The sequence below is a fragment of the Sinohyriopsis cumingii genome, chromosome 11 (assembly GCF_028554795.1).
Source record: "Sinohyriopsis cumingii isolate HCF-2022 chromosome 11, ASM2855479v2, whole genome shotgun sequence".
Classification (NCBI taxonomy): Eukaryota; Metazoa; Mollusca; class Bivalvia; order Unionida; family Unionidae; genus Sinohyriopsis; species Sinohyriopsis cumingii.
In genome coordinates this window covers 83,082,997-83,155,085 of record NC_142971.1, presented here as the reverse complement: position 1 = coordinate 83,155,085, position 72,089 = coordinate 83,082,997, and the positions used below count along the sequence as shown (strand labels likewise).

At 37.6% G+C, this 72,089-nt stretch overlaps 1 protein-coding gene across 1 annotated transcript; it reads left to right on the top strand.

The window, feature by feature from the left end:
• Window positions 1-31,857: 31,857 nt before the first annotated feature.
• On the top strand, window positions 31,858-71,854 carry LOC149788866 (adenosine deaminase-like). The gene is made up of 9 exons (XM_089974998.1): window positions 31,858-32,228; window positions 41,831-41,892; window positions 46,030-46,158; window positions 53,321-53,577; window positions 57,360-57,490; window positions 59,086-59,157; window positions 60,845-61,014; window positions 67,556-67,682; window positions 70,351-71,854. Exons 1-9 carry the CDS (start codon window positions 32,190-32,192, stop codon window positions 70,441-70,443), a joined length of 1,080 nt encoding a protein of 359 aa, XP_089831124.1. The 5' UTR covers window positions 31,858-32,189; the 3' UTR covers window positions 70,444-71,854.
• Window positions 71,855-72,089: the final 235 nt, after the last annotated feature.

The window sequence follows — 72,089 nt, the reverse complement described above, 5'->3', positions numbered from 1 at the left end:
GCTCAACGTCTGACTGATGTCGTTACCCACTTTAGGTAACACTTCCACACGGCGTACGTAGAGCCTGGCTTCCTCGATGACAGTTTTGCAAACAGTAGTACCTATCAAATGGAAAGCGGCACTGCTACGATTCAGTCTCAGGCGAACATTCACCCCGTTTAGCAAATATTTCTCTTGCAACCACATGTCCAGATGTAAACGATCCATCAGTTCTAAACTTTGTCCGTTTTTGATTTTGTCTCTTCGTTCTACAAATCCGTCATTGTTTGGTGTTTTGCTTGCATCAGTTTCGAATCTTTCAAACTGGCCTGCTTCGTCAGCTTCCCATAGCACACAGGCATTGAGATGAGTGTTCTTGGCATCTATTCCGTACGTCAAGAGATTTTCCAGGTACGCTCGATAAGGGTAAGTATCCATGCTGCTGCTGACCAGTTTGTTGTTCAAGTACAAGTCCACTCCGCTAAACAAGGAATGCATGAAATTGTTGACGGGAGCTATTACCTCATCGCCATCTAGGGTCGAATTGTCCTCATCGACAACTTTGACTTTCAAGTACAAGTAACTGCTATTCAGATCGATGTAATCTTCGGGCTGTCCTTTGATTTCAAACTCGATGGGAGCTGAGGCTGTCAATGAGGAGACGGGGTGAAATTCCACCCACTGGGATTCTTGCATCGTCATCATGGTGGGGGGCATGGCAAACAGATCCAGTTCCGTCTTGGAACAGGCGCATGACTCTCGGTGCATCATTTTTTGTTCTGTTCTTTCTCAATAATCGAAAACGTCTAAGTCTCGAACGGTTCTTCTTTTCTTGGCCTTTCTCGCTTGAAGTCTGGTGAAAGGGTGTTTTCTTCGTCGTCTCTTTCTGCCTTGTCCTTGCTGAATGCCTGATTCGGTAGCGTGCAGGGCATTTATAGGTGTGTCTCGTCGGCCCAAAATGTCTTTGCCCGTTTGCAGCAAGACATTTTTGCCTGCCCTCATGAAGGCTTCTTTAGGGTTTTGTTTGTCGATGATGACATTTTGGAGAAATTCTTTGCCTTGCGTCAGTGCCGCATCTTTCAAGGCGTGCAATCCGCGTGTCACCATCGGTTTCAACACCGGAGCCACCGAACGAAAGGCCGATTTTAACATGTCTCCTAAACCGTGTCCTCGCTGTCGAGCAACCCCTCGGTACACTGGATACATGACTTACTTACGAGTCGTGAGAAAACCGTTTTCGAAAATGGAGTTTCACCGTGACTTTTCCTTTGGTGAATGGAATATTTTGTCCCAAATCTCCTTTTATAGTAATGTTGACTGTGTCCAAATACGACTTGCTGACAGGCAAATAGTGAGGATGGACAAATTCACGGTGGACGTGGTAAGTGTTTCCACCTTCCTCGTCAGCGTTTGCGGCAGAATCCACTTTGAAAGGAATGACACGCAGTAACGGTACGGAGGTGTGTCCCACCACGTTGTACTCCACCACATCGGAGTACACGAACATCAAATTCAGTCCTTGGTTCAGTTCTACTGGGGTACGAAAATACTTGGCAAAAGAATCGTTGTCAGAAATGACTGGTAATTCACCTTTTTCTTTTTCTACTTTCTTCCTCAGCTCCATGTCACCGCCCAACATGTCAAACAATTCAGGACAAAATAAGAAAGACATGATTTTGGGCCCCTCAGGAAATTTCATCAGGAAGCGACGAGCTGTTTTGTGGTACTCCAGGGTGACACTTTTTTGACACTTTCCAAAGCTTTCAGAAACACACCATTAAACCTGGTGGCTATGGTGTTGACCAAATGTTGACCACTAAAATAATAGCCTGGGGGAATGAACAAGTGATAGGTGGTCCACTTTAGATTTGGTGTACGGGTTTTCTTGTCATATTTGCTATGGGTATCCATCCACTGTTGCATTTGCTCGTCATGAACTTCCACATCAAATTTATTTTCATTGAGAAGGACATTGAGGACTTGGGTCGGGTGAATCATTTCTACTAAAGCCACTTCCCAATGGGCTTCGTGATCTAAGGGGATGGCCTGAGGTAATTTGGCCGTGTAACAGCACAACGTGTTGTGGGGAAACACCTCCATGGAACTGTCACTGGGTAAGGTTAAGTAAAATTGGTTTTGGTGACTCATGATTCCAGAGTTCTGTGGCTGTCCGAGGGGATATTACTGGACGTCAGAGGCGTGTCTCCGCCCAAAATGGGGTTCTGGTTGTGGTTGGACTGGTGACTGACACTGGCACTGGACACGAGGTTCCCGTGGTTCCCGTTCGAGGAGAATTTCAGGGAGGGATTTGGAAGCAGGTAACCGATGCAACTGCTCAATAAAATGGTCCACAATTGTTTGTCTCCTTGTTGCAAACTCAAATTGGCAATGGCTGCCCCGATGACACAATACACCACGAAGATTTGGCAGAAAAAGACGATTTGCGTTTTAGGCACACGTTCTCCACACCACACCCACAAGGGTTGTTTTTGTAAATCTTGCACAGAAGAACTGGGTGAAGAAGGAGTGGTCGACGTAGCTGCGTCTGCTGTGTGAAAGGGCATGATGGTCACTTCTTCTTTTTATAGTCGATGACTTGCGAAGCGTCGATCCAAGAATCGAAACTGGGTGGATATCCTTTCCAACGTACTTTGACTTCTTTGACACGTCGTTTGCCCACTTTACGGGTTCTGCGTTCGAGAATGCTTTCGATGTCGTACACGTCGTCTTCTTTTTTGGTGACACGTTGTAACTCGGGCAAATAAAACGTTCCTTTGAGTACTTCTCCGTTCATGTCTTCCAATTTATAGACGGCAGGATGACGGCCATGCACTCGTCCAGTGACGCGAAACAATTCGGTGGTCCAGTTAGGAAAGTAACCTTTGTCGAAAGTGCGTTTGGTTTTGCCAATGCGCACCCAATCTCCTACGACCAACTCTCCACTTTTCTTGGGGACAGCCCTCGTCGGGGACGTACCGAACAGGCGCTCAAACACCAGCACTTCGTTGTCGGGAGTCACGTCTTGCGGGGCACGTCCGATGCTTCGATGGTAAGATTGGTTGTACGCTTGCACCAGGTGCAGTAAGATGTCGATGTACTTCAGAGTGTGGTGATGCGTAAAATATTTCCACATGCGTTCTTTCAAAGTACGTTGAAAACGTTCCACGATGCTGGCTTTGGTTTCGGGATTCTCGGTGGTAAAAAAATGAATGTCACGTTTCTTTAATTCTTTTTGGAAAGCTTGGTTTAGAAATTCGGTGCCTTTGTCCGTTTGCCATCGAAGAGGGTGACGACCGCTTTGTTTCAGCACCCGTTGTAAGGCTCGCACTAACTCGCTGCTCGATTTGGAAGTCAACGGCACGACCCAGGCAAATTTGGAAAAGACGTCGATGACACAAAACAAATATTTGTAGCCACGATTGTAGCTGGCCAAATGAGAGACATCGGCTAAATCGGCTTGCCATTGATGATCGATGCCTTCCACTCGGGTGCGACTTCTGGCAAACTTGCGTCGAATGGGTTTGTGTAAAGTGTAGGTAGCTTGTTCTTGTAACCATCGTTGCACTTGAGGTAAACGGAGACTTTTCAGTCGAGTTTTGGCAGCACGATACAATTTTTGAACTCCTGCGTAACCTGCAGGATGTGAGGGATAGTAGTAAATCTTGGCTAAGACTTTTTCCATTTTTTATTTTGTGTTGGTGTGTTAATAAGTCACCCACTCTTCGGTGATGCTACTTTGGGTGGGTCGAAAGGGTGGTTTGGAAACGGATTTACGTGTCCGATGGGCTACGGGAGTAGAAGTCGAAGCTAGTGGTGGTGGTGGTGGTGGCAATGGAATGGCTTTGGTCTTCTTTTCTTTTTTCGCTTCTGGTTTCCCTTCTTTCTTTTTCACTTCTGTCGAAGGAGGCGTGGACATCATCTTTTTAACCCAAGCTTTCATTTCTTCTCGTTGGGGTGTAGGGGACGGGGTCAACAAGGATGCTGCAATCTTACTCGAAATGGGAGCTGCTGACGGTGTTTGAAACACTTCGCGCATCTCTTCTTCCTCAGGTCTTTGTGGGGTAGCATCTCTGGTGACCCTTGGGGATGGTAGTGGTGGTAATGATGATGATGGTGCTGGACTTTTCATCAAGGTCTTAAAATCTTTTAGAGTGGGTAAAGCTGTTTCGTCTAAAGCTTTCTGGTGAAAGAGTTGCAGTCGTTGCAAGAGTTGACCGTACTTTTGCGATTTTTCTGTTTCGGACAAATCTTGGCGATCCATCAAGGACTGCAATTCGTGTTGTAACTGGAACATCTCGCTCAAATTGGGATTGGGAGGTAAATGCGGGGTGCGTTGTTCTTGCCACCGATGGTATTCCATCCATCGTTTGTAAGGCACTAAAGCTAGTTTTCGTCCTTCCATGGGGTTGTCAGGGGTCGATTCTGAGATCTTGGGACTTTCGAAGGCCTTTTTATCTTGCTCCCATCAGTCCTCCCAACATGGTTCCCAAGACTCCTTTCAGTATGGGGCCTAACAAGAGAGGCAAAATGCCTCCACGTTGAACCAACATCTTCTTTTTATGACGAATGGGAATTTTCTTTTGAACCATTTGGCGAAGAACGTGACGATGTTTGCCTAAGCATTGTTTCTGGTGTTTGGACAAAGGGATCGTGCCTTTCAAAACGTTCAAACAACATTCGCACACGGTATCGATGACCTCTTTGGAGGCCGTTTGAATGAGTTTTTTTCGTAGGGGTGGAGAAGCTTTGGACAGGACAGATAACAGGTCCCCATGTTTGGCTAAACGTGGTGGCAGTCCTTTCCTTTTCTTTCCTTGGGGTTTTCTGGAGGGTGACATCTTTGAGTCTTTAGGAGCACCAAAAGAACACTGATACCCTACTTGGTCACAGGCCTTTTTTATACTGGAACGCGTCGCCACTGATTGTCTTTACGGCGTATCAACTTCATGACAGGCATGACACGTCGTGCAGGGGTACGTAACGGACTAAATCGAGTCAGTTCTTGCTTGGACAAATCCAGTAAACTTTGTAACATGCCCGATCTTTCATGGACTTTGATTTTGGGAGAAGGTAATTTGTGAGCAGCAGCCACTGCCGCTAAATTGGAAGGTCCTGCCACTGGGGTAGTTCTTTTGGGGGTCATCAACGGAGAAGTTCTTGGTGTGATTAACGTCTCCAAGTACTCTTCAGTTCCTGGTGACATCAACGGAGAAGTGGATAAACGTGAGGCTGTCGGAGACACAGTCACCGCTGTGGCAGGTCGTGGTTTGCGAGTGTAAGGCTGCGTCCTGGCCGCAGTGCCTCTCTTGCGACTAGTTTTCTTCTGTGGACTTTTCTTTTTCTGGGGACTTTTTCTCTGTTTCTTTTTCTTGGGGCTTCTTTTCTTTTTCCGGGGTGGTGTCTGGTAAGAGGAGGGTCCCGCCACTGGAGAAGTTCTTCTCTTTGGGGACCTGGTCTTTTTCTTTTTCTTCTTGGGGCTTCGTTGGACTTTTGTCTTAGGGATAACTTTGGGGGCATTAGGATCCCATCTTAAGAGTGAGCGAATGATGACCCCTCCTAGAGTACCGCTCCCTCCAGGTTTCAAAATGATTTGTTTTTTGGTTTGAGTGTCGATGCGGGGATCGGCCAGTTGGACCAAAGCGACTTTGTTTCGATCGAAAAAGCGTTTGGTTTGATGAGGAATCTGAATGATTCCTTGGAGTAATTGACGTGCCGTCACCGTGAACCATCGTAAGACTTCTTTGAGACTAGCTTCTAAGACACGAGCTCGTGTTTGTGGATCTTTTTCTCGACTGATGCCATACAAGGCACGAATCAATTTGACGGGAAGATGCGACTGCAGGGACGTCATGTTCGCACTGAGAGTGAGACAGACGAAAAAGGGTCTGAGGTTTTTATAGATTTTTTGATGGGGAGTGAAATGAAGTCGAGGACGGAGACGTGTACAGGACAGGCCCTCCGTCTTGGCACCAGTGGTGAAACAAGTGGGTACGAAATCGCAAATCCTCGGGAGTGGTAGGTTTCAAATCGACGAGTAAATAGGCGTGTGGCGTTTGAGTGGCATCGTCGTACGCCTGAGTCAGCCAAGGCGTTCCTAACTGTTTGGCTAAGACTTGCACTTGCGATTTATCTCGAGGGCTTTTAAACAAGACCACGTAATGTGCATTGAGACTGATGGTGCGATGGGCTTTACTTTGTTGAAACAAATTTTGGGTGATGTAAACGACACTGGCATTACGGTGATGCCCTTTGCGCGTGAACCACAATTTAATTTCTTCTTCGTCTTCTCCTAACATGTCGTCGAAAATGACCAAATGGGTTTGACGGGAGTCAGAGACGATGCCGTCGTCTTCTTTAGGAATGCCTTCCACAAACACGATGGAATCGCCTTGACTTTCTCGCAAGAGGCTGTACGCCGATTGCCACTCTTTGTAACACCACACGATCCGTTGAGGGGGTCGATCAATCAAATGATGTTTATGTTCGATCAAACGTTTGACGAATTCGGTTTTGCCTGAACCGCTAGGTCCAGCAATGAGCATGTTAAAGGGATGGCGAAGATACAAAGCCTCCCAACTGGCACGATCTAAGTGTTCGTCGATGACTTTGACAGTAGAGGAAGAGGGAGCAGAGACAGCAGAGGTAGCCATGGTGTGAGAAATGTCACTTGTGACACGAAAAAAACAAACAAGACAAGAGTTTATATACTTTCTCAGAACACGTTTATTGAATGTTTCAAATATGAACACGAAAGACAAAAATACATACAACCCAAATAGTGATGTACAGGAATATAAAACACAGCAAAGCGATCAAAGTGGAATATAAACAAGTGTCTGTACAACATGTTTTGGGTAACCAAGATGTCCTAGGGACAGTGTGTAATGTTCTTACAGTCTCTACATGAGGTATTGTCACACAAGTGTCCTCCCGGAATGACCTTTCAGGAATGTCCATGACAGTCCTGTCCTGAAGCGAGTGGTTGTTCTCGGTGACGGGTTCTTCTGGCACCGTCACTAACACAGGTTGAAAAGTAACTTTTTTCCTTGAACAACTCTTGTGCATACTGGGCCACTTCTTGGGTCCAAGCCTCAAAACCCCCCTTTTTCCAGTCACGAACATCTGTCCAATGAGGGTGTAAGTCACAAGCTACACACACATCGTCATACACGTCTTGGGTAGCTAAAAGTTGACGAATCTTTTTTTCCTGTTGAGGTCGAGAAGTATCCAGATGAAACCGCAAGGCTTCGAGCAAAAGGAGTTTTTCGTGACCATTTAAGGCCATGGAGGTGGTAAGTACTGATCGTAAAGAGTCCACAAAGAATCGGCTGATAAACGAAATCCCAGAAAACAAGTCACTAAGACACACACCACTTGTCGTCCCAAATTGAATGGATAAAGTTCTTGTAATAATCGATGGTAATGATCCACGGTTTGAATATGGTCATTGAGTTCCTTCCACGGAATCTGTTGGATGACATACGACATAAGTCGTGGCATAGCTGCCTGTTTTATAGTCTCTTTGTTTCGAAAAGAATACACGTACTTTCTAGCCAGTGATGTTCGTTTTCAAGTTGGGAATGTAAATCTTGCATACTGTAACCGAAACGTCAGAGTTCGATTAGAAGTTTCCTCTTCCGCTAAGTAGATTCCACGGAAAATATGTTGGTAATCCTTTACCTCGTCTTCCTCAATGGGTTGCTCTAGGTCAATCTCGAAGTAACCAAAATGATCAACACGTGAATCATCGGGGGCCTGGAAGTATTGAACAAGGTCTGACCATTGAAACAATTTCTGACGAATCAGTTCTCTTATACCCTTCAGGTACCAGTGGTTCAAACACCGGGGACGTAACGGATGCAATTGTTCTTTACGTTTCACTTGTATTTTGACCAGCTATCGGTAAATGCGTTCTCTCAACTCCACAGGCAAAGCACGAATGTTCTCTAGCAAAGTATCCATGAATAGGTCATACTAAATCCTCTTTGGTCTGACACAAGAAATGTACTCTTTGCACAAACATGGTTTTACTTCAGTGTCGAATTTAAATCGTTGAGTCACTAATCTACACATTACAATTCGTTCAGAAGTTTCCTCTTTCACTAAGTTGACATTGTGTTGAAGATGTTGGTAATTCGTTAACTCTTCCTCTGGAATTCGATGCAGTAAGTTTACAGTGATGTAGTAGATAGAATCGTCCATACCAAACCAATCCTTTTTAAAACTAGAGGATCGTTGATCAATGTCCGTCCGATGGAACACTTTCAATTGAATCAGTCCTTGTATAGCCTTCAGGTACCAGTGGTTCAAACACCTGTGACGTAACGGATGCAATTGTTCTTTACGTTTCACTTGTATTTTGACCAGCTCTTGGTAAATGCGTTCTCTCAACTCCACAGGCAAAGCACAAATGTTCTCTTGTAAAGTATCCATGAACAGATTATTATGGTAAGAAGTTACTTCAATGTCTCGGTCCCACTAAGGGTAAGTAATGACAATTCGGTGACCATCGAGCATGTTCTACGTAGGCCGAATCTTGCGGTTCCCAGTGGTGAAGTGACACACCGCAACTGAAGCACTTGACTTTATCTCCTTCGCCCAAGTAGAAAAATCCGGCTCTGGCTAATTCTTCGGGGGTCGGTCCTCCCAGATACTTAGGCCATTTTCCTTTGAACGATTGAAGACGATTTTCAAAGTCGCAGTATTCCGACAAACGCACAGGGAACGAATATTCGTCTTTCACAGGTTCGTTTCGATGAGGATTGAGTGACATGGGCAGGAGTTTGCTCAGGGCTGGATGACATCCGTAGGGGGGTAGACGTGAAGGTGGACATTCCCCTTTAAAACGAAACCCAGTAAAATGTCCAAGAGGACGAGCAGCATCACTTTCGCATCCCACAGGTTTGACACGCACAGCATCGCTTTCCATGATAGGGGTAGGGACACTAAAGTTCCCATGATGCTTTACGGCATCGCTCAGGTCACAACGTACAGCATCGTACACATCGCAAGGCTCACAATCGCACTCGTCTGCAAACTCCGTTACGCAATTACAATGGTAACCACATGGACAATCGCAGTTTCCTTCCGGACATTTTCCGTCGCAATGCCTGGGTCTTATCCATCCAGTATTAGTCACACTAGAGGAAGATACAACTTTTTTACAATCCCCAAACTGGAACGATGTCTCTTTCAAAGTATTCATCTTGTTCGCTCGGTCTTGGTAGTCCCAATGAACTATCGATCTTGCCTAGGGTTCCTTTTTATATACAGACCAATACCAACGTGACCGTACGGTAAGGTGAAATGATTGGGAAGTCGCACTCGCTTCTGGTACACGATTTGATAGACTTTTTCCAAGGGTCGACTGACGATGTGGTGAGTGGGTAAACGTACAATCTTGTTCGGTTGATAGGTGGTCACTTTAAAGTTTCCATCCTCTCCCGATTGCAAGGCTTTTTTCAATACCCCAAAGTTGACCACTCGACTGGTACTATAATTCAGAGTCAGTCCTTTCACTTTGCACGTCGTGTGCACTTCTCCTTGTTTGTCCCGGTATTCGTAGCCGTAATTTTTGGGACCGCCACTGACGAAACTTAGAATCTTGTCGTCGGGATGCTCGTCTGTCCAGGCTCCTAAACGGTCTCCTTCGATGTTAGGGTGATGTTGAATCGGGTGATGGATGTAAATGCAACTGTCCGTGTCAAAGTACAGGACGCGTTCTTCTAACAGTTCTAAAGCTTCGTACAATTTTAAGCGAGCATGGGCTGTCACGTAAGCCGCAATGATGACATTTCCAAAAGGGTCGTCTTGTACAAAGTCCAGATCTTCTTCGTAATTGACCAAGATCAAATTCTCTCGAACGACGTCCACGTGTTTCATGTATTTGGTTTTGTCGTGAATCATCTGGAAGTAGCGGGAAGGTTCTGTCAAATATTCCGTCTTGGGTAAACACGGTCGTTGTGCCATTTTACCCCACAAGCAATTTAACATCACTTTGGCAAACGATCGCCTGCCTTCGTTTTTTCGATGTGGTCTAAAGTGATGCCTTCTTGTTCGTAGTATTTCTCTTTGAATTTTATTTGGTCTTCGGGAGTGTGACACCAGGACGGATAGCCGCTGGCTTCTTGCTTCAGTTTCAAAAAGGCATCCACGTAGTCTGCGAAAATGCCTTTCTGAGTAGGGTCACCCTTGTGGTATTGTTGTGTCTTGGGAAAGTGGCAAATTTCGTACACTTCTAACAGTTGGTATCCCATGTCCAGAGCTTTGAACAATTCTACGCTGACCCAGGTTCCCGTCAAGGCACGTTCTTCCTGGCTGTGCTGACAAGGTTGGTCTTGGTTGCACGTTTCGGCACAAGTACGGCACAAGGGAAACATCAGTTTGCCTTGACAATGGTGAGGTAAGACGGGATGGTATAGGTTCGTGGGAGGCAAAACTTTACACTTGATCAAGCCTTCGTATTGTCGAATGTTTTTCAGGTCGATGTGTTCCGTGAAAAATTGCGGGTGCCCTACAGGAAAGCGACAATATTTGCACACGTAGGGATACAGCGAACACACGTCCAAGTATTTGATTTCTTCTCCTTTCTCTTCGTCGGCTTGGTACAGCAAACAGGTGGCATTGGTCCTTCCTCCGTACAAACTATCCCTCGGGTTCAGCGGGTCCATGAACTGGTAACTTTCCACGAGGCGTTTAAACTCGGGATCGGTTTTCATACGGTGATCGTACTCGTGTTCCCACATTTCCACCACTTGGTATCCTTCCTGTTCTAACTTTAGGCGCCGCTGACAAGTGTCCTGGTACAAGTCTTCCATGGTTCGTTGCAAAAACTGATTTTTAGTGCCACGGTCAGGGTAACAGACGGGACATCCGTGAAATAAGCAACCGTTAAACTCGTACACGATCTTGGGGTTTTCTAAGTCCCAGCCATCGACCGAATACGTTCCGATGGTCTTTTCACCCCCTCCGTTGCGGGCATGTTGAATCCACTTGTCTTCCTTGTCGCACAAGTAATGTAACCAGCGTAAGGCTTTGACCGAGTATTGACGTTTGACAAAGTGGGTCGTTTGAGGGCTGATGACAGCCACGGTGTTTTCAGGCATGAATCGTTGGCGGTACACTAAGGAACACGCTTTGGCAATGGTGCAAGCTTCTTTCAAAGGATCGACCCCTCCGTGTTCCATGAACAGTTCTCGAAATTTTCCACAGCAACGCCGTAAAATGTCCACGTCGGAACGACAATACTTTAGCATTTCTTCCTGAAAGTCGAAAGGGTCCGAGGCGTGAATCTGGTACCAAGCGTAGAAAGCTTCTCGTTGTTCGGTACGCATGTTCTCGGGGTCGTAATGGTGAGCCTCTGGTAAATGGGGTAGAACGGCATGTTGATTGGCTTCCGTATTGAAAAAGTGTGGAAAGTACCCTTTAGCCATTTCTGTCATTCCAAACGTTTTAGGCATTCGACTCAAAGGCATGGCCAAATAGCTCATCGAATCTTTAAACTGTACTTGTCCCACTTGCATGAAAATGATTTTGGCTCCGTTCAAAGTCACTTTAGGACGCTCGGTGCCTTGTTCCGTATAGTATCTGAGAAGAAACTGTCCATCGTATCCGGAGAAATTGTGAGCCATCACCGTGGCATGACGATGACAATCTCCGTAACGTTCGATGTCCTCTTGGCTCCACGTCTTGTCGACGGGGTCTAAGACCCATTGGGCAAAATCGGCTAACGTGTTTGGTCCCCGAAAGATTTTTTCACGCCCTCCGGGAATCTTGCTGCAGTGAGGGCAATGACTGAAGATAGGTTCTTGAATACACTTCTCGCACGCTCGATGAGCCACGCAGAAATTAGGAATGTGAATGCCAGTCTCTTGCATGCATTCGAAATCGAAAAAGATGAAATTGCCTTTCTTCTTGTGACCGTGCTCTTTCTCTGTTGGGGGTTGGTATTTTTGCACGTAACATTCGTGTTCCAAGTCCACGATGTGGTGACAAATGTGACATTTTTTCTTTCCTGAACATACGTGTGCCTTGGTATTATTGGTACGTATGACTTGTTCACACGTAGAGCACAATCTCAGGAGTTGACAAGCGCATTTTTTCTGTGAACCTTGCGTCTTTAAATGTTGTTGGTAACAGGTAGGGCTGACAAACGTGCGCAGACAAGTGGAACAAGGCACTGGTTCTTCGCTCAGACAGGGTGAAGAGGCCAAACATCCTGTGCATTTCGATCCACAATGCTTGTGTTGCTCTCGATTGTTATAACCATGGTCACATTTCTCACAGTAATAACCGTATACAAGGAATCCGGTGATACTGGTAATGGTATCGAAATGGTCATCGTGATGATAAACATGAATGTATTTTCCGTCCTTAAAATCTTGGCCTCGAAACAATAGAGGCCCGCGCATTTCTTGAGGGTGCACTTTCAAGGAGTATCGTGGAGCTAGGACATCTTGCAATTTTTGCATCTCAGGAATGTCGCAGGGTGTGTCTTTGGGCAGTCCGGCTTGTTGTAACAGGAGTTCTGCTTCGTTTCGTTGTTTGGCTCGGTCGGAACGTTGAATAGTGTCCCAGGTTCTTTTCCATTCTACCGTGTCGTTCTTGTTGGCATAGGTTCGTCCCACCACGATGGCACGGGCTAAACACATCTGGTCATGAGGGTTGTTAATTCGGACGAGACTTGTTTTGGTGTTGCGAAGGTCGTCCACCAATAACATCTTTTTGCGTCCTGTCCCTTGAGGAGGAGAGACGTGGGTCATGTCCAGTGTGGCTTTACCATCGGTGATGTCAAACTGGTCATTAGATTGTTGTACGTGTTGAATCTTGTCCATGACTTTGGAAGCAGTCAATTCTGCAGGGGTGCTAAACTCGATCCAAACAGGGGATTTCAAACCGTCGTGTTGTATGGAAAGTCTCAAGCGATCGTCTTCTTTGGGTTGACATTGTCGCTTGAGTGCAGTGAGCAAAGAATCCCACACCTCGGTGATGAACACTTCTGCTTTCTCTAACGGCACTTCAGCCTTGAAATCTTTAAACTTCACCGTGTATTTGTAAGCCGTGGTTCTAAATTTTCTAGAGGAGCGCTTTTCCGTCTCTCGAATGGAATAGTACTTTTCAGGGTTGACAAAGGGTGGTGGACTTGGTTTAGAGGGTTCGGATTCTGGTTCACTCATGTCCTCTTCAAAATCACTGGCATGAATTTGTGCCAAGATTTCAGCCCTGGTACGAGGCGATAGATCACGTTTCTGCCTCTTACTTTCTTCTTTCTTCTCGAATGAATGGGATCGTTTCATCTTGAAAGCAAAAAGTCAAATGACTCAAGTTCAAACACCATAAACTACTTTATAGTCATAGCAGACCAGCGTATATAAAAGGGTGTGTGTCTTGTCCTTTCACTATTCATTTCACTCTCAAGCCGAGCACAACGATGGAAGAGACTAACCAGATGGAACGTTTCGTCAGAGCTTTGCGAGGGGTCATTAGAAAATTCTCTTCAGACCAGCCGACGGACTACTCTCCTTCCTTTAGAGATAAAAGTCAAGATACTTGCTATATCTGTCAGAAGAAAGGGCATTGGTCTTCAGAGTGTCCAGACCGTCAAAAAAGAACAAAAACAGGGACTAAAAAAGACAAAAGTCAAGATACCTGTTATTATTGTAAAGAAAAAGGACATTGGTCTCCAGATTGCCCAAAAAAGAAACAAGAGGAGTCAGAAGAAAAGAGGAATTCTTCAGAAGAAGAGAGGGATTCTTCAGAGGAAGAGAGGGATTCTTCTGAGGAAGAAGACGAAGAAAAAAGACAATTCTATTTACAAGAGGCAAAGAAACAGGAGAAGAAGAAAAGAAGAAGGGAAGAAAATGAGGAAAAGACGGTGAAGAAATTTAAAAAATAGAGAGAGTAAACAAGGAGAAAGAAGAAGTCAATGAACTTTTTATTAAAGTGTTGTGTTGTGAATTGGATTGTAAAAAAATGGAGAAAAGAATAAATGAATGATAAAAGGTAAGTGTCTTTGAGTTGTGATTTTAAAATAAGAAGCTACACTCACGCACTCATACACAAACACGTACTATAAGGGTAAAAATGGGTGGGGTTTTTTTGAGTTATTGGCAAATTGAAATTGTATTTCTTTTCGAGAAATGTGGGTGGCCCTGAAAAGGGTCTTTTTCTTCATGGTGAAGGGGTGAGTTTAAGCAATCAACTTTAACTGCCTTATGCCTTTGCCACGGCCAAGGCCTACTTCTGGACTGCGTAATGTTGATGATGATTGGGTTGAAATCACTAAGGGTGGTACGGTAGGCTTAGTCACAGGGTTGACGTGTTTAGCTCGGGAAGGTCGTATTCTCTTCGGTCGTGATAAAGAAGTCTGATACATTTGTTTCAGACTTCTTAACTCCGCTAAAATGTCCAACAGTACCGTGACCGTTTGATTTTCACCCTCTTGTTTCTTTGCTGCTACTTCTTCTTGCTGTTGTTTTTTTCTTACCTCTTCTTCTTGTTGCTGTTGCTGTAGGAGAAAAGCCTGTTCCGCTTCCTTTTGTCGTTGTATAAATTTCTCCAATTCTTCTTTCTGTCTCTGTCTAAAATTCTCCACTTGCGGTAATGAAGAAGGTAACGAAGGTTCCGGAACAAATTCTTGCGAGGAGAGAAAATCCACAAAATCCCAATTCACCTCTTCTGAAAGTAAGTCCGAGTTCCCTTGGGCAGTCTCCCCTGCTGGTGCACCCCAATGGATCGTTTTCTGAGTTTCCGTCATGTTGAATCACTGTCGCATAGATTGACTGCACACAAGCGCTAGCGAATCTATATAGACTACGTGACGTCACAGACTGCACTCTTCGGATTGGATGCGGGCTGACTGAATTCTGTAACGCGTGTTCGGATTGGTGAATGAACTCAATCCGTTTCAATCCTTCCTGTCCCTATAAATAAGCGCCGTTCACTGCATTGATTCACCTATTCTCGGAGCCTCAACATGTGGACAGACGTTGAATCTTCAACCCTTGTGTCAACAATGATGTTCAGGACGGACATGCTCATGTATGTCCGATCCAAGTGGACCGTTGTCCACAGGACCAACAGCAGCCTGTGGATAAGAAGAGTCTATATAAAGAGACAAGGTTGCCTCAAGAGGATTCTGATGTATGGCCCTGCTGTAAGACGAAGTTTGAGGAAAAGAAGATGTCGCAAATGCCCTTTATGTTAAGGGCATATTAACATAAACCAAAGGCCCTTTTCAGGGCCAGCCATATTTCTCGAAAAGAGATAGCCTTTCCATTGCCTACCCCTTTTTTTTAAAAATTTAAAAAAAAAAAAAATCCCATGTTAAATTCCCCTTGTCCGTAGATTGTCCCACGATTTATTCCCATGTTAAATTCCCCTTGTCCGTAGAGTGTCCCACGATTTATTCCCATGTTAATTCCCCTTGTCCGTAGAGTGTCCCACGATTTTTCGCCATGTTAAATTTCCATTGTCCGTGAGTGTCCCAAGGGGTTCTGTAATGCTAATTCCCATTGTCCGTAGAGTATCCCCCTTCACTACTCTTTAGAAACGAAATAGCAATATTTCAGCATTCTATGTTCCAAGGAAAATATAATTCTAAGTGCAAACCATCGTACAACGATGAATCAGTAATTGTCAGTAGTCCACACGACTGGAGGCAGTAGAAAACACACATGGAATTGTATTAGGTGCCGTAGCAGACAAAAGCTGGTACAATTAGAATGATCCGTTGAAATTTTCATGCCATATATCTCTAATTCCAGTTTTACGTGTTGTATCAAAATTGCTTGTTCTTAAAGTTCCATTTTCTAGGTCGAGATTTTAGAGTGTATCTGTTGAATTAAACAGTAGTGGTTTAAAGTTATATTTTTTATGTCGAGGTTTTAGATTGTGTCGTTTGAATTACACGGCGGTGGTTGAAATTTCAATGTCATACGTTTATAATTCCAATTTACGAACTGGTTCAAAGAGTTTATGCTGACATTTCCATTTCATATATTGACTATTTATATTGTATTTGCTGAATTACACATCGCTGCTTGAAAATTCGATGTCCAATGTCGAGTTTTTAGATTGTATCTTCCGAATTACACGGCGGTTGTTGAAATTTTAATGTTAAATGTCGAGAGTTTCAATTTAACATGTTGAATCACATTGACTGTGCTGAAATTTCCATTACGTATGTTGAGTTTTTAAATTGCATCTGTAATTTACACTGCGGTGATTGTACATTTTATTATGGGGCCCCGAGTGGCCGAGTGGTCTAAAACGCTCTCCGTTACGGATCTTTTTAACTGGGCAGGTATATCACGAGTCATGTAGTTAACACTGGCACTGATAATTTTATCTGCCTACATCCTGAAATTAATTATACCTCCGTGTATATAACTATTTTTTCGTCTTCATATGTGCATGACATATTTATTGCACGGTTATTTTAAGTTGCCTGATGTACACTGACTATGGTGTGTCTGGATGCATGGGTTGTATGTTTCAGGGTAGATTGCGCGCAAGGGGTGCTGAACACTTCGCCAGATGGTTACACGAGAAGATCATGTGATGTCAACATAGTGTGAATTTTTTTTTACCACTGCTGGAATTGGGTCACAATTAGTACTTACAGTTCAGTACCCACGTATGTAGTTCTAGTCTATTTTTTTTTTGGTGGTGATAGAAGAGTTTTATTTATGCATTTTTGGTACGGATTTAAAGGTAATGGTTTATTCTTGATAGCTCATGGTGTCGCTGTCTGTGTGTATTTCGGCGACAGTGCGCAGTGAGTAATAAGGCCTTGGTGATGATCCGGAAGTGAAATCTGTTCTGTTTACATGCTGCCCTGTTGACAGTTCAGTATCTCAAAAAAGAGCAGGTCAACCTTTGACAAGAACTTCACCGTGAAGTCATCTTTGAAGGTATTTTAGATTAATATATGATTTACTTTGATTGTCACACAGTGGAAAGGTCAGCACTGAGAAACAAATGTAGAGAACATGTAGTAAAATTAATTGTGTTCTATGTCCTGCTGGCAATATATCGGGACGGTTTATGGTATGGCCTATTGTTCCATGTCTAGCATCTGTTAACACAGGTTTGTTATAACTGCATACAGGTCGATTCTCACGCATGTCATGACTGAAGCACTAAACCATGATCTGCCATATGATGAAATGATAGCAAATATGACAGTAAAATTAGAGATGGAAATTATACCAGGACCTCATGCAAAAAGAAGCCACCGCAAACAATCAAAATTAGGCTGTTCAAATTAGAACACTGTTCCTACGTGATCGAGAGAAGTGGAGCATACAACTTGAATGGACTGATAAATAAGCACTTTCCCAGTGCCGGTCTGTGTTTGCACAATATATTTCACTCAAACACTCCTGTAATGACTTCCCTCTGGTACGTTCGATATAAGACTCCTAAAGGTATCCCTTTTAGGTCAGTCGCCCCCACCATTTTTGGCCGATGTACAATGCACCATGCTATTGGTTAGCTGGCATTACATAATAAGCGAGGCAACTCGTGAAATCCAAAAGATGTTTCTTGGACAAAGCACTAATATTACCTTTTGATCCGCCAAGGTGTTGTTGGGGTTATGACATCGGAGCTTTGGCTAGCGAAGATTCCATGTCCGCGGCCCTGACTACAATTAGCCCATTACGGTTCATTTAGGGGCCCCGAGAGGCCAAGTGCTCTAAAGCGCTCTCCGTTACGGATCACTGCCATCTCACCTCGGTCTGGTGGGTTCGAGTCTAGGATTCGGCCAATGTGGGTATGTGAGAAAGCTTGCCAGTAGCTTCGCGTGGGTCGGTGGTTCTTCCCGGGTTCTTCCTGGCCGTCATACATAGCCTATCGTGTGCTGAAAAATGGCGTTAAACCCACAACAAGAACAACAACAACAATGGTTCATTTAATATATTACGTTTATCTATTTTAGGCGTTTACTAACCATTCCAGCCATAATGTAATTCAATCACTGAGAAAACTGCGACGATACCATTTCATTAAACTGTTTGGTTACCTTTGTAAAAAATAAAGATATATTACCCAATTATTTAACCAAACATTGCATCGGGTTATATTTGTATATTGTCAGAGACAAGTTCATTTATCATAACGATTCTATCAGGTTCAAGCCAAATGCCGCTACGAAGAATGTTGTACTGCACATGCGAACACGTGAACGCAGTTGCAAGAAAATAAAATTTGGTACTTCGGAGTTTCCGAAGAATATCAGATATTGGGTTCAAAAACATGTTTTATGCCAAATTTGGTATGTTGGAGTTTCCCAGGAATATAATAAATGCGGTTCAATACTCATCAGTTGTTAAGACGAAACGGATTTATTTTGGATTCCTGAAAATTCCTTTTGTCCAGTAGAGCTTCAGTCCCTTCGAATGTCTTATTTGTCCATTCTAAGATATTTTGGTCGTCAAGGAATTAAATAACTGGCTACACATTCACATTTTGTTGGTATATTAATTTCTCGTATTTTTTTTAAATATGTCCGTATATTTTATTTTTAAAGTTTTTCATTATGGCATTTTGAATTTTGTTGCTTCCATGCATGTGTTACGGTAGAATTTTCAAGGAATTTAAAAAAAAAATATAAAATGCGATTAATGTTGCTATAATTTAAATTTTGTATTCTCCATCAAATTATACTGATTTTTGTTCTCAATAATTGCTAAAGGGTTTCACACCGTAGAAAAATATTACGGATCCATCCAATATGTCACGCTAGGTAAACGACATTTTAGTTCAGGAAAAATTGCACGTGTCAGCTTCTATATTCACATCGTATATGGCTATAATATATAACAATGTGACAAGTTTGCACGGTTCAGCAACTATATTAACACAATATGTGGCTTGAATACTTAACAATATCATACAATTTAAAATGACAGTAACTGCATTCACACCATACGTGCGCTGTAAATGTATACAAACGAGAGACAGAGAGAGGTCAAAATGTCTGGAGTCCGGTGGTGTGATATTTATGTAACCGACAAACCAGTAATGAGAATGAAAAGAGTATACAGCAAAATTTGGCCTTTATAAAACACAGATGTGAGCTAATAAAATGAACAAATACCACGCGCCAATAGTTTGATTAAACATTACACCGTTGAGACTTCAAGACTTCTTGCCTTTTTCAATTAAAAACAATGGATTTTATTATAGTCTGAAGACTTTATTATGACCATCATGCATTTAGTTGTATTTAAAAGACATTATGGAAAGTAATTTAGTTTTCCTTTTTGACAGTTTGTATTCGTTTGTGTTTTATTATTTTATTCGATAATATTCACTATGAATTATGTCTTAGGAGTGTTTGAATTTAGTATGCATTATATGGAATATAATTGTTTGAATTTACTTTGAATTTATGTATTGTAATTGTTTGAATTACTGTGAATTAAATGTATTGTAATTGTTTAAATTACTGTGAATATGTATTGTAATTGTTTTAATTGCTGTGAATATGTATTGTAATTGTTTTAATGAATTATATGTTTATTAATTGTTTGAATTACCGTGAATTATGTTTATAAAGTGTTTGAATTACCTTGAATTCTATGTATATTAATTGTTTGAATTACCGTGGATTATATGTATTGCAATTTTTTTGAATTACCGTGAATTATATATATTGTAATTGTTTGAATTACCTTGAATTTTATATATATATATATATATATATATATATATATATATATATATATATATATATATATATATATATATTGTCTAAATTACCGTCAATTATATGTATCGTAATTGTTAGCATTACTGTGAATTATATGCGTTGTAATTATTTTAATTTACTGTGAATTATATGTATTGTAATTGTTTGTATGAATCGCTGGTAAAATGATCCGCTGACAATTTCATGCTCAGTAGTAATTGATTTAGAAATGAAACACCCTAGAAGATACAAAACATAGTATTTCCATATATAAGAGCCAACATTTAATAATGTTCCGTTCGACAGCGTGATTTAGGTACAAATATCGAATTATTACAATAGTTTAAGTATAATTTGTCTATCTTTGGTTCATTTGATATTTAATTATTTACGCTAAATATGACAGAGATTTAGAACGATATGAAGTTGATAAACTTCGGTTATGTACTATAAGTTTATCTGTAAATCTAATAATGTTATGTGGCATTCAGTATCTTGAGTATTGTTTGATCTTGATAATAAAATATTGCGCTATTGGGGCTTCAAGACTTCTCACGTCTTATTGTGTGGATACTACTACGTTTTGTGTGGACATGCATTATTCCATATGTGGGTGTTATTCAATCTTGTGTAAACATGCGCTATTCCATGTGTGGATACTATTCATTATTGTGTGGACATGCGCTATTCCCTGTGTGGGTACTATTCAGTCTTGTGTGGACACGCATTATTTCTTGTGGAGTGCTATTCGATCTTTTCTGGACATGGATTATTCCGTTTGGGTACTATTCCATCTTGTGCGGACATGCATTATCCCAGTGTTGGTACTGTTCAGTCTTGTGTGGACAAGATGATTCTTTGCGTGGGAACTATTCAGTATTATGTGGGCATGCGCTATTCCGTGTGTGGGTACTAATCAATCTTGTGTAGACATGCATGATCCCCTGTGTCAGTACTATTCTATCTTGAGCGGATATGCCCTATTCCCTGTGGGGGTGCTATTCTTTCGTGTATGGACATGCGCTATTTCCTGTGTGGGTACTATTCAGTCCTGTGTGGACTAGCATTATTCATTGTGGGGATACTATTCGGTCTTGTGTGGACTCGCATTATTCCCTGTGTAGCTGCTATTCAGTCTTGTGTGGACTCGCATTATTCCCTGTGTAGCTGCTATTCAGTCTTGTGTGGATATGCGCTATTCTCTGTGTGGGAACTATTCGGTCTTGTGTGGACATTCGCTATTCTATGAGTCGCCGTAGTGGACAAAAGCTGGTCCAATTAGAAAGTTGCAGTTGAAACTTTCGATGTCTATTGTCGAGAAATCCAATATCACGTGTTAGATCAAATTGCATATCCTTAAAGTTCAATTTTCTAGATCGAGATTTTAGATTTTATATGTTGAATTATACAGTGGTGGTTTAAAGTTCTAATTCCTATGTCGACGTTTTACAGTGTATATTTTGAATTACACAGCGGTGGTTTAAATTCCAATATCATCTGTCGATAATCGCTAATTCACATGTTGTATGCAACTGTTTGTGTTGAAAGTTCCATTTCATATGGCGAATATTAAATTTCATCTGTTGAATTTCACAGCAACGAGAAGCAGCCTCCTTGTTTAAAAATAACGCGGTCCGTTCACGAGAGCGATCTCTAGCGAAGAAATTTATAGTAATTCTCGACCTGTGAATATTAACTTTCAAACTGTAAATGCGGGAAATGTAATGGCGCCTTATAATTGAATTCAAGAATGATGTATCTTAATACTCGATATTATTTTGAAATGTTAAAGTGGACATTGTTTAATGTTACTTTTAACACACCATTTCAAAGTATAAAAATAACAGACATATTCAATTGTTTGTAGCCTGACCTTCAACGTCACTCGGTGCAGACTCTACCACTGCAACAACTACTTGGACCACATCTCCTTTATTTGGTTTGAACTTGCACTCTAGCGCCAACAACTTGAAACTTGCACTCGAACTCCAACAACCTGAAATTTGTACTCTGGCCTCAACAGTCCGAAACATGTACCCTAGCTCCAAATATCCGGTATTTGTACTCAGGCTCCAACAACCTGAACCTTTTATTCTAGCTCCAACAGCCTGAAATGTGTTCTCTATCTCTAACAGCCTAAAACGTATACTCTGGCTCCAACAACCTGAGACCTATACTCTGACTCCAGCAGTCTGAAACTTGTACTCTGGCTCTAAATACCTGAAACTTGTACTCTGGCACAAACAACATGAAACGTGTAATCTAGCTCAGACAACCGGAACCCTATACTCTAGCTCTACAACCTGATACTTGTACTCTGGCTGCAACAACCTTAAACTTGAAATCTCGCTCCAATAATCAGAACCCAATATTCTCACTCCAATAACCGTAAACGTCAAAATGTTATTAGTAAGGAGTTTAAAATTTGAAATATGTACACGCTAAAAGAATTGCAAAATCGAAATACCAAAAATGTAAATGTATGCTAACAGATATCACATTCCTACACATTATTAATTACCATCCCCACCCCACTCTAGCTCCAAATAAAATAAATTTGTACTCTGGCTCCAATAACCTGAAATTTGTACTCTGGCTACAACAACCTGAAACTTGTACTCTAGCTCAAACAACCTGAGACTTGTACTCTAGCTCCAACAACCTGAAACTTGTACTCTATCTCCAACAGTTTGAAACCTATATTCTGGCTCCAACAATCTAAAACTTGTACTCTGGTTCTAGCAACATGACACTTGCACTCGGTATCCAACAACCTGAAACTTGTACTCTAGCTCCAACAACCTGAAACTTGTACTCTAGCTCCAACAACCTGAAACCAATATTCTCACTCCAATAAAATTAAACGTCAAAATGCCATTATTAGGGCGTTCGAAATTCAAAACATGTACACTTTTAAAAAAATCTGGAAAAACCCAAAAATGTAAATGTATACTAATAGATATCACATTCCTACACAATATTAATCCCAATCCCCATCTCACCCCCTGAAATTATAATTGTTAACCCCTCCTCTAACCTGTAGTATTTTGTGTCTCTGTTTTATCAGTGTTACGTAGCAGACCAAAGTTGTGGTCAACATTTTAGCAAGAATTGTCTGCTGAGAAAATATAATGTAACCAGACTGCTTCTGAGTGAACACCGGCTCCATCTTTGAGGACTCATGGTACTGATGGTATGGAAAAATGGGAAACAGTCTGGAAATGGGTGTGGAAGTGTGTGAAGATAATATATTTATATTATTATTATTATTATTATTATTATATTGGCTGGCCATGATTTGTTGATAATAAAAGTTAGCTTTTGGTAAAGATAATTTTTTTGAGAGCTTATCCTAGTTGTAACTGACCAAATAGAGACATTGTTCTATTGATGGAATTTCAGTCCTTTAACAGTTTTGAGTTCGGAGCACTTATTACTGAAATTAGCACCTGACTCTTTGGTGAGGAATTGAAAACACAGGTTTCAAACACATGTAGATGCAGAAATTGCCGCGGTTCATATCCTTTTCTCTACACAGAAGCTGTCGTCCAAGATGCGTCAATACTGAACAAATATAGATTTGATCATAAACACTAAGAAATTTAAAATTACTGAATTTTTAATATGATGGTGTTTGCATTTGTTTACTATCGGAAATGAATTAGTACCGTGAGTCCTATAGAACCATTCACAATATGTTTGCTAATCCCAGAAAGTATCGAGATCATGCCACTCATGCAATACAGAGTCCATTTTGGAACCAATTTTCTTCACATGGAATATTAAACCACGCTCGGTTCCATTCGAAAACGATTGTTAGCAAAATCTGCTTTCCGGCTAAGAAAATGGAAATAATTTTATGTGTAATTGCTCTATAATAATTTGAGATATAATCCGTAGACATACCGGATTGGGTTGATAAGTAAAGTTTGTTCAGAATTGACCTTTTCCTCAAAAAGAGAACTTTCGTTATATAACGGAGTGTATTTGTTACTTTATGCCATGGCAGGAAAAAAGAACAAAGCATAATTGTCTCTGAGTATTCATACTAGAACGTAGCATAGCCTATCTGATTACTCAATTTAGAACGTATCAAATTTTGTCTGTGTGCTCATACCAATACGTAACATAGCTATCTGAGTGCTCAGACCAGTACGCAACACAGCTAAGTGCTCAGACCAGTACGTAACATAGCTGAGTGCTCAGACCAGTCTTAACATAGCTATCTGAATGCTCATATCAATACGAAACATAGCTATCTGAGTGCTAGACCAGTACGTAACATAGCTATTTGAGTGCTCAGACCAGCACGTAACAGCTATCTGAGTACTCAGACCAGTACGTAACATAGCTATCTGAATGCTCATATCAGTACAAAACATAACTTTCTGAGTGCTCAGACCAGTACGCAACATAGCTAAGTGCTCAGACTAGTACATAACATAGCTATTTGAGTACTTAGACCAGTACGTAATATAGCTATCTGAGTGCTCAGACCAGTATGTAACATAGCTATCTGAATGCTCATATCAGTATGTAACATAGCTATCTGAGTGCTCAGACCAGTACGTAACATAGCTATCTGAATGCTCATATCAGTACGAAACATAACTTTCTGAGTGCTCAGACCAGTACGCAACATAGCTAAGTGCTCAGACTAGTACATAACATAGCTATTTGAGTACTTAGACCAGTACGTAACATAGCTATTTGAGTGCTCAGACCAGTATATAACATAGATATTTAAGTGTTCAGACCAGTGTGTAACATAAATATCTAAGTACTCAGACAAGTACGTAACATAGATATCTAAGTGCTCATACCAGTGTGTAACATAGTTAAGTACTCAGACCAGTAAATAACATAGCCATTTGAAAACTTAGACCAGTACGTAACATAGATATCTGAAAGCTCAGACCACTATGTAACATAGCTATCCAAGTACTCAGACCAGTACGTAGCATAGATATCTAAGTACTCAGACCAGTACGTAACATAGCTATCTAAATCTTCAGACCAGTATGTAACATAGCTATCTAAGTGCTCAAACCAGTATGTAACATAACTGAGTACTCAGACTAACACGTAACATAGCTATCTGAGTGCTCAAACCATAATTATCTAAGTACTCAGACGAGTACGTAACATAATTGAGTAATCAGACCAGTACGTAACATAAATGAGTACTCAGACCAGCACGTACCATATATATCTGAGTACTCAAACCATAATTATCTAAGTGCTCAGACGAGTACGTAACATAGCTATCTAAGTACTCAGACCAGTAAGTAACATAACTGAGTACTCAGACCAGTACGTAACATAGCTAAGTGCTCAGACCAGTACGTAACATAGCTATCTAAGTACTCAGACCAGTACGTAACATAACTAAGTACTCAGACCAGCACGTAACATAGCTATCTGAGTGCTCAAACCATAATTTTCTAAGTACTCAGACGAGTACTTAACATAACTGAGTAAACAGACCAGTACGTAATATAACTGAGTACTCAGAACAGCACGTACCATATCTATCTGAGTACTCAAACCATAATTATCTAAGTACTCAGATGAGTATGTAACATGGCTATCTAAGTACTCAGACCAGTACGTAACATAACTGAGTACTCGGACCAGTACGTAAAATAGCTAAGTGCTCAGACCAGTACGTAACTTAGATATCTCAGTGCTCAGACCAGTACGTAACATAGCTATCTAAGTGCTCAGACCAGTACGTAACATAGATATCTCAGTGCTCAGACCAGTATGTATCATAGCTATCTAAGTGCTCAGACCAGTACGTAACATAGCTATCTAAATGTTCAGACCAGTACGTAACCTAGAGATCTCATTGCTCAGACCAGTACGTAACATAGCTATCTAAGTGTTCAGACCAGTGTGTACCATAGCTATCTAAGTGCTCAGACCAGTATATAACATAACTGAGCACTCAGACCAGTACGTAACATAGCTATCTAAGTGCTCAGACCAGTACGTAACATATATATCTAAGTGCTTAGACCAGTACGTAACATAGCTATCTCAGTGATCAGACCAGTACGTAACATAGCTATCTAAGTGCTCAGACCAGTGTGTAACATATATATCTAAGTGCTCAGACCAGTGTGTAACATAGCTATCTAAGTGCTCAGACCAGTATGTAACATAGCTATCTAAGTGCTCAGACCAGTACGTAACATAACTGAGTACTCAGACCAGCATGTAACATATCTATCCGAGTACTCAAACCATAATTATCTAAGTGCTCAGACGAGTACGAAACATACCTATCTGAGTGCTCAGACCAGTACGTAACATAACTGACTTCTCAGACCAGTACGCAGCATAGTTTACTGAGTGCTCATATCAGTACGTAGCAAAGCTTATCTGAGTATTCATAATAATTCAATGTGTAACTGTTTCTGAATGATTACGAGTACTCATAATAGTACACAGAACTAAATACGAGTTCTCATAATAATATGCAATATGTCTGGGCACCCAAATTTATAGACAGCATAATTGTTTTTATAGGGTTTGGACCCTAGCCGAGTCATACCAAAGACTTATAAAAATGGTACCAACAGCTGCCTAGCTAGGCGCTTAGCTTAGGACTAGTCGGCCTGGTGTCTGGATAATGTGACTGGTGGGATATGATACTACATGTCTGCGGTATGATACCCCTGTGTTTGGCATCACTATAAACGGCCATACTGCAGACACTAGTGATATGACGGAAAAATTGTTAAAGCTACGTTAAAAATCCAAATCACACACACACACACACACACACACACTGCATTGATATGTTACTGCATTTGTATGGGAAAATATACAAGAGGTTTTTTAAGTAATACTGCACGACCATGGGAGTGCGGTATTAGTCCGAAAAAAACGAGTTCACATTTTCTCATACAATTGCAGTAACCATTTTGTTATATACTCTTTTTTTGTTTTCCTGCCTAAAGCTTAATGATAAAGGAAAACACTACCAGAAACAAAGTAAATGAATTTCAAAATAAATACAAAACCGTAGGTTCATCAAAACACAGTAACAATATTAATGCGCACATAGCACCGGTCAGTGACCTTTGAACTTCGTCACGCGCTTGATATTAGTTAAAATAATTCTCGTTTTGGTCTACTTACTAATGAAATTTAGAGTCATATTTTGAATGAATGCGCATCAAATAAAAACTTTTCTAGTTGGTCCAGAATGTACAGATTTTGTTTTTTATTTGATACAACTCAATTCTGAGTTTCCGCTTATGATGGACTGGATTAATTGAGTCATTCAGTGCAGTAAGGAGAATGTGATTTCGGTTGGAAATATAGTCGAAACGACAGTACAATTTCGGTAGGTGTAGGGTTTTCCATGACATGGATACTGTAATTCGGACTTGCATAACTAAGTAATGAAGCACATATTGAGGAAATTCAACGTGGATAAATGTAAGACTATTTATTACCATTCTTATTACCATTTAAAGAAGATACCTGATTTTACTCTGTCACTTGCATGCTCGCTGTCGGAGCGACCCCAGCTATGACCTGTATCATACAGTTTATGACTTCTGTTGCAAGTCTAACATGGTATCAAAATAGTTAACGGGGAAAATTGCAAAGCAGCTGTTGTGTGACACGCCATTTAGCCAGCGGAAATAACACATTTTCGTTGTCATGGCTTTTTGGCTCTGAAAACCTTCAGTTGCATTTTGTTTTCTCGAATTTAGCGATTTGACTGACTTGGTAACATGGCACGTATCTGATAGATATATAATAGTCCGTGGCCTCAGTGTGCTGTTATATGCTAGTTTTTTTTATACCCTAGAGAGCGCTGGTCATAATCTGAACCGTTCTGTTTGCGAAAAGCTACGAATATTTCGCGTAAATGACTGTTACAAATGACCAGAATGGTGTTTTCAATGAATGTGTCTTGCGTTTATTGTTGGCATTGCGAATATCATGTTCACTGGTCTGCTTCTTTTAAAGTTTCGTTTGTGGCTCAGTGAACTCGTCCACATCGTTAACTTTATCATCTATATTTTCAAATGGACGAAACAGCTTGTTTAGTTCATTCAAAAACAAATCTAATCAACCGAAAGCGTCTACGACATGACCGTACACGGTTTGCTTACAACGTTGTTCCTAAGACACGATACCATTTTTAGACAAAAGTGTCGTGCAGTCTAAAGATGTTCAGTATCGAAAAATACTGCACGATTCTGACACTGCAAAGTTAACAGAGAACAAAAGAGCATATAATAATTGATCATACATAACTGTGGCCGAGGGTTTAACGCCATCTTTCAGCACACGGCAGAAGATATGGCGGCCAGAAGAACTGCCGGAGGAAGAACCCGGGAAATCCCAGTAAGAAACAACGACCCACGTGAAGCTGGTAATCTTTCTCAAATACCCAAACTGGCCGAGCCCGAGACTCGGACCCACGCAGACAAACCCGGGAAATCCCAGTAAGAAACAACGACCCACGTGAAGCTGGTAATCTTTCTCAAATACCCAAACTGGCCGAGCCCGAGACTCGGACCCACGCGGACAAATATATATATATATATATATATATATATATATATATATATATATATATATATATATATATATATATATATATATATATATATATATAAGTACCTAATAGTTCACACGCCTATATGCCAGTGCTTCTAATAGTATACATAACTCTAAAAGTACTCATACTACTATAGGCCATAACTGTATCAAAGTGCTCGTAATAATGAGTACTCATAATGCTCCTATCTGCATCCAGAGAAAGAGCAAGGGTCAGTGTTAGTGAACTTGCATAAAGAATCCAATCAATGTAAATGACCCATGATGATACAACAATGCACTATTTTTCATCCGTATTACAGCAAAGTATAAAACATGCTGATATAATTCTTCAAACTAAATCAAAAACCTTAATTTTACGTCATAATAAAATAGATCTTAAAGTGTACGCATAATGCTCAGGAGTATGGGACACTGTACACACTACTTGCGTACCATAATACACTTTGTACTCAGTCATGGGTACGATGCTTACCTGCACATGAAGTACTCATCGCTTTTTATTTTAAAGTAGCAGGATTGTATATGCCCATCCGTCATAAAACATGACTCCTGGCATGGAAAACTTACTCGCAATGTAGAACTGTTACACAAGGCATGTGTGGATTTGGTTTTTAAACTAGCTTTATCAATCTTCCGTCATCTGGCTACGATGTCTGCAGTGTGGCAGTTTCTATCACTGGTCATCATGCCGCAGATATGTAGCATGTCCCACCTAGTCACACTATCCTGACACCAGGCCGACCAGTCCTAACACTAACCTCTTAATGCTGAGCGCCAAAGAGGCAGATCTGAGTACCATTTTTATAAGTATCTGGTATGACTTGGCGGGGATGGAATCAGCGACCTCCCGCATCGATATGAACGCTCTAACCACTTAGGCCAACTGACCGCTTCTTACGAAATGCACAAATATCACAAAAGGCATGAAAAACGTACTCGAATAGCACAAATGTTATTCCAGGCATGGAAGACCTATTCGAATAGCACAACTGCAGCCCTTGGTTAATCACTACATTTTCGAATGTGACTGAGAGTCAAGTAACGTTTTACAGACCTGCCACCCCAGACGAGTCCGTCTCAGTAAGGCAGTTGATTGTTTTTCGTAAGTTTGACCAGTTTTCAGTATTGTAAACTGTTATTGCAAAGCTGGAAAACGTAATTAAAAGTTCGGTATTCGGAACGTGCAGCGACAATAAACCTCATGTTCAACTGAAAAGTTTGTAAAGTACGCATATACTTTATTTACCACCTACAGTTGCACAAAGTTTAGTTCCAAACGCTATGGAGCTCAGTGGCTTGTTGCTATCTCTCAGCTTCACGTAATTCTTGGAAATTCTTTTTTCCATTTCACATGATGATGGCAATGATATTTCCCGCCATGAGTCATATTCAAATTAGCACGTGATGTCCAATAAACTTAATTGTATCCCTTCCAGCTTATATTTACAAGAATCTGAATATTCCGTTTTTCTGTGTTGATTATTAACACTTTCCAAGAGGCTTATTTCCCCTTTTGTCTTAAACAGGCAAATCTTGCTGGATGCCATTTTTAAAAAAAAAAAAAGTTATATGATCAACAGTCTGATCAAGCAGACGCTTAGCATGAACAAATATGTGCAGTTTAAAGCCTCTGACATGCTGCTGTAAAGTTAGTCTGGTTTCCTGACAATTTCACTACTTCTAATATGAAACTCGGATCCAAATTAAACACAGATGAACAAATTTTCCGGATTTTTGGGGCAATGATCGTCTCTCCGTAGTTTTTGCTTGTATGCCGTAAGTCCGTATTTTAAGGGTAAATTTCGTAACACTTACGGCAAAATCGTAAGAGTTGGCAGGTCTGCATTTTATGACTGAGTGACCAGAGTCAGGTAACATTTTATGACTGAGTGAACAGAGTCAAGTAAAGTTGTATGACTGCGTGACCAGAGTCAAGTACCGTTTTATGATTAAGTGACCAGAGGCAAGTAACGTTGTATGACTGAGTGACCAGAGTCAAGTAACTTTGTATGACTGAGTGACCAGAGTCAAGTAACGTTGTATGACTGAGTGACCAGAGTCAAGTAACGTTGTATGACTGAGTGACCAGAGTCAAGTACCGTTTTATTACTGAGTGACCAGAAAAAATCTGATCTTTTAACTTGGTAGAATCTGAAATCTTTCGTCGAACGTGAACACACAGCCTCCACAGCCTCCCACCCCACCAGAACAACACAGTTCTGATGCAAACATACTCTAGTTTGTCGGCATAAATACAATTTTAAAAGCTATGAGTACAGGTGCACAAAAATAATTATTCTGAATCATTCAGTACAGGATAGGATTTCAGGTATTACTCATAAGGCCGTGAAGCGACAAAAAGCTGTCCTTGATCATTTAAAGCTAGATGCACAACGGTAATGTATACATGTAGTGTAATTACATTACATGGGAATAATGTAGCTTTTACTTTATCATGCAATACAAGAATGTTATATTTGTTTTAATTGCAAGGGTTATGTGTTCTGTTCCCAGTAGAAATAAAGATTATTATTACTCAGCAATTTCCAGAGCTGTTATTGCACATATTGCTGTGTTGTATTGCTATTTATGACACATACTCCCTTGGAAATGAAAATTAACGCAGTTTGAAAATTATATATCTTATGAACGGTGACAAAGCGATGGGGATAGACGCTGTGTAGACCAACTCTAACCACAAAAAAAAAAGAGAGAAGAAAACAAAAATTGAAATTAAGGATAGAGAACAGATTAAAATTAGGTAGATTTGTGATTGGTTCATACCGAGATAAAATTCAGGATGACTAAGTGGGTAGGGTAGAAAACTATCATTATCACGATTATTAACCTTTTTTCTTCTTCATTTTTTAGAAAAATAGATTAACATACAATTTGTCATTATATGTATTTGGTCTGCTTTGGTGTTTTACTACACAGCAACAGAACCACAATATTTCTTCATGGTAGGATTCGAACCAGCAACTTTCCATCTCGAGTCCAGCGCTTACCATCGAACAACAGCAGCTCCTAGAAACACCATTATAACAACTTTAATAGCGCTTTTTCCCTGTCAACTGTTTCTACAGCTATGTAAAAAAAAAAAATATTTCATGACAAATGGCCTCTTTACTCGTACATGCCTACCTGTAATGACACCTGCCCAACCCGAACATCATCTGTCCTCGCACATACCTACCTCTAATGACATCTGCCCAACTCGAACATCGTTAGAATTAGAGAATATTCTCAGAATATTCGGAATACACAAGTAAATTCAACGGATCAAACTGATTTTCTTGTGTAGGCAAGAATCAATAGAAGTACATTTTCAGACAAATGTCAATTTTGGAGACCAGTGCCGGATTATCAAATAGGCAGAGGGGCCCCGTGACAACGGATCAAAATAATATTGATGAAACGTATTAGGAGATAATTTGCGAGGGGGTTGGGGGTGGGGGGGGGGGCAAGATTCGACTGCTAAGGGCCTCCACAGGGTTTAATCCGGCACTGTTGGAAACTCTTTCGTAGATTTCAAATCGACATTGGTGGAACCACAAACGATGACATACGGTAAATAACCTCTGACTCGAGTATACATCATTTCCACGTAATATGCAATCACAGCGATGCATGTGCGTACAAGGACTACGTCTAGCGATCAATACCAACAGCCGACATGATATTTCGCCTCTAGACTGGTCTAACTCGCGGTGGCATTTAACCCGATTGTACACTGCCGAAACCGTTAAGTTTGCTAAGATTTATAAAAATTCAATACAATTGTATCGCTTGGATTCGAATTGTTGCAGCGGAAAATTGACTGATAGCGGTTAAGCTTGAATATCATTTTCAACCGGTAAAAGGAAGAGTTTAAAGCGACAGTACATGCTCTTCTGGGTCACCGAAGTTTCCTTTCCACAACATGGAAAATAACGACTTTAAGGATATCTTCGATTACAAGGTAAACATGTAAACATGTATGTGTAACACACACACACACACACACACACGCGCGCAACAATCGATTTTATATTGTGTAAGAAAAATATTTCAATTTTTAAAAATATGCATTTTTCCTTTCTTACTTTTTTCTTACCTCCCCGTCTCATCAGTCATATCCACATTTGACAAGTCAAGTCGCTTTACAATCTCAATGCAGCAGTAGAAATTAATGCCGGAGAAAACCTGCAGCACCATTAACATAAAACTGGACAACGGCGGTTGTATGTGGGGACGGGACAAATATATCTTCAACAAAGGGTTACCACGTTTGTTATATCCTCATTGATATCTAGTCCAATATATATCGTCGTACCGAGCTCTAATATATATATAAATATAATGCTATGCCAGTCTCACAATTTTATTTTATCTAAATGTTTAGTACAATTATTTAAAATGTTGCGGTTCTCCGATATGGGTTAGAAACGAGAACGCTGCCACCTCGCGCTCAGCAACCTGAAGTACTGCGAACAATGGCGCCATTACAAACCTAACGGAACACGTTCCGGGAGGCAATATTTGACTAAAATACACTGTAAACAAGTAAGGCAAAATAAAATATTGTCATCTAATAATACATAATTATCAAACAGTTACTCGAAACATAGTGACGAGTCTAAATAATCATCACAATGGATGAAATGAGTGTCGGTCCATCTCAGTCAAAGCCGACATGTGCTTTCAACGAGGGACCGTCTCAAGGCAACATAATCATTCGAAACAAGGTACATCCGGGGTTCTCCAAGGGTATAGAGAGTACATGTATAAATAAGGCCCCGTCCTTGCAGACGAGAGACTGACAATATTGAAGTCACAACCGTCTGTCTCCTTTCGGACCAAAATTCTAAATCCAAATTTGTATCAGTCATGATTACTTTTATTCAGGTAAAAGCCCTCTCTGAAAGTGTTATGTTTTACAATATCAAAATTCGGATTTGCCCAGATTTTGATTTATACAAATTTCGGATTTGTCCAAAATTCGGATTTGCCCAGATTTGATTTAGACAAAATTCGGACTTATCCTGATTTAAAGTTATCCGAATTTCGGAATTCGGATTTGCCCAGATTTTGATTTATACCAATTTCGGATTGGTCCAATTCGGATTTGCCCAGATTTTGATTTATACAAATTTAAGATTTGTCTAAAAATTCGGAATTACCCAGATTTCATTTAAAGGTTTTATTTTACAGAATTTATATAAACAGTCGCAACAACCACGCTCTGCTACCAAATGCTATGCCAGTCTCACAATTTTATTTTATCTAAATGTTTAGTACAATTATTTAAAATGTTGCGTACATGTACCTTGTTTCCAATGATTACGTTGCCTTGAGACGGTCCCTCGTTGAAAGCACATGTCGGTGATGATTATTTCGACTCGTCACTATGTTTCGAGTAACTGTTAGATAATTTTTATACAAAATTTGGACTTGACTGTTATATAATTTTTATACAAAATTCGGACTTATCGGACTACAGCTACATACTTACATTATATCAGATAATTAAATAATATTTACTGTCCATACTTAAATGATATCAATTAATTAAATTAAATACAATAATTAAATTAAATACACTGTCCATATTTATATTATACCAGATAATATAGATTCATTATCCATAATTTTTGATACATTTGTAGGAACATTTCACTTTGCTCTCCGATTTTAAACATTTATTGCACATTTTTGGCTGCATAACTTTAAAGAAAACAATCTCAACAATTTGCATTTTCATACGTTGATATATCCTTCTTTCTCAGTTATTTTCTCAAGACTAATAGTTCGTGTATAACACGAGTTAAGAATGTTATAACACGAGTTCGATAAGAAAATTATAACACGAGTTCGATACGTCAGCTGATCTGTAATGCTGGCTATTTTAAAATAGAAGTTTTTGGTTAAAATGGAACACAGTATATTAATGTATTCAGGGGAACTTAACAAAGCAATAATTACATTAGCTATCATGAAGATAAATGAGTGTAATTAATGCAGATGGAATATTTATTATATTTGGGTATAAATATCGTACAATATTCAGATTAATTAACATGCCCAATGACGTTTTATTGTTTCATTTTCTTTTTGGTAGTGGTGGTGGTGGTGGGGTCTCCCAGCTTTAAACAATCAAACAGTATTTCTTCATGTACATAATTTGTTCTTGCTAGATCCACTCAACTATAGCCATGCATTCATTCAGACTAATATTTAATTATTTACATTCCTCGCTGGTTTTCTCAAAACTTGAAACATCAAGTATCGGACGGTGCATGTAGTAACTTTCAGCATGATTTTTTTTCCTTGCTTATGCTGCCACGTTGTAATAAATCTCTAATTTGATGGGGTCTATAGACAACATTTCTGACACCACCAGCAAATTCATCTGGAACAGCCCTCTTAAAATTAGTTTAATTCTGTTTGATTTTTCTTGCATCAAATATGTAAGTTTAAAAGATTCAATTATTTCACGGATTCCGTTCTATTACTTTGGTTTGCCTTTTGAATCAATATTTATCCACGTGACTGGATGTAAAATTGCAGAGAGTATGATTTAAAAGAGACTGTTTGTGAGTACATGCTCTTCAAGTCAGTAATAAATGGATACTCACAAGTATTCATATTTGTTATCTTTATCTGTCAGTCATTCTTTCCATCTTAGTACCATAATATACATTCTTTTAACCAGAAGTATGTTTATGTAATATATGTATGCGAACACAAATTCATGCAAACATATACATAGCCATGCACCAGATGAAATGAAACAGACAGACAGACTGACAGGGAAATAGATGAGAGCCACATATGTCCTATACATGCTTAGTGTGTCTAACATCGATATTTCTCCAAAATGTATACTATAAAAATTCCAGCTGTTCAAGGAAATAAAATTAAAATAATCATCAAGAAGACTCGTACGTGCGCTTGTCTGTTCAAGCGTGGATGACATTTGTGCATCTTTGTTTCAAAAGATATCCTTCCTAGATATAAGTCAGGCTATTTCATGAAAAATATAATGAAGATTAATAGAAATGCAACAGTCTAAATCAATAATAAAAGAACCTTCAGAAGTTAGAATTTTTTTCTCGTTGTCGTTCAATCTCCAGTAACTGCAACGATTACAGCTGTAAAAAATAAACATATTTTTATTATTCTTCAAGCGAGATTAATTGCAGTAACAATCTTTTACGCAGCGATACACTTTCGCACAATCAAATAATACAAACTAGATCAATCATGAGGTAGTAATGGAAAGATAATGAAGTTCTCAAATGGCAGAGAACATTCATTTGAAAGCTGGGAACAGCGCAGGTAATTGAAAAAAATAAAAGATGTAAAAACAATTGGTCAAATATTGATAGGATTTCATTTTAAGATAGCGCGATATCGATCTTGCTTGCGGAATGTGAACTGTCTGTCACATTTTCTTGATCTACATCTGCTTTCTTTAGTGATTGAACTATCCGGAAGTGAGTTGCACCTAGACGCCCTCTGGTGTTTTCAAGGGGAGATAATAACCGTGAAATGGTCTATACAGACTGGCATTAATTCAGATGTGCACCTATCAAAAAACTGCTTTCACCGCTTGGTAGTTTTCACTTTCTGGATTTCAGAGGTCAATTGTAAATAAGAGCTGATAACTCTTCTTACATTTTTTATATTTTATAATTCAGTAATTGCACTTTCAGAGGTTGACACTGTTAGTCTGGCAAAATTATTTTTCCATATTTTAATAACTGCTAAATATAGTGTACTTTAGATTAAATCAGGATGCAATTTCAAGCACATAGGATCAGTCATTTTGGTTTGCTGTGTGCTTAGATTATGTACAATTTCCATATGTACAATATCCAAAGCAATTTCAGTCTCAATACATGAAAATAACAAAGAGGTATGCCAACATTATTTCCAAACAACTTCACCTTGCACCTGTCATTCTCTCAGAAGTTCATAATATCTGTAGAGCGCCCCCTAAGTAGACTTATAAATTTTGCAGAATATAGTTCTCAGTGGGGACGAATTATATCCAATATTTCTTTTTCGACTGGACGGAAAAGACGGATGATTGATCCCTTCAGCGAATACCGCTTCCAAAGTAACTAATGGGATGCACATATTTTGCTACTGATCCATGACATTGGTTTGCCAATTGTAGCCTGGCAAAATGCTAGAAAATGTGTGATCTGCTAGTACTAAGTGACAAGAATTAATGTAGTTACAAAAATACCCCGTGTTTCTTACTCTTCAAAATATAATCTGTTCATTTGTCTAAATCAACAATTCTCAGTTCTGTCAGTTATGTGCCACACATATTATTGAGTACAATAATTGAATAAATGTTTGCTTATCATCTGTTTAATTGAAAGTTGTAATTTTAGTGTAAAACAGTTTCCGAACACAATTTATCATGCTACAAGAGTAGCTTTGTAACTAGTATTAAGTATATCTTTCTCGATCGTGAAATGTTTTCAGTCACGTTTCCTCGACAAAAAATGTTGATACATTTTTGACGGTTTTTCCATACGGACCAAATAATTCTTTGTTCTCGGTTATAGCCAAAATTGACGAAAAAACCCCACTACAAAATGAACTTATGCTTTACCAAGAAATTTTGATAGCACATTGAAAGAACGTTTTACGCTGGGTAGAATTTTGCTTGCTAAAACGAAATAAGTTTTTGACAAATATAGCTGGGTAGACTTGGGATTTCACCACGGATGACTGGACAATGTCTTGTACCGTGCGTTTATGCGCTTCCCGATTTGTTTTCAGTATATCATACCACTTTCAAGCGTAAAGTTAGCTGACCCAGTGCATTGCGAAGTTCTTGGAATAGATGTATACTTTTCGCGGACTAGATTATACTTCTCATGGACTAGATGACTAGATGTATGCATTTCATGGACTAGATTTATGCATTTCATGGATTTGACGTATATTTCATGAACTAGATGTATGCATTTCATGGACTAGATGTATGCTTCTCATCCCTGATTCCGTGGGAAGTTTTTTGTTTTCATCTTGTTACGAGGGAGCTCGTTGTAGCATTCATGGATCACAGTTTTGTCTCGACCTAGACTTATGCACAGTCTCGACACCACTATAGCCTGTAGACCCTTCCATCATCTGCTTGTACGCCACTACACACGGCTGACTTAGTTCTCCATTTCCTTCCGTCCTAGTCGGTTCTCTTCCCTACTGATTTACTGAGACGGATTCCATTGGGATCGCATCCTTTGGCGGAGGTATCTCCGTCCTTCCGTATGTTCTGGATTTCGTTCGCTCTCTTTTACTGTAGTTGAACTAGAGTTGTGGTGGCAGGCTGGGATCTTAGTCCTACAATGTAAGACATAGCACGTGTTGGTTTTGTTTTAGTGCTATGTCTTACTGTCCAAATAGCGGGCTTGTATAGCGTGTTCCGATGTCGTTGACATCAACACGAGTAGTCAAATTTTCAGGAATATCGCACACATTAGGCAGCATATATCAAAGCTCTTCCACTAAATTTATGTGTATTTAATATACTTACTGCGCTGTCTTTATCCTGGCGGAATGATAATATGACACTCGCAAATGGACGCATTTTCATGTTCCGTTGACTCACATTTAAATTTGTTGCAATGCGACGGTAGTCGAGGTATGCCGAAGTATGTTTAAGTAGTTTCATGTGATGGATATGTTTTTTGAACGAAACGAAAGGTTGCTTTACAGTTCCAATAGGCATATTATATTTTTAGTCGTTTCGTTAAAGAATAATATTTCAACTTAATCCGATTTCGGCATTCCCGGCTTTCATCGCTTTCCAGTCAACTGAAATGTAGTCCAACGAAATTTGAAAACAGGTTCATTTCTTTTGTGAGAATTTGAATTTATTAGAGAAAAGACAGAGTAAGTAAAGTCTGACTAAAACATTATGACTTTACTTTGTAGAAAAGCGCCATTAATTTAGTTGCCAGTTGTGTGAGATATTCCTGAAAATTTGACTTTCGTTACAATGTTAATCGACATAAGAACACACTACACAGCGCTGTTTGTTAGGCTGTAGGACACTGACGCCCAAAACAGAAATATCAGCGTCAAGGTCTTACATATAGGACTAGCTGGGATCTCGGTTTCCAGTTTTCACTCTTCGCTTGTACTCTACGCCTATTCCGCATGGTCCTACCTGTTAGTGTTCGTAGGTCGTGTTTTCGTTCTTGTCTGGGGTTTTTTATTAGAAGAAAGAGCGTAGTTCGTTTCTGCTGGGCCATGATAATCCACCTATTAGCTGTTTTAGATCTAATCCTTTTTGGTCTGTCAGAGATTGTGGTGGAATAAATTCCGGTCGGTTCTGGGAGTTTACTTCCACCTCTAGAGTTGATCTTTGCACTGTAACAGTCTTGGTATATGAGACAACTTACTAACCAGATGAACTCGCCAGAACCATTGAATCTAGTGGTATGTGCACCCGAATTTGAGACGGACGAACGAAATTCAGTTCCCGATCGCAACAGTTAGGCTTTATATCCCTCCAGCCATAGTTCAGTCTCTTCTTATTCCGTAGCTTGTTCCCCGGATGAGAATGGATTTCGATCGCTCTTATACGTGACTCAGTTTGACATTCGAAGACGTATGTCAAAATGGGAAAGTAGGGTATTTTGTGTTTGTGTTGGGGTGGGTGTAGCTTTCTAAATAGTAGAGGACACTTACACATCAGTCTGGCTCTTCTGAACAGTTTTGTATTCTCGTTCTGCGCATGGCTGAGTTGCAGACGAAGTGGGTTCGATTCTCGACCACAACAGTTAGACTTTGTGTAACCCTTCCCGTTAAATCTGCCTACGTTGAGACTTATGGACCATCACTTAGCCAGACTGCTTTCTGGCCTGTCAAAGGCCTCTTGATTTGTTTGTTCCAATACATCGTTTGCACAGGACATGTAGGTTATATAGATAAAAGCAGTAATTCTTGTCAGAATAGTTACCGTAAATTAACGTCTTGGTCTTACTGTCACGTTCGAGAACAAAAAGGGTACAATCTAGTGAAAATTAACAATGTTACTTTTTAAGAGTTCTTAACCCAAGACGTTCGTCGTATTGGTTAGATTTTAGTTAAATCAAAGCTCGTCGTAGTTGTTAGATTTTAGTTAGATTAAAGTTCGTTGATCTGGTTCGATTTTAGTTAGATCAATGCTCTTCGTACTGATTAGGTTTGAGTAAGACCAAAGCTCGTCGTATTGGTTAGAATTTAGTTAGATCAAAGCTTGTCGATTTTAGTTAGACCAAAACTCGTCGTTCTGGTTAGGTTTTAGTTAGACCAAAACTCGTCGTACTGGTAATATTTCTGTTAGATCAAAGCTCGTCGTACTGGTTAGGTTTGAGTTAGATCAATGCTAGTCGTACCGGTTACATTTTAGTTAGACCACAGCTCGACTTACTGGTTAGATTTTAGTTAGACTCGTCGTACTGGTTAGATTTTAGTGAGACCAAAGCTCGTCGTACTGGTTAGGTTTTAGTTATTTATACACTCCTTAATTTTATGATTTTAAAAAAATATCTGTCTAGTCATCATTTCCTAATTGAAGAGTAAGGTAACCGTACAAGGTAGATCACACTAAAACCAAGGCGATGTTTATTCTGTGTGGGCGCTGTTATGATTGACACCGTGATAACAGTCTATGCAAAATCGCTAAATCAGACAATTCATCGGAGCGAGGTTATATGGAAACTTTATTTATTGCAAACAAGCGTGCTTGTCTGCACGTGAGAGAATGTATCATTTATGCAGATGAACAACAATTTTGAAAAGTCATGCGCATTTAGGAAAATTGAAAGGGCGCGTGGTATGCGTCATTGTTGCTATTCTCGTTGTGGTTTTTTTTTTTTTTTTTTTTTTTTGTTGCTCTTTTAAGTGTCAGTAAAGAATTCGAAACTTGCAGGTCTTCAAGATGTGGCTTTTTCTGTTGAACATGTGTTCCATGTCAGAAACTATTTACAGGACAGGAATTGTTATTATTAGCGTTGTCATATGAAAGGGTAAAACACTGTCCGGTAGAACGAAGGTTCGCATTTTGATCATTCCTCCATCAAATCATCGACTGCATTTCTCTGGCAAGACAATGATCTTCAAGAAGGTCATATTATTTCACCTTGTGTCATTATCCGACAACTGATGTTGATGTACATGCGGATTTATCTTGGAAATGTATCTTGTACTAATTTTGGTGCAAATTTAGGCCTGTTACATGAGAACCTGGCCTAAGTGATATGTGATGGGAATATTATTTGGGCGATGGGAAGAAACCTACTTTTTATTGGATAATTTAAAGTTTTAAAATGAATAGTTTGAACATCTGGATGAGTCCAGTTAAAAATTGACTCCATAACAGCAAGGCGTACTATATGGCAAGCTAGCAGGGTCATAATCAACAACAAAATAAAAGCAGATGTCAGTTACAGATAAGAGTGCAGTCCGTTTCGTAAATCACGCTCGGACATAGAGAGCAAAGTAAAGTTTTGCTTCATATTTTTCAAGCAAAAACGAATTTATAACACCCTCGATTTTTTTCAATTTTTTTTTAAATTTTTTTATTTTACAACCGATTAGTTAGTAATAGTGGAGTACAATGCCGATTTGTGGCTTGGACATTTTTTGTCCTGCCATAAAGATGGACCCTTGTGCATCCGTCTGTCCGTCCATTTGTTAAAACTTGGACGTGTGTATCACTTAGGCCAGGTTCTCATGTACTACATTGGCTTCAGGTTCATACACCTTTCTACGTGGATACGTTGCTTTTCTACTCCCTGTAGGTCAGTGTAACCTATATTTCACGCTACAGTTCCTTTCCTTAAGACTTGCAAAAATGGCGGGTGGCAAGTCAAGTTTTATGAACATGTTTCTAGTTAAAATAACTGATCAGCAGCTTTATGTTATGATATTTCTCATGAAATTTAGAATTCTGAACGAAAAACACTATAAGCCGGTCACCGTGACTTACATTGTAAAGTAAACGTTTAAAATTAAGACCGTCGGTCTAATGGGCGTGTATTCGTCGTGCTGAGTAGGTTTAGTTTCACCTCTAGATTTTTGAAAAATTATATCGATGACTCTCTCTCTCTCTCTCTCTCTCTCTCTCTCTCTCTCTCTCTCTCTATATATATATATATATATATATATATATATATATATATATATATATATATATATATATATATATATGCATGTATGTTCTACCTCAGGGCAATATCACCGTGACAGTGTTTGGCTAAGTACCAAGTAAGGTTCAAATGGCAATGTGAAGAAGAAAATACTTATTGCCACGTATCAGCAATATACTATCATAACATTATTATTATTATTATTATTATTATTATTATTATCATTATTATTATTATTATTATTATTATTATTATTATTGCATCTGTTATATTACTTAAAAGTGTCTACATAAAGTAACTTTCAGAGTTTAGAAAGATCTCAGAAAACTCGAAAGTTTTGTACAAATATTGTACATAAAGCATGAAAAAATACGAATTGCTTAATTGTAATTAATGTCTCACTTTACCTGCATGATTACAGATTGAGTTACATGTCCACCTTGACGGGTCAATTAGACCAGAGACGGTCCTGGACATTGCCAAGTAAGTGACATGGATCATTCTAATTAACGTCACACTTATGTATTCAGATTTAAATTGCAATCGTCGAAATCAGATATACATTCATAAGATACCGATGTTAAAAAAGACAAACAAACAAAATAAATAAAAAATTTCAAACACATTTCTGGGATGGAGAGAAAACGTAAGGAAATATGTAGACTTTCAGTGATATCAAGTTTACAGAGTCTTGATAGCTTCAAAATATTTATTAAAAAAAAGATCAAAGTACAACTCACAGCCTTGCCAAAAAACTTAAATCACAAAATCTCCTTTCCTTGATTATGTGGTTTGCACGGAAATTTAAAGTGTGAAAATCTTTCTTGCTTGTATCTATCACTTCGTTCATTTTTATATATCTTTCCATCTATGAATGAATTCGTCTATAATAATAATAATAATAATAGTAAAAACGACAAAAATAATAATAACGACTTTTTAAATAGGGTGAAAGTTAATTAAGGAAATTAATGCTACTTTTGACCCTTATTATGTGCATATTTACACACATAATACATAATTACACACACACATGATACATAATTATACACAAATAATAATTACACACACATGATACATAATTATACACAAATAATACATACTTACACACACATGATACATAATTATACATACATGATACATAATTACACACACATGATACATAATTATACACAAATAATACATACTTACACACACATGATACATAATTATACATAATACATAATTACACACACATGATACATAATTATACACAAATAATACATACACACACATGATACATAATTATACATACATAATACATAATTACACACACATGATACATAATTATACACATAATAAATAATTACACACACATAATACATAATTACACACAATATTTCATACTTGCATACATATAATACATAATTATACACGCATGATACATAATTGCACACACATAATACATATTTACACATACACAGTACATAATTACACATACATAATACATAATTACACACATATAATGCATAGTTAAACACAGAATAAATAGTTACAAACACAATAAAGCAAATATAACTTACAATAATTTACATTTATGTATAGATCTATATATTTGTTTAATATTTAAAAACAAATGTATTGCTATTTTGAAAGTAACACAGCCTTTCCAATAATTCCAGCTATAAATTCGGCAAATTCTTTTCAATAACGTGCAAGCAAAATTATTATTGAATCAAACATTAGTTTCTTTCCTGTGTGCATGTAAGAGAGGGAGACCTGAGGTACCGCACAACAGGTAAATAGGGTTACTTGTGTAGACTGGCTGTACTTGTCAGATATAATTTATTGCATATTTATTCGTTAGTATGTGCACATTTGAGGTACTAGTCAAATACAGTTCATTGTACATATTTATAATTCATGGGCGCCACTTAGTTTTTTGAGGGAGGAGGGGGAAACATGTGGTGGTCGGCTATTACGTTTAACTGACATAGGTCACAACACGTTTAGAGGATGAAATTTGGGGGGGGGGGGGCAAGTTCACCCTCCCCCATTGCCCCTATGTGCAGGCGCCCATGGTATACGTTTTGCATGTGCTAACTGAATTGTGTTGTCCAGCAATAATTATGCCACAGCTGTGTGGTGTGTTTCTACTGTACTCACAGACACTCCATGGAAAGACGCATGCCTAGAAACACGTGTATACTATGCAAACACTTCGACGCTTAATCTTTATAAATAGCACATCGTAGTCACCAAAAGTGTGTTCCAATCACTTGAAAGTGTACAACCTCTATCGCTGTGAAATACTTATAACATATGATTTGTATTTTAAACTTCTGCTAAACAAACTTACAATTCACTTTTTATTTTGTACAGTTGTGGCAACACTCAAAGATAAAATAATCCAATTTACTGATTTGCATGGGCAGGCAATTAAGTGTTGTTACTGCGTTACGTCTGCTTCAAAATTTAATTTAATTTTTTCTCTCACAAAAATCACGATTAGTTTTGTTTTCCCAGGATATATCAGTTAATCAATACCGCAAAAGTGAAATGCCTAAAATCTCGTTTCTCTGTTTCATATTTTTTGATCTATATCTCTTGCATACCTTTAATTACAACACCTTATTATTTTAAGTACCACCTATCTACGTTCACATACAGGTGTTGATTCACTCTCCAATGGTGTGATAAGGCAGAAAATCGTAATTGTACCTTTGTACAATGTCGGTGGAGAGATTGCATTTTCTACATGTCTGGCAGATTTGTCTGTTTTAGCACTTGATTATAAAAAGGGTATGATAAGAAGTCGGGTATTTGTTGAATAAAACAAATATGCATTTCCTGTTTCACCTGGTTACAATCGGGGTATGGTAAAATATAATAAGATATGTGTTGCATTAGTGGATAAAGTGGTGTCCTGTCTCAACAACTTATCTTGTGTCCGCGTTTACAGGTATGATGGCAATATAACTTTATGCCGAGACAATCTGACAAGTACTTTTTTTCACACTAATTTTTAATTACATGTCAGGCAGAACAAAACAGAGACAGGAACCAGAGATGGGTATCATGAGAGAGAGAGAGAGAGAGAGAGAGAGAGTTCTTGTTGTTGTTGTGGGGTTTAACGCCATTTTTAGCACACGACAGGCATTCATGGCGGCCAGTATTAATGGTGGAGGAAGAACCATGGAAAACCACGAGAAGAACCACCGATCCACAAAAAGCTACTGGCAAGCTTTCTCACATACCCACATTAGCCGAATCCTATACTCGAACACAGAGAGAGAGAGAGAGAGAGAGAGAGAGAGAGAGAGATTATAGGATTTTTCTTTTTATGAATAAAAAAGTGAAATCTATGCTATGCCTACTTTGAGTGCTAGGTTCAAATCCCGATTCCGAATTTTGAATGCTAGGTTCAAATCCCGATTTTGAATTTTGCCAAGGATAGATGTTGTAAATGTTTACTTGATCAGTAATAATAGGTTGTCTTCATTCTTTTTTCAATGGACAGCATTCTAGATAATCGCTTCAGTCTTCAAAAATGGTATTGCCTGTCCATATCCATGCTGAAAGTCCGAAAGGATGACCATAGGGTGTGTGTGTGTGTGTGTGAGAGAGAGAGAGAGAGAGAGAGATTAGGATTTGTAATGTAGCTTTAACAATTTTTCAGTCATATCGCTACGATGTCTGCAGCGTGGCAGTTTATAATGATTTCTAGCACTGGGGCATCATGCCGCAGACATGTGGCATGATGTCCCACCCAGTCACATTATCCTGACACCAGGCCGACCAGTCCTAACACAAACCTCGTAATGCTGAGCGCCAAAAGAGGCAGCTGTTAATACCATTTTTGTAAGTTTTTGGTATGACTTGGCCGCGGTTTGAACCCACGACCTTCCGGTTCCGAGGCGGACGCTCTAACCACTAGGCCACCGGAGCGGTCCTGACCATACGGATTCATATCCATGCATAAAGTCAGCCTGGTTGACCATGCAATGAATGGTTGACCATGGAATGAAAGGCTGACCATACAAGTTTAGCGGTTTCTGACTTTCGCACATTTTTACATGATTTTTTAAAAAATTGCCAGACACTAAACTGTGCACCCAATATGGTTGAATAAAATGATATTGTACATTAACACCATCATAAACGTCTAAACATGAAAGACGTAAATCGTCGAAGTGTTTTTATGCATTATATATTACCACTCTGAGAGCTTCACCATGATTCCAAACTCGGTATTATAGAGCAACGTGTCAAAGGTTAACAAGGCCAGTGACCTCATTTTTCATGGACGGGACCATTCACGAGTTAATTGCTTTTATCATTATTATCTTTGTTGTTAACATTTCATCCGATCTTTCACTAAATGTTATTTTTACCATTTCTTCTTCATCTTGAAGACAAACCCAAATAAGTTGGCATTAATGCGTTATGCTCTAAGTTCTTATCGCAAACAGTTCCAGCAAAAAGAGTCCAACAAGAGGCCCCATTAGGCCAGGAACAATTACAAAGTTTTCCTCTTTCTTTACGAATTAATGTGCTCTTTATGCCACAAAGTATGATGAGAGAAAATGAAAACGGGACAGTTTTTTTAGCTGACATGTAATGATGATATTCTAATTGTAGCCAGCGAGGTCTGCAGACACACCTACCTCATCGAACTGTGGAAGAGTTGAAGAGAGACATTGTGATAAAAAAACCATGCAGTCTCTCCAAGCTACTGGAATCTTTTGGATATTTTATGCCCATCATTGCGTGAGTGTACATTTCACACACACACACACACACACATGCATGAACGCACGCATTTTTATTCAAACTACTAGGTGATTATTCCCACTGAGTTTTATTCAGTGGTCTTTTTTCCCCAGGTTCTCATTCGTACGGATAGAAGTCAATAAATTCGACCGAGTACCTGGTTTATAGTCCTCACTCGATACCTCTTGTATGTTTCTGCACTGTCATCATTGAATACTGGTCAGAATTGTAGTTTAAGGTTGCTTTATAACACACCCACCAACCCTCCCCATCCCCACCCCAACTCATATAGATATTTGTTCTTACTTTGATATTGTTTGTATCTTTAAGTCATAAATGAAATTACTACGATTCAGGATATTACACTTTATTGGCTAAATAACTTAGTCGTCTAGTCTAGTGAGTCAATTAGTCAGTCACTTATCTAATCAATAAACTGTTTAGTGATTCTAGCATGATTTTAGTTTCGTGGGTCTACCATTCAGGTGAATAGATAAGCATGCAGTGATAACACAGTTAGAGAGCTTGATAGTGCATATGTATGCAATAGAAATGCAGGGAAATTATTGGGTAGGTAGGTAATAGAAATGCAGGGAAATGATTGGGTAGGTATGCAATAGAAATGCAGGGAAATTATTGGGTAGGTAGGTAATTTGGTAGGTAGGTAATAGAAATGCAGGGAAATGATTGGGTAGGTATGCAATAGAAATGCAGGGAAATTATTGGGTAGGTAGGTAATAGAAATGCAGGGAAATTATTGGGTAGGTATGCAATAGAAATGCAGGGAAATTATTGGGTAGGTAGGTAATTTGGTAGGTAGGTAATAGAAATGCAGGGAATGATTGGGTAGGTATGCAGTAGAAATGCAGGAAATTATTGGGTAGGTAGGTAATAGAAATGCAGGGAAATGATTGGGTAGGTAGGTAATAGAAATGCAGGGAAATGATTGGGTAGGTAGGTAATAGAACTGCAGGGAAATGATTGGGTAGGTAGGCAATAGAAATGCAGGGAAATGATTGGGTAGGTAGGTAATAGAAATGCAGGGAAATGATTGGGTAGGTAGGTAATAGAAATACAGGGAAATAATTGGGTAGGTAGGTAGGTAATAGAAATGCAGGGAAATAATTGAGCAAGTAGGTAATCGAAATAGTGGGAAATAATTGGATATATAGGTATGAGGCACCGTAGAGAACAAAAGCTGGTACACTAAGAAAGTTGCAGTTGAAATTTCAATGTTGTACGCAGAGAACTCTAATTTCCCGGGCTGATTCAAATTGTTGACTTAAAAGTTCTACTTTTATTTACGATTTTATATTATCTACTGAAAGGTACACCAGTGGTTGAAACTTCAGTGTTTTATGTAGAGAATCCTAATTTCACATGTTGCACCAAGCCATTTCCGCTGAAAATTCCATTTCATAAATTGTGTTAATAAATTGTAATAAAATGTCGATATATATACCAACATACACAGTATGATTCAACATGTGCAATTGGGATTCTCGACACCGGAAATAGAACTTGTAACTAACGCAGTGCAACTCAACAGATAATAGCGAAAACCTCGACACAGGAAGTAAAGCATTCAACCAACATTACGTAGCTGAACATTCAGCTACTGCCGTGTAGTTCAACCGATAGAATATCAAAACCTCCATATGTGAAATGTCACCTTGAACGCAAACAGTTTGAATCAACATGTGAAACTGGATTGAATTTTCAACCACCGCTGTATAAATGCAGCATGTACAATGTAGAAGCTCGATACAGAAAACGGAATCGTTAACCAGACTATGTAATGAAACTACTCTACGTATGAATTAAACTTTTGGCACCGACAATTTGATGCAGTATGTCAAATTGGAATTATCGACATGCGAAACTGAAATTGACACGGCTACTTTGTCATTGGACAATATTCTGTCCCGTACGGCGCTGCATAAGTAGGTAGTAGTTCAGTAAGAAAATCGCCCTTTTCGTGGTTAGATGGGAGAATATTCAAGGCCGTTCGAGCCACAAGCACGATGAACTTACGCTTTTAAAATTTTGGACCAAAAACAAACGCGATGGAGTCCCCAGACGATGTTCTTGATTTGTTCTGACTTTGTTAATATGTTTATAAATTACTAATTATTTAATTAGACATTACTTGTATCCTGTAAATACATGTATTTCACCCATGGTTCCCTTTCTCTTTCTCTGGTGGATTTGTGCTAAGGGTTTTATATAGGTGGAGTTTGGTCCATAACTCCATTTGCTCATTAATATACAAATATAATTTTTTTTTTTTTACAAATGCATGATGCAAAGCTACTCTCCTAAATTTGATAAAAATGAGTTTTATTAAAAAAAAAGGAAGACCATCACAATTTTTCAAAATTTGCGCAGAACAACCTCAATAAAATGACACACACATTTAGTAGATAGGTCGTTCCCATGCTGAACAGTTTTATTATACTAAATAATACTATACTGCTGCTTGAGTGCTTAGATCCAGAATTGCCTTCACTAACTGATGTTATTAATACCTCTCTATCATCCGGGGAATTCCCATCATTTTTCAAATCTGCCACTGTAAAGCCTCTGCTGAAAAAACCAACACTAGACCATGACGATTTAAAGAACTACCGCCCAGTTTCTAATCTCCCATTCATATAAAAAATCTTAGAAAAGGTTGTTCTATCCCAGCTTGTATCTCATTTAAATTCAAACAGTCTTTTTAGTAATGTACAATCTGCATATCGCCCTTGCCACAGTACTGAAACTACTCTTCTAAAAGTAGTTAATGACATTCTCTCTGCGTTGGATAGCGGAAAGATTACAGTCCTCACCCTCCTTGATTTGTCTGCAGCATTTAACAAAATAGACAATGATATATTACTTCACCATCTACAGCATGTATTTGACATTCATGAAACAGCATTACTGTGGTCCTACTTGGTCAACAGGACACAAATTGTATCTGCAAATGGAATACTCTCCAGCCCAGTTGATCTATGTTGTGGTGTTCCACAAGGGTCTGTTCTTGGACCCGTTCTCTTCATTCTGTACACTCAGCCGCTCTCAAGTGTCATAGATCATCAACCAGTGTGTCACCATTTGTACGCTGATGACACCCAAATATACAAATCTAGCCACCCAACTGAAGTTGATGCTACCATCCAAGGTGTAGAGAGGTGCATTTCTGATGTGAAATCATGGGTGACATGTAACAAGCTGCAGATGAATGATGATAAAACTGAGGCCATTCTGATCACAACACAAATACTTTCTCATTCACATCCTTTACCTCAAACAATAAATATCAGCAACACCAACATTAAATTCACACAATCAGTACAACACCTAGGTGTTACTCTGGACAGTACTCTCACATTGCACCAACATGTCATGAATATATGCAAGGCTGCATATCGTGAGCCGAGACGCATCAGCTCAATTCGCAAATATCTTTCAGTTGATGCCACTAAAACATTTGTGTGTTCATTAGTACTTTCAAGACTGGACTATTGTAACTCAGTTATGTCTGGTTCATCTCAATATCTGCTCCAGAAACATCAAAAAAGTTCAAAACACAGCTGCTCGGATCATACTTAGAGTACCACGATCAGAGCACACCTCCCCGCTGCTCTGCACCCTACACTGGCTATCCATTTGATCCAGAATCAAAAACAAAATGTGTTCTCTGTGCTACGTTTCACTGTCAGACTCTAGTCCAACATACCTATCCGACCTCACCCATGCGTATACACCAGCAAGATACTTACGCTCCTCTTCTGACAACCGTATACTCATTATTCCCACTATGAAAACAAAGTCATATGGACAGCGTTCTTTTGCATACCAGGGCCCAGCAACGTGGAATGAATTGCCCACTGAACTTAGACACAAAGACACAGTGATCACATTCAAGAGGGCTCTCAGAACTCACTTATTTCGACTACAAGAACAAACTTAAAGACCTAATAATGTTTCCTACCTTCAATATTCTCAGCATGTGTTTTAATGTTTTCTAATTTCATGGTGTTTGTTTTTGTAATCATATCATTATATGCTTTTATCTTATAGGTGTTGTCTAATGTTGTAAAGCGCTTAGAGCTTCTAAAGATTAGGCGCTATATAAAGTCCTCATTATTATTATTATTATTATTATTATATATATATATATATATATATATATATATATATATATATATATATATATATATATATATATATATATATATATATATACTTTTCTTGCATTCACAGATACAATTATTTCGCTGGTAGCTTTTAATGTTCCTTTTTTGGAACATCTTTTTAACAAAATAACTAATAATGATATTCCCACAGTAACACTTTTCGGTAGTTCATTTCTTTCTTAATATTTGTAAAACTCTAAGATTCCTTTTTGAAAATACTGCATTTAATAGTCTGGTAATGCAAATGCAGATTAAGACATTTCAATAACTTCAAATTAATTGAATTAAATTCAGTTTCCGAACAGCTACGGCGGTTTGCATTATGGCACAGGGTTTCAAATTTTAATATAACGTATTAGATTGATTTTCTCGTAATACTTGTTCCTGGGAAAGAAATATGTATATCACAGGGAACGTTTACCTGACATAATATTTTAATGTATGTTGATACCTGAATGATCGTGGTAGATTTGGGTTTGAGAGTACACATATACGCGTTACTTCTGACCGTGGTAGATTTGGGTTTGAGAATACACAGCTAGGTCTTACTTCTGACAATGATAGATTTTGGTTTGAGAATACACAGCTAGGTCTTACTTCTGACAATGATAGATTTGGGTTTGAAAATACACAGATATGCCTTACTTCTGAAATGCATCTCTCAAAAGATTGTTAGCTCTGCATGCCTCCTTTTACTTCCCAAAGTTCCACAGTAATTTTATTTTAAATATATTATTTTTTTGTAGGTGGGGGTCGTATATTTTGAAATCTTGTAACTTAACTTTCAGAAAATGCTAATGCGTACACCGTGAAAGGTCGTTTCTCTTTATCAAGGGCAATAAGACTGAGTGTACTTTGTGCTCATATTTCTCTATATCAAGGGCAATAAGACTGAGTGTACTTTGTGCTCATATTTCTCTATATCAAGGGCAATAAGAATGAGTGTACTTTGTGCTCATATTTCTCTATATCAAGGGCAATACAAATGAGTGTACTTTGTGCTCATATTTCTCTATATAAAGGGCAATAAGACTGAGTGTACTTTGTGCTCATATTTCTCTGTATCAAGGGAAATAAGACTGAGTGTACTTTGTGCTCATATTCCTCTATATCAAGGGCAATAAGACTGAGTGTACTTTGTGCTCATATTTCTCTATATCAAAGGTAATAAGACTGAGTGTACTTTGTGCTCATATTTCTCTATATCAAAGGCAATAAGACTGAGTGTACTTTGTGCTCATATTTCTCTGTATCAAGGGCAATAAGACTGAGTGTACTTTGTGCTCATATTTCTCTATATCAAAGGCAATAAGACTGAGTGTACTTTGTGCTCATATTTCTCTATATCAAGGGCAATAAGACTGAGTGTACTTTGTGCTCATATTTCTCTGTATCAAGGGCAATAAGACTGAGTGTACTTTGTGCTCATATTTCTCTATATCAAAGGCAATAAGACTGAGTGTACTTTGTGCTCATATTTCTCTATATCAAGGGCAATAAGACTGAGTGTACTTTGTGCTATTTTAAGCATATTTCTATATATTAAGGACAAGCAAAGTTATTGTACTTTATGCTATTTTCTGCTACCAACACACATAAACTATCATTTTCATCAGTTGATTGCTTTAGGAATCATTTTTTGTGTGCCTAATACCGATCAATAAAATAATATCAACAAAAGTATATAAAGACATATAAAATGTAGGTATACTTTCTTAACATTTTTACAGTTCTAGAACAAACAATTATGACCTGTTCCGTTACCACTTTTAACCGTGCTTCAAAACTATTGATTGAGGCCTCAGAATAATAGCGATAATAATAATGAAATATAATAGTGATATTCCATAGTAAATGTATTACAACGTATTCAAATGAAATATAAAAATGACATAGTAAAAAGTTTTCTTTAATGAATGTACTTGTATTAACCGATCTGAGACATGCATGACATGTTCCAGTAAAATAAGTTATCGAACACAAATGAACCAAAACAACTGTTTCAGCTTTATAGTCTGATGTAGACCTATACAAAAGAACATAGCGTAGACCTATAAATCACGCGAAGTTCTATCTACAGACCCATAAGAAAGAACATATTTGAGTTACTTAAATAAATGTATCTGTTTCGGCTTCGTGTCATTCATATCTGCGTTTCGTATTAAAAGTCGAGATTAATGAATAAAAGATAATCACTGTTTATTTTTTCTTTCTTTCTTCATACAACCCCTTCATGCACTATATATTTACATAAATTTATAGTATGTCCTAAACGTAAACACTCAGAGCGGGAACTTTTTATTTACATTCAGGAAACAGTAATGCATGTTTATTTTAGTACAAAAAAGGAGATTGTTTTGAATATACGTGGAGTGATTTCAAATTGCGCAATGAAGAGTGTTTTCAAACTGAAGTGTTTTCAGATCTGTACAGCGTAGAGTGTTTTCAAACATGTACAGTGTAAAGTGTTTTCAAGCTTATACAGTGTAGAGTGTTTTCAAACTTGTGTAGTTTAGAGTGTTTATTATCTTGTGCAATGTAGAACATTAATATATTATCTCGATGCTGCTAAACCGGAATCAAACATGAAAAGTTTCCTGTTAAAGTTAAACACATGAATAATAACGTTACGGATTAATTTATTTTCATTTGAAATAACTTTCACTTTTATCGCGTTAGTTTCCAGCGAGTTATATATCGTAAATAAGGCATTTAAAGTTAATGGCGTTGAAAACGATGTTTAACATTACCAGTGTCTTCTAACGCGTTACTTCTGAAAGCTAAAGTTGGTTTATTACGTTTATGTCATACACGGCCTCTGATGGGTGGGTGAATAGGTAAGTATGATCTTAAAGAATCCGTATTGGCCAATGTAATGGGAACTTATTCAGATGTATTTTCGTATACAGTACATTTCATGTAATCACACTGTAAATGGTCCGTCTGTCTGATGAAGTTTATGTCCCCATACACAGAGGTAGCCGAGAAGCGGTTTACCGGATTGCCTACGAATTTTGTGAGGATTCTGCCAAAGAGAAAACCAAATATGTCGAGGTGCGCTATTGCCCGCATCTACTTGCCAGCTCTATGGAGAAGCGGGACTTTGCATTAGAACGTGGAAACTACACCCCGCGTGATGTAGTCTTGACTGTAAACGAGGCTTTGGAGGCAGGGTCACGTGACTTCAACATATCTGTTAAATCTATCTTGTGCTGTATGACACATCGGCCAGGTAAGAACAGTTCATTTACATTCGAATTAGATTATATTTATCTTGAGTTTTACCACAAATGTTTTTTTTTTCTTCTTCTGTTACGTTGATTACCAACAAACAGAAACTGTGCAGTGTGTCTTTCAGCATGTCTGCATCGTAGATATAGATGTGATGTGATTTTTATTTTTAACGTAGCTTTAACAATTTTTCAGTCATATCGCTACGATGTCTGCAATGTGGCAGTTTATAGTGATGTCTAGCACTGGGGCATCATGCCGCAGACATGTAGCATGATGTCCCACCCAGTCACATTATCCTGACACCAGGCCGACCAGTCCTAACACTAACCTCTTAATGCTGAACGCCAAGCGAGGCAGCTGTTAGTACCATTTTTTAAGTCTCTGGTATGACTCGGCCGGGAATCGAACCCACGAACTCCCGCATCCGAGGCGGACGCTCTAACCACTAGGCCACCGGAGCGGTCGTAGATATAGAAGAGCAGGTGACGGTGAATTAATCTTCAGACATGACCGATGTCTTTATTATCACATTATGCTTTTAATTTAAGCCTCAGTTTAAAGCTACATAGTCCTATGGGTGTTAAATTGTTAATATAGTGTATTATGCGTTAACATGCAGAACAACATACGATAATTGTAACTGTGGTTTCTGTATAGACATAGTACAACCTAATATAATTAAATGTGATGTGCGATGTGATTTGGATTTTTAACGTAGCTTTAACAAAGTTTCAGTCATATCGCTAGATGTCTGCATTGTGGCAGTTTATATATATATATATATATATATATATATATATATATATATATATATATATATATATATATATATATATATATATATATATATATATATATAACATGGTTATATGTTGACTTATAGAAGTGAGTAAACTTACCCATGTTCACAGAAGAATGTGGACATAAACCGGTCTCCCAAGTGACAGAACTTTATTCAAAAACCGCATGTTTACGTGGTAAAATAGCTTAAACAGTCATGTTTCTTATGTGATGCAATTTCGACCCTAAAAAGGTTTATTTATGTCTTATGTGGTCCACTGTTCCCAAAACAAATGCAGATATCCGGTCACAAATACATTTCAGTAAATCCAGGGATTTCTGCATCCGGTAATCATCTTTTTACATCAATATGCCAACACTTATATGTTTAGTAGTAATACGGACTTACTTTAGTGTTAACATGGATTTCCTACCTTAACCGGTATTAAACTAAATGACGTTACATGCATTGGAATTTCTATGTTGATAATTGAATTTGTCTCTGTAAAATGTTCTATCTGTTCGGAAGGAAACTTTCCCTTTGATTTATAATTTGTACTAAAATCTATTTTTAAATGTTAATGGTGGTAGAACTGCGCCTGGGGCATTTTTACTCGCAACAAATGAAAAGTGCAGTTACTGTGTCAGAATGGAAGAAATTATTCCTTCTTTCTTGCTAAACAATTCCCTTGAATATAAAACTTTGATAAACAGAATCTCAAATGGGCAATGATTTAATATTGCATTTATGAAACTCGTTCAATAATGTCCAGCTTTTTGCGAGCCATGACTTGAAAAGCTGTCAATTATTCAACTCGTTTCATAAGTTCAGTATTAAATCATTATCCATGTCAGATTCTGTATTCCAGAAATATACTTCACGGTGACATGGCTTTTACGTGACAGTGCGGTGTAATAACTAGTATTCAGAAATTTACTTCACGGTTATATGGCTTTCACGTGACGGTGCGGTGTAATAACTAGTATTCAGAAATATACTTCGGGGTGATATGGCTTTCACGTGACGGTGGAATGCAATAACTAGTATTCAGAAATGTACTTCACGGTGATATGGCTTTCACGTGACGGTGCGGTGTAATAACTAGTATTCAGAAATATACTTCGGGGTAATATGGCTTTCACTTGACGGTACTGTGTAATTCGTATTCAGAAATGTGCTGCACGGTTATTTGACTTTCACTTGGTGGTGCGGTGTAATATCACGTATTCAGAAATGTGCTTCGGGGTGATATGGCTTTCACTTGATAGTGCTATGTAATATCTATATTTATTAAATGACTGCTTACTCACTAATTGGTTAATATACCCATATTATAATTTTTCTTTATCACATAGTCGGTACTCCTTACAGAAAGCGTGTGTAATTTAATATTTTTTATTTGAAAACACATTAACATATTAGTTGATGTGATTCTGAAGGTCCAAATAGGCTCATGAAATTCTTGCCCAGTATTTTCTTTACAGATCGGCTGTGGTCACAAGTATTGTCCTTACACCACGTTCTGAAACTGTTAGTTTTTACTATTACTCTCTACACTTTTGGCAGCCGTTTTTCGAATCGATTGATCAATGGGCATTGGCGAAAAAGTCACGTCTGTCGGGATAAGGCCAGTTTACCTACAGGGGCTCGTTACAAATAAAACTAAGAGATTTGGCCAATGGATGGTTGGCGCGGGGTGGGGGTGGGGGCGCGGGAAAGCGCGATACCTGTAACATGGAACCCACCCAATGACAAGCGTGGTAAGAATACTAACTTATAGTGGTAAGTAAACTAACATCTGTTCACCGAAGATTGTGCGTAAATCCAACCATAGCATTTCTAGATAATGTTCTTTATTATATGATGCAATTCCGACACCAAATAAAATTTGGCATTGTCTACTACTGTTCCAAATTAACTAATGCAAATATCCGATCACAAAATACATTACAGTAAATCTGAAATTTCTGCTTTCAGTAAGCATTCCGTCACATGAATATCCAACAACTGAAATGCTTAGTAGTAAAACTGGGACATTTTAGGCGGAAACACTGTAAACTTTCATCGAAATCGATGTATACGGCTTGTCTAACCTAACCATAGTAAACCATGTGACATCACTCGGAATTTCAATTGGACAGCTTGTGCTAAAAATGATGCTGGCTATGTCAGTTTATTTGGAAGGACAGTTGCTCATCGAATAATAATTTGTAAAACAAATAATCTACTTTTAAATGTTACTGGCGATAGAACTGCCCATTATTGATTTAACTAGCATCTGGGACTACCTTTTTAAGCGCAACAATGAAGGGTGCAACGTCTGAGTCAGAAGGAACAAAATTAATTCTTCTTATTTGTCTTTGAAATATTTCCATCAAAATAAAAGTTATGCGATAAACAGAAGCTCAAATGGGTATGGATTTAATATTAAATTTATGAAACTCATCCAATAATTCCAGCTTTTGCCTGCCAAGATTCTCCTATGCTGGACATAATTGAACTCGTTTCATAAATTCAATATTAAATCATTACCCGTATGAGATCCTTTATTTATCACATACATAAACCGCATAACGTCACAAACTACGTCATGCAAACAACGGATTTGATGAAAGAGGCACCTGGTTGTATTTTAAAGTCATTTGACTACACTATTTTGAGGTTTCATATGGTGTCAGATGATAGATAAAATTTCACATTTTTTGGTAAGTTAGATTAAATTTATAAACCATTCGAATAATTTAACATAATGGCATGCAAAATAGAACTTATTCGATTCGTTTTTGAATTTATTTTTGAAATTATCACTCGCGTTAAAGCCTATATTTAATGCTCACCCCCACCCTTGAAAAATATAAAATATTTCATCGAGAATAAAAGGAACTATAAGAAAGGATAATGTCTGACCGCTAAAGGGATGAATGTGTGTGTACTTGAGTAATGAGTAAATTTTATTTGACGCCATGTAAGACATGCAATTCTATTTACTTCTATTTCAGAGCTGTCTGATGAAGTAGCACGGCTTTGTAATGAATTCCAGGCGCAGGGGGTTGTGGGAATTGACATAGCCGGGGAAGAGTTTGTGCCCGGTACCGAACCTGACGAATGCCTGCATAAACAAGCTTTCAGTGTAAATTGGTTACGTACCATTAAAAAAAACAGTTGTATGAAATGTTTATGAAACAATTTTTGAAGTTAGTTAAAATAAGTTTACAGAAAGAAAATAGAAAAGTAGTAGCTCAAATGTTTTACTTCCAGGAAAATGTTGATTTATGCTTTGCTAGGGAAAGAAAAAATTTGCAATCTGATTCAAATATTTACATAGTGAACGGACGGCAGATATAAGATGTTTGCCCGTGTATGACAGTTAGGAAGCTGATAAAGGACATAGATCTATCATCACAAAATGCACCAGCAGATCTCTCTATTCAAACTTCCTCGGCATTTTCAGTCATATGCTAAAAACGACATAGGATACAACAAAGAATTTTTAAACAGATATGTTCGGGAACAATTCTAACATCATCGACTTTTTCCGTTAAGTCGAGAAAGAAACATCAGATGTAATTCGCCATTGAAGACTATATTCGAAACTACTTTTGTTTACATTTCACAATATGGCTACGGAAGGAAATAAAGATACAATCGGGTAATTTTTTGGCCTTCTTTCTGTCCCAGTATGGAAAACACTCTGCCTGACGCAAATCATCTAACCCATAAAGCTTATGCCTATTCCTACAGTCACATCCGAGGTTCTATTGTGATTTAATGGAAATGGCTGAGCGATGTTCCGATATATTCGGCGAGTATCACTTACGACTTGTCTTTGACCGGGTCACCCGATTCGTATCAGCTTTCAACGCTATGCAATACAAAGACAAATCAGGATCGGTGTAAATACGATGTGAAATGAAAATGAGGAGCCCCATATTTTAGGGCTCTGGGGATCTCAACGAGTAATTACATGGAGAAAATAAAGTTGAAAATGAAAAGAGTATGCCAGTTACTACTTTTAAAGAAAAGTAAAATTGATATTAGTCAGAATTTTGTAAGAACGATACAGTTTCATACAATATTAGCTATTCTTCGACGTCGTGTTCGTTATAAAATTATACCAGTGATGCTAACCATTACAATCTCAAGTGATGAGATCAAAACGTATCCGGATTGGCGTAAACAAAGTGTTTGGGGATCAGGTTTTTGCATTATTTTTCTCACACTGATATCTGCTAATTCTTTGTGCATATACAAAATGGACAGGCCGATAAAACTCCAGGTTTCTTCAGAGAGTGGAAGTTACTCAGCTCGCACTGCAATGAGAGGATGATGTTTTGAAGATCTGGTCTCATGAATTGTAGCGAACGACATAGATAATGATCATTGTGGGATAGTTAATATTGGTCTTCGCGTGCAAACTATTGTATTATCGTCACAGCTCTATATTAGGCAACAAAGTTACTTTGATTCAAGTACCTTAAACTATTTCAGAAATATTTTTAAAAACTTGATGAACTATCGTTTATATATATATATATATATATATATATATATATATATATATATATATATATATATATATATATCACTGGTATTTTCCAGTCTCTTATACAGTTTTAAGGATGGTTAAGGGCATGTGTGGTCAATGCTATTAAAGTTTGGTTTTGATTGTTTTGGTGACAAGAATGTCATTTAGTTCGTCAGTGATATTACATAATTTCTTTACAGTATGCCAAAATGAATGGAATTCACCGAACAGTGCACGCGGGAGAGAATGGCCCAGCTTCAGCAGTCAGAGAGGTCTCAATCACACACACACACACACACACACACACACACACATTCTTTAGTTTTCCTTGGATAAATTATAGCGGCACTGATTAAAAGTAGTTCGATTGTAATTAGGCATCACGGCTACTACCATTGCGTGTTCCGTAATCCACTGCAACTTCACCGCACCATAGCAACATCCAGGAATTGCTTTATCCGCAGCGTCTTTTCCACTGAAGTCGATGATTGCATGATAGAACAATTTGCAATGGATGCTCAGTTTCTACTGATTTCCACTGCATTTCCGCTCAGTAATCTTAGCACGTTCTTGTTTCTTTTCTATATTCTGTTGCAAATCCTCTGACAACAGCTTATATTTTTTTTAGCTGCCTTTAATTTCCAATGCACATGTGCTGAATGATGCGTAATAATTTGCGAAATCATTTAAATTGTGTATTGAAAAACCTCTGAAAAGCGTTAAATTATCAATAGATTAACACTAGACAAAAGAGTGCACTTGAATAACATTGATGGCTTTGGCGCGGAGAGTGTGAATTTAAAAAGCGTCAAACATTGTCAATCTGTTGAAGTTCGATTCTCAAGCAGAAGTAAGAATTGCTTATTGGACCTCACATTTTCATTATTATCAAGTAACTCGAACACATACCGCCTTTGTTGCTTTATTTCGACGAGTGTAAGCTGCATTTGCAGTTAAATTTGATTCTTTCACTCCTTGTTTGATATGTTTGTATAAAAACTATTTATATGTTTAGGGTTAACGTTGCAACCACCAACCCCCTTAATGATTCCCAAACATGATTAAGACAAAACTCAGAATCAACAGGCTTGTTTCTTACAACCCGTCACTCGCATCTCAAATAAACCTTTTCTGGAAATCAATAACTGCTTATAAGTAAACTAAATGTTAACAATGAACACAAATTAACCAAGTTGAATCCAACATGAAACTGTTCCGACTAGCCATCCAGGGTCAAACACTCTCACAACAACCTTCGGAATTCGCTGCAAGAACGAATTCTCAACACGTAGGTCTCTAACATGCAAACAAATGTAACACAGGACCATTCTTGTTTACCTGAAAATCTCAGGTGTGGACTTTGCGTTTCCACCAGGATAACATGACTCCCAAAAGACCGTATCTCACCTGGGCTATATATGTTCTTCGACTCTGTCTTGGTAAGACAATCCTAACTTCTTACAACTAACTCGCTCCTGATTGACCAATGCTTCAGCGACCGAACATCGTTTTATAGAGGGCCCACTCCCAAAAGCAAGAGTCCGAACACTATCCATAATTGTTTCAATTATTCAGGTATGCAGTACCGCTAGTTGATGCTGATAATCAATTGTCATGTGCTATGAATTGTTCTTCAGAACTTCCCAAATGGAAACTATTTTCAAGCAGACAATTCATTGCGCATACTCCAGGTTTATTACTACATGATTATTATTATTATTATTATTATTATTATTATTAAACCATTATAAATTGTATTAACATAATAATTAAGCGCTTTAGTCCATAAGGTAAATCACTTCAAAGCGTTTTGACAGGCATGGTGATACAATTTTAGTTTCATTGTAAATATTGTGAAAAATTTATTGCAAATGTGACATATCATGTATATTTCTTGAACACAACCATAGATAAAGGTGAAATTTAGTTTTACTTCATGTATCTACATGTATATCCAAGGCGCTGGACCACATGCATGCAGAGAGAATCGGACATGGGTATCATGCGCTGGATGACTTAGAACTCTATCAGCGGATTCTGAGGGACAGAGTTCACCTGGAAGTCTGTCCTATCTCCAGCATCAGGACCAAGGCCTGTCCAGAGGATATAAAACAGCACCCACTTCTCCGGTAAGTACGTAAGTAAATACAGTGGTCAGATGTTGTTGTTGGGTTTAACGCCATTTTTCAGCACAATATAGGCTATACATGGCAGCCAGTATAAGTGGTGGAGGAAGAACCTGGCGAAAACCCCGAAAAGAACCACCAACCCACGAGAAGCTACTGGTAAGCTTTCTCACATACCCACATTGGTCGAGCCAAAGATTCGAATCCAGGCAGACATAGGTGATACGGCAGTGATCCGTAATGGTGAGCGCTTTAGACCACTCGGCCACTAGGGGCCCCCGTGTTCGTATGTGTATGAATATCTGATGTGATTGTTTTATAGTAAACTGTTTCTAATGGGATAAACAAAGCACACTGCCCTCCGAAATCGCTTTACTCTTCAAACTATAACTGAATGTTTGATTTTTTATTGAATGCCTCCAAGGGCACAAGACATTTTTGAAAAGATGATTTTCCCATCACCAATAACTAACACAAATGAGTCAGAATAATATCACACAAATCTATAGAAGAAATATTGATTCAGCTCTCTGTCAGCAAAGTTTAGTACAAGCACAACAAAATGGTTTAAGTTCGTACCCATATCAAATAAAGTGTTTTTGAGACTATATTGTTAGTAAATGTCGGTGGTTTTGCTAGATATATTTCATGTCACAGTTTGCGGATTTTGTGTGACCATATTCACAAACCATGTGCCTTCAACAATCAAAATCACTACCATTAAATATACCTGAGGAAACTGATTCCATGCACCTTCTTGTTGAGTTGAAATATCAAACGGTTAAAACACCTCCCACCACAAAAGACCCCCACCGTCCAAAGGACCAAAAACAAACGACACCATAACAACAGTAACGATCAAATTAAACAATAACAACAATAACAATCAAATGAAACGATAACAACAGTAACAATCAAATGAAACAATAACAACACTAACAATCAAATGAAACAATAACAACAATAATGATCAAATGAAACAATAACGACAGTAACGATCAAATGAAACAATAACAGTAACGATCAAAAGAAACAACAGTACCGATCAAATGAAACAATAACAACAGTAATGATCAAATGAAACAATAACAACAGTAACTATCAAATGAAACAATAACAACAGTAATGATCAAATGAATCAATAACAACAATAATGATCAGATGAAACAATAACAACAGTAACGATCAAATGAAACAATAACAGTAGCGATCAAATGAAACAATAACAACAGTAACGATCAATTGAAACAACAGTAACGATCAAATGAAACAATAACAACAGTAATAATCAAATGAAACAATAACAACAGTAATGATCAAATGAAACAATAACAACAGTAATAATCAAATGAAACAATAACAACAGTAATGATCAAATGAAACAATAACAACAGTAATGATCAAATGAAACAATAACGACAGTAACTATTAAATGAAACAATAACAGTAACGATCAAAAGAAACAACAGTAACGATCAAATGAAACAATAACAACAGTAATGATCAAATGAAACAATAATAACTAACGATCAAATGAAACAATAACAACAGTAACGATCAAATGAATCAATAACAACAATAATGATCAAATGAAACAATAACAACAGTAACGATCAAATGAAACAATAACAGTAGCGATCAAATGAAACAATAACAATAAAAATGATCAAATGAAACAATAACAACAGTAATGGTCAAATGAAACAACAGTAACGATCAAATGAAACAATAACAATACTAATGATCAAATGAAACAATAACAACAATAATGATCAAATGAAACAACAACACCAGTAATGATCAAATGAAACAATAACAACAGTAACGATCAAATGAAACAATAACAACAAAAATGATCAAATGAAACAATAACAACAGTAATGGTCAAATGAAACAACAGTAACGATCAAATGAAACAATAACAATACTAATGATCAAATGAAACAATAACAACAATAATGATCAAATGAAACAATAACAACAGTAACGATCAAATGAAACAACAACAACAGTAACGATCTATTGAAACAATAACAACTAACGATCAAATAAAACAACAGTAACGATCAAATGAAACAATGACAACAATAATGATCAAATGAAACAATAACAACAGTAACGATCAAATGAAACAATAACAACAGTAATGATCAAATGAAACAATAACAACAATAATGATCAAATGAAACAATAACAACAGTAACGATCAAATGAAACAATGACAACAGTAACGATCAGATGAAACAATAACAACAATAATGATCAAATGAAACAATAACAACAGTAACGATCAAATGAAACAATAACGACAGTAACGATCAAATGAAACAGTAACAACAAAAATGATCAAATGAAACAATAACAACAGTAATGGTCAAATGAAACAACAGTAACGATCAAATGAAACAATAACAATACTAATGATCAAATGAAACAATAACAGTAACGATCAAAAGAAACAACAGTAACGATCAAATGAAACAATAACAACAAAGATGATCAAATGAAACAATAACAACAGTAACGATCAAATGAAACAATAACAACAGTAACGATCAAATGAATCAATAACAACAATAATGATCAAATGAAACAATAACAACAGTAACGATCAAATGAAACAATAACAGTAGCGATCAAATGAAACAATAACAACAGTAACGATCAATTGAAACAACAGTAACGATCAAATGAAACAATAACAACAGTAATGATCAAATGAAACAACAACAACTGTAATGATCAAATGAAACAATAACAACAGTAACTATCAAATGAAACAATAACAACAAAAATGATCAAATGAAACAATAACAACAGTAATGGTCAAATGAAACAATAACAATACTAATGATCAAATGAAACAATAACAACAATAATGATCAAATGAAACAATAACAACAGTAACGATCAAATGAAACAACAACAACAGTAACGATCTATAGAAACAATAACAACTAACGATCAAATGAACAACAGTAACGATCAAATGAAACAATAACAGTAACGATCAAAAGAAACAACAGTAACGATCAAATGAAACAATAACAACAGTAATGATCAAATGAAACAATAACAACAGTAACGATCAAATGAAACAGTAACAACAGTAATGATCAAATGAATCAATAACAACAATAATGATCAACAGAAACAATAACAACAGTAACGATCAAATGAAACAATAACAGTAGCGATCAAATGAAACAATAACAACAGTAACGATCAATTGAAACAACAGTAACGATCATATGAAACAATAACAACAGTAATAATCAAATGAAACAATAGCAACAGTAATAATCAAATGAAACAATAACAACAGTAATGATCAAATGAATCAATAACAACAATAATGATCAAATGAAACAATAACAGTAACGATCAAATGAAACAATAACAGTAGCGATCAAATGAAACAATAACAACAGTAACGATCAATTGAAACAACAGTAACGATCAAATGAAACAATAACAACAGTAATAATCAAATGAAACAATAACAACAGTAATAATCAAATGAAATAATAACAACAGGAATGATCAAATGAAAGAATAACAGCAGTAATAATCAAATGAAACAATAACAACAGTAATGATCAAATGAAACAATAACAACAGTAATGATCAAATGAAACAATAACGACAGTAACGATCAAATGAAACAATAACAGTAACGATCAAAAGAAACAACAGTAACGATCAAATGAAACAATAACAACAGTAATGATCAAATGAAACAATAATAACAGTAACGATCAAATGAAACAATAACAACAGTAACGATCAAATGAAACAATGACAACAGTAACGATCAAATGAAACAATAACAACAATAATGATCAAATGAAACAATAACAACAGTAGCGATCAAATGAAACAATAACGACAGTAACGATCAAATGAAACAATAACAACAAAAATGATCAAATGAAACAATAACAACTGTAATGGTCAAATGAAACAACAGTAACGATCAAATGAAACAATAACAATACTAATGATCAAATGAAACAATAACAGTAACGATCAAAAGAAACAACAGTAATGATCAAATGAAACAATAACAACAGTAATGATCAAATGAAACAATAACGACAATAATGATCAAATGAAACAATAACAACAGTAACGATCAAATGAAACAATGACAACAGGAACGATCAAATGAAACAATGACAACAATAATGATCAAATGAAACAATAACAACAGTAACGATCAAATGAAACAATAACGACAGTAACGATCAAATGAAACAATAACAACAAAGATGATCAAATGAAACAATGACAACTGTAATGGTCAAATGAAACAACAGTAACGATCAAATGAAACAATAACAATACTAATGATCAAATGAAACAATAACAGTAACGATCAAAAGAAACAACAGTAACGATCAAATGAAACAATAACAACAGTAATGATCAAATGAAACAATAACAACAGTAACGATCAAATGAAACAATAACAACAGTAACGATCAAATGAATCAATAACAACAATAATGATTAAATGAAACAATAACAACAGTAACGATCAAATGAAACAATAACAATAGCGATCAAATGAAACAATAACAACAGTAACGATCAATTGAAACAACAGTAACGATCAAATGAAACAATAACAACAGTAATGATCAAATGAAACAATAACAACAGTAATGATCAAATGAAACAATAACAACAGTAATGATCAAATGAAACAACAACAACAGTAATGATCAAATGAAACAATAACAACAGTAACGATCAAATGAAACAATAACAACAAAAATGATCAAATGAAACAATAACAACAGTGATGGTCAAATGAAACAACAGTAACGATCAAATGAAACAATAACAATACTAATGATCAAATGAAACAATAACAACAATAACGATCAAATGAAACAATAACAACAGTAACGATCAAGGGAAACAACAACAACAGTAACGATCTATTGAAACAATAACAACTAACGATCAAATGAACAACAGTAACGATCAAATGAAACAAATACAACAATAATGATAAAATGAAACAGTAACAACAGTAACGATCAAATGAAACAATAACAACAGTAATGATCAAATGAAACAATAACGACAATAATGATCAAATGAAACAATAACAACAGTAACGATCAAATGAAACAATGACAACAGTAACGATCAAATGAAACAATAACAACAATAATGATCAAATGAAACAATAACAACAGTAACGATCAAATGAAACAATAACGACAATAAAGATGAGAAAGTCAATCTCTAAACTAAAGCTATCGTTGCACAAGACTAAGTCGCTGTTTTTTAGCTTCCTTAACAATTTTTCAAAAATCCCAGATCTCTATTGATGGAAGATTTAAACATGATTACCATTGCGTTTCACGAACACCTGGAAGCCACAGTGAATGAGAAAGGAAAACAAAAGAATGCAAAGTTATCAATAGCAACAGCGTCAAAATGAGTCCAAGAAAAAGATCATTGCTAACCGTGTCAAAGGAGTCCAAGAAAAAAGTTTACTACGAACAGGGTCAAGCGAGTCCAGTGACTATTACTGAAGGAATAAAAGATCGGTTAAGGATTCAGTCTGAGTCAGATCAAATCTCTACAGGCCAACGTCTCGAGCTGTTGTACACAAATAACAGGCCATGTTCTGTTGACATTGTGGTTCAGCAATCACATTACAACTTTCACGATTTTGAAAATGACGCACATCATTCGGAACATATGATTACTAACAGTACTCTCTCTAACACGAATTTGCAATGCTTTATCTGATAGGATACTAGATACTAAAAATAAGTGGATTGGAAACTCCCAAAGTCACCAAAACATGAACTGTTATTGGTGTCTGTCAGAACTACACGCAGGACTGTGGAGATCTGATTTTAATCGGATTAACTAAGGATTATCACACAAACAAAAAAAAAATTTGTCAAAAACTAGATATTGCACAATATTTGAACTCCATTTAGATTTGACACTTTTGCAATCAGATAACAATTGATCCAAGTCAGTACTTGGATTAAACTCGGAATCTTATGTCCAGCAGGCCCTGAAATGGATATTTTCTTAATTTAGTGTGGTAGGTTGAACTTGCTTGTTTCTCTCATTTTTATTGACCGCTCCGGTGACTTAGTGGTTACAGCCAGTGCCGTATTACCAAATAGGCGTGAGGTCGCGGACTCGAACCCTGGCCGAGTCATACCATAGACTGATACAAATGGTACTAGCAACTGCCTCGCTTGGCGCTTTTCGTTAAGAGGTTAGTGTTAGGACTAGTCGGCCTGGTGTCAGGATAGTGTGATTGGGTGGAACATCATGCTACATGTCTGCGGCATGATGCCCAGTGTTAGATATCACTATAAACTGCCATACTGCAGATATCGCGATATGACTGACAAAGTGAAAGCTACGTTAAAAATCCAACACGCACACACACACATTATTTATCGCATTATTATTTATGTTTGACAGACAAAGAAAGCAAAAGAAATTTAAAATATTCAGAATAATACATTCCGCATAACTGTGTGTCTTCTCATTGCAGTCTCGTAGCCGACGGTGCCAATTACTCAATCAACACGGACGATCCAATAGTTCTTGACAACGATTTGATAGATGACTACCGCTTCGTCAGCCAGATGGGGTTGTCCAATCAGCAAATCATTCAGGGGGTACGTCTTAAAACTATCATTGTCTTTATTTTTAAAAGGTGCCTAACATGTTACACTATCTTCTTTATTGGCAACTGGGTCATTTTATAGGACATCACGTGATAGTCTCCAAATCGGATAGGTAAGCTTACTGATTTTTGTTCCAGATTCACAAAGAAAGAAATAAGTTTCTAAAACCGTTCTGTTACCGTAATCCTTATATTGCAAAACCGTAAACCTTATTTACCACCAATAATCACAAAGTCTATAAAAAATCTATTCTAATAAATGAATACAGTAATATCATAACCTTTGTGATATTTGTGGAATTGGAAATATTTCAAAATTAATAATGAAATCCTATGTGTTCTCTTGTACAGCTTGGTGCACACTTGGATTGATATTGTATTATATCCTAAAACATTTTATATTTATTTCCTCCAAATGTTAAATATTCTAGCTCTGATTCTATACATTCACCTGCGATCTGTATCTCCATGGATACGTGACGTCGCCTTAAAATATGGTAGCAAGCTGTTGTATTGTCATATACCCCCTCCGTGTGACCCATAGATTCATTGTTATTAATACAACTTGTGTTCCGAGTGGCCGAGTGGTCTGAAGCGCTCTCCGTTACGGATCACTGCCATCTCACCACTGTCTGCGTGGGTTCGAGTCTAGGATTCGGCCAATGTGGGTATGTGAAAAAGCTTGCCAGTAGCTTCTCGTGGGTCGGTGTTTCTTTCCGGGGTTTTCCCGGGTTCTTCCTCCACCATTACTACTGGCCGCCATACATAGCCTATCGTGTGCTGAAAAGTGGCGTTAAACCCAACAACAACAACAACTTGTGTTCTGTTCTTTTCGTTTTCTGAAACGCAATAGCCACAGTAAGTACTATAAGGCTTAAAATGGCGCCTATGGCGTATTTTCTCAGTGACTGAAGGGATATCAATGTTTCCAGAATAATTCTGTTGATTCCCATTCGTTCCATGATGTCATGTGAATATATTAAATTAATGGAAAATTAATAGTGTATATTGTCACATGGATCTATTGCGAATTTCAGTTCAGTCGCAATATACGGTGTATAACAGGAGAAAATAAGCATTCAGTTTAATTCCGGTTTCTGGATTCGTTCACTTTTAATGTTTCTTTTGTAAGTTTGCAGACGTATTTTATGTTGTACTGAGATATTTTTCCAAAGGAAAAACACTTGTTTGGACTGTGATAGAAAATGCTCATTATTTGGACTCTAAAATTATTGTGAAACTGTTATAAATTATTCAAAAGAGTTCTGCACCTAACCGTTTGACGACGTCACGGTTCTTGGAGGACCAGTTCATTTCCGGTATTGAAATTTAAAAGGGACCTTTCATTCGTTTAGGACTTTCATAGACTTTTATAAGGACTAATTTAAATTCGCTTCGTTATACTGTAGGTTCCTCTCACAGTTTATATTTATTACTTTAAAAATTAAATTGTTTGTAAAGTTTTAAAAAAACTTGTTTGTTTTGCTTCTCTTCTGTTACTTAAATCTATGACAATAGAGTCGTAACATTATGTATGTATATGTTTAACGGGGCATCAACACAATCCTTTTAATATCTAATAAGCTCGGACATTCATTGCAACGATAAAGGCTTAAATTGTAAAGTCATTTTTCTCTTTATATAAATTCTTTTAAAACGTTCTCATCCTTCTTAGCATAAAGTCATCATGGGACGGATCGTGACAATGCATCCATAGCTCGTCTCTTACAACATGCTTGCTTTTGACCAATGAATTTTACTCTAGTAGTCTTAGAACTCAATAAACCCTTCAGTGTCGAAAAATAATAAATATAATGAAAAGCAATACTTACGGCTAACGGCTGCATCCAGGATTAACAATTGCTTTTTGTTTTGACAGTTAAAGGGTCAAAATAACACACACACACACACACACACACACACACACACACACACATATATATATATATATATATATATATATATATATATATATATATATATATATATATATATATATATATATATATATATATATATATATATATATATATATATATATATATATATATATATATATATACGGGTATAAGGATGTCAATAACGATCTGCTTAAAATTTAGAAAAAAGAAAATATATTCAGTTAACAACCTCCCTTTGTGCTCTTCCTAGTTAAAACGAATGTAGCATTGCCCTCCAGTTCTTCAGTGAGTTTCTCTTACCAAAATATAGGAATAACGTTTGCTGTCCTAATGATAATTATTTACACAGAGTTTTGAGGAAGTCAATGGGACTGCCAGTTACTATGTCTCAAACGCATCCGGATGTACTTAAATATTGAGTCTGTACCTTCTCCGTCGGATGTTGTTTCATTTGTTTTGTGTTTTTTGGGGTGGATGGGTGGGCGGTGTTGCAAGACACTTTTAATGTTATATTGGCTACATCATAATTATGTAAATGGAAGCTATCTGTTTTTTCAAATGACACACAGAAGCTATCGACCAGGATGAGTATTGAATCCACGATCTTTCGATTGCGATTTTTTTAAAATCTCTACTTCGTGTCTTTAGAAAGAACGCAGTGTTGCAAAATTTATTTTACTTGAGATTTTCGTGAAGACATTTTTAATGTATTTTAGAGTATTACTGTTATAAACTGTAGATGTTTCTCCTCTGTTCCAGGTATTTAACGCTGCCCGATCCTGTTTTGCACCGGAAAATGAAAAGAAGCAAATCTTGAAAGATCTGGTTGCGGTGTATGGAAGCAACTTTTGATATTTTGGTTTTTAGCGCTATAAATAAAAAGGAACGGCCATACCTACTGACCCTAGACCATTAAAATCCTGTACATCTGAACGTGCGCGTTTGGCTGCTTGAACTAATATCCTGCTATTCCTTCTCCTCCCTATAAGACATAGAAGCTCCAAATTCGGGATATAATTTGGGGTGTTGGGCAAATTTGTCACAAGGGTTGTTCCCCATGATTGCGTTGCTTGGATTGTTGCTAGTGTGTATTTTGCAGCATATCAACATTTGTAGGTTAATTAGTGATAAGCCAACTAGAGAAATTTGCTTTGCTCAGTGACAGGCCAAGATGACCGACCCAAGATGATCCGATTGTAGGAATTTAGTGGAAAAAAGCATCTTCATCAGTGACTTAATATTGTTCTGCAATAAGGGAATTAATTTGAGTACTAATGTCATATGCTATAATTTGCCAAAATATTTATTTTACATAATTTTTTGTAATCTTGCTCAGAAATATCTTTTATATCTTCCACAACTTTTCTCGAACGCCATTAGTTTCAAAATCAACTTTCCATGACAAGCAAACAGAAATAGTCACATAACTCTAGTGCCTACCTTTGAATTATTGCACATATAGGTCATTTCGGCAGGAAGAAAAAGCGTCAGAATAATTTAGTCTATTAATATAGACATTACAGTAACTTAGTCAATTAATATACACATGACAATAATTTATTCCAAGAATATATTAGTCCAAATCTATTGCGCATATGTTTGAATTGATACACGTCAGTAAATAAGTAAATTAATACACTAGTCAAATACTTTGGTCAGTTAATATAGACATGACGATAATTTAGTCAATTAATATACACTTCACATTATTTTACTCAACTGATATGCACGTCATAGTAATTTAGTCAATTAATTTAAAGAGAGAGTAATTGCATCATATATAGGGTATTGTTCCAGTAATTTGCACAATGCATGCAGTATGCAATGGTAGACATTTACAGACAAAGGAAAAACCATAAAGATTCAATATTTTAATTATTACAGTAGCTAAATAGTGATATAAATCAGGTTGTAGTGCAATAGTGATAGAGCAAGTTTAGTATATTAGTGATATAGCAACAAGTAATGTAATTATGATGCAGAAACTTATCGAAATGAAACAAAAATCGCTTTTATAGTAAACAATGAGCATAACTGTATGCCATTGCGCATGTCTGGGATTTTGTTTCCTACGTAGTTGTTTCTTATGTTTCAGACATTTGACAATGATGAATAGGCCTGTTTCTTTTTGCATTATTGCGAAAGCTATTTTCTATTTGTAAGCAAAAGAGAAACTAAGCTGATGTTACACAAATAGTGTATTACACAGTATAGATTAGAAGTGAAATATATTTTTTTAAAGATAAAAATGACCTCATATTGACTCTGTTTGTTTCTACTCTTTATTGGATTCGTGGATATACCTTTTGTCCAGCCAACCTTAGTAATGAAGGCAATAGCTTCAGATTGGGGACAGGCCAAGTAAAGGCCCAAAATTTCAATCAAGCAACTCAACTTCTTTTTCACCGGGAGAGGCCCCATACAATAGCTGTAGGTTGGGGTGGGGTCCCCCGGCAGAATTGCTGGCTACGCCACTGGGAGAGATTATTGATTTCAAA

Excerpts from the sequence above, each read along its gene's own strand:
- LOC149788866 (XM_089974998.1), top strand. The coding sequence starts at position 32,190 with ATGGAAAATAACGACTTTAAGGATATCTTCGATTACAAG. Across the intron at positions 41,893-46,029 it reads ACGGTCCTGGACATTGCCAA|CCAGCGAGGTCTGCAGACAC; the intron begins GTAAGTGACATG and ends TTCTAATTGTAG. Across the intron at positions 46,159-53,320 it reads TATTTTATGCCCATCATTGC|AGGTAGCCGAGAAGCGGTTT; the intron begins GTGAGTGTACAT and ends CCCCATACACAG.